The following is a 71,410-nucleotide window of genomic DNA, read 5'->3' as shown; positions in this document are numbered from 1 at the left end:
ACTTAGGAATAAGGAAGAGTTTTCAAATTCTTGTTAAAAAAGGTACCAAACACAATGGGCAATTTATTTTACATATTAACTTTCAATGCAAACACATTTTTATATAGCTGTAATCTTAACGATTTTGTATTCTGTTATTTCATTAACTATTACATAATGAACAGTTATCCTTTTTCAAGACTGAAGTCATGTCATTTTGTGGTCATAATAATTTCAAGTATGGTTTTTCTTCATGTATTTGAGACTTTTACGTGTTTAGAAGTAAGAGAAGGAGGAAGAAGGAAAGGCTATATTGACAAACCAGAGCAGCTAAGTGTTGCCACATGCACCACAGGAAGTGCAAGCAGGGACACGTGGGAGGGAATGTCAGGAAGTTGTCATGAAGTCAGGAAGCCTTGAGCTGAGTTTTGAAATACAAGTAGGTTTCCCCAGTCAGGTGGAGGAGATGTTGAGGGTTTGGGAGATAATAAATCACACCCTTTTCTCTACACCAGATCAGAAACAACTGAGAAATAGAGACAGATATTGGAGAATTAGGCAAAGAGCAAGATGTCAGCTTTATTCCTCATAAGACTTAGATAAGAGGACTTGCTTAGAAGTGAGGGCAAGTGGGAGTCTTAACGTTCTCCTTTATTTAACATACTTGCCTTCCTAGTCATAGTAAGCACAGGACAACCTTGATTTTCCACACAGGGAAGAGACTACTTTTCCAAATTTACTAATTAAGCATTTTAGAATTAAATTGAATTAAAAAAATAGCATTTAAATAGCATCAAAAACATAAAATGCTTAGGGATAAATTCAAAAAAGATGTGCAAGATCTGTATGTTGCAAACTAGAAAACATTGCTGATAGAAATTTTAAAAGATCTACAAAAATGGAGAGATGCACTATGATCATGAATCAGAAGACTCAATAGTGCTAAGGTGTTGTTTGTACCCAAATTGATCTATAGGTCTAACACAGTCCTAGCCAAAATCACAGCAGGGTTTGGGTAGAAATTTACAGTTGATTCTAAAATTTACATGGAAATGCAAAGGACCTAGGATAGCCAAAACAACTTTGGAAAGAAAAACATAGTCCATACTACCTGTGGAGGATGGATTCTAAGACGGCCCCATCATCCTCACCTCCTGGTGTTTAGGCCTTTGTCTGATCTCCCCTTGAGTGTGGATAGGACCTATGACTTGCTTCTAACCAATGAAATGTAGCAAAGGTGGTGAGATACAATTTTGCAATTACATTTAATTAGACAAGACTCTGTCTTGCTAGCAGACACTCTAAAATCCTTCTCTCTTCCTCTCTCCTTTCTCACCAAGTTGGGGATGCCCAGGTGGCAGGGAATTGTGAGGGGCCTCTAGGAGCTGAGGGTGGCCTCCAGCTGCCAGCTAACAAAAAAACAGAAGCTCTCAGTTATACAGCTGCAGTGAACTGAATGCTTCTGACAAGCACACGAGCTGAAAAGTGGATTTTTTTCCTAGTCAAGCCTCCAGATGAGAACCCAGCCCTGGTTTACACCTTGATTGCAGCCTGTGAGATGCTAAACAGAGGATCTAGCTAAGCCATATGGACCCTTGCCCCACAAAAGACTATGAGATAACAAATGTATGTTGTTTTAAGCCTCCAAATTTGTGGTAATTTGTTATGTAGCAATAGATAACTGATACACTACCTGATCTAAAGACTTGTTATAAAGCTACCATAATCAAGACAGTGTGATGCTGGCATAAAGATAGACAAATAGATATACGGAACATAGTAGAGAGTCCAGAAATAGACCCATACATATATGGCCAATTGATTTTCAACACAAGTGCCAGGGTACTTTAATGGGGGCAATCTTTTCAACAATTGAATAGCCTTGTGCAAAAAAAATGAACCTCACCGTATACAAAAAATAGCTCAAAATGGATCATAGACCTAAATGTAAAAGCTAAAACCATAACACTTCTAGAAGAAAACATGGAAAGAAATCTTTATGACCTTGATTTTGGCAAAGATTTTTAAAATGCAATACAAAAAGCACCAATTGCAAAATGAAAAATATCAATAAATTGGATTTCATGAAAATTAAAAATTTTGGTCTTTATGAGACACTGTTATGAAAATGAAGAGGCAAGTCACAACCTGAAAGAAAATATTTGCAAAAGATATATCTGATAAAGAACTTGTATCTAGAATATATGAAGAATCCTTACAACTTAATGAGATAATCCAACTTTAAAATGGTTAAAAGATTTGAACAGACATTTCACTTAAGAAAATATACAAATGGCACTGGAGTGACATCAGCATCATGGAAGAGTGACTTGTCCCCTTTGTGTCTCTCCTCTAAGCTACAACTAAATGGACATTCATTAACCAGCAGAAGATTCCCTGCACAGCACAACAGGACATCTGAGAGATCCATGCAGCCATGCATCTGAAGGTGGGTGGACTGGATCCCTGGTAAGCAGTGGAACTAGGTGAGTGCACCCCACCCCCTCCCCAGTGGCAATGATGTGGGTCACAGGTCCTCACATAGTGGCTGGCGAGACTATAAGAGGAGGCGGGGGCAGCTCACCCTGCAATAATGCTTTCAAAGTTGTAGCCTGCCCCATGGGAGCACCCACCATGATGCAGCAGCCCTGCCTGGGGAATGCTCCCCACCGAGTGGTGCGGCTTAGCCCGCATGAGAGATCCCCCACCAAGTGCAGCAGCTCAGCCAAGCTGCCTACAAGCACAGAGCTGTCCAGCATGTGAAAGAAAGTACTCCTCCCCTCAGGCTGGCACACCAGCTCAGCCAGTCCCCTGCCAAGCACAGTAGTCCTGAACCAGAGTGACCTGCTGGCTGAGCACAGAGGCCCAGCCTGAATGTGTGTGCATGACCTGCCAAGCAGCTGGGGCCAGTGCACAAAAGCAGCGAAGTCGTACAGGAACAACTTCCACTAGATGGGGCAGGATCAGAAAACATGGCTACTCCCCACCCCCAGTGGTGACAGGTGGAATCTGCGACCTGATACTACCGCTATGCACCAGCAAAGGATCACATCATCAAATACCATGAAGAACAACATTAACACTTCACAGCAGATGGAAATGACAAGTCTCCAGAAACCAGTCCTGAACTCACAGAAATTTACAATCTAAATGACAGAGAATTCAAAATAATTATCATAGAGAAACTCAATGAGTTACAAGAAAACTCAGAAAGACAGTTCAATGATCTCAAGAATAAAAATTAATGAGCAGAAGGAATACTTCACCAAAGAGATTGAAACTCTAAAAAAGAAAGGAAAAAGATCCCCCGAAATTCTGGATATGAAGAACACAATTAATGACATAAAAAGTAATCTAGAATCCATAAAAATAGAGCTGACGTTATGGAGGACAGAAGTAGTGATTTAGAGCATAAAAATATGGAACGACTTCAGGTGGAGGAGGAGAGAGAACTAAGATCTTTAAAAACTGAAGAAATTCATTGAGAAATATCCAACTCAGCTGGGAAAAGCAACATAAGGATTATCGGTATTCCAGAGTGAGGAGGGTTGGGGGAAAGGAGCAGGAGCTTGTTCAAAGAAATAATAGCTGAGAACTTCCCAAACCTGGGGAAGAAACTGGACTTACAAGTACATGAACTCAATAGAACTCCTAATTACATCAATGCAAAAAGACCTTCTCCAAGGCATATAATATTAAAACTGGCAGAAGTCAATGACAAAGAAAAAATATTAAGGGCAGCAAGGCAGAAGAAAATAACCTGCAAAGGAACTCCTATCAGCTTTTCAGTGGATTTTTCAGCAGAAACCTTACAGTCTAGGAGAGAATGGAATGAAATACTCAAAATAATGAAAGACAAAAACTTTCATCCAAGAATACTCTATCCAACAAAACTATCCTTCAGGTACAAAGGAGAAATAAAACCTTTCCCAGATAAACAAAAGCTGAGGGAGTTCATTGCCACTAGGCCTGCCTTATAAGAAATGTTGAAAGGAGTCCTCCCATCTAAACCTAAAGAGAAAAAGTTTACAAAACCTTGAGCAAGGAGATAAATAGACAGAGAAAATTGCAGCTCTATATCAGAATAGGTTAGTAAACACTTAATCATAACATAAAAGACAAAGGGAAGGAAAGCATCAAAAATAGCTATAAACGCTTCAATTTAGTCACACTCACCACACAGAAAAGAACAATTTGAGACAACAATAACTTAGAAAGAGAACAGGAAAGGGATGGAACATACTTAGGCTAATGGAGATAAAAGGCTACCAGAAAAATGGACTATCTGATCTATGAGATCTTTCATACAAACCTCATGGTAACCACTAAAAAAAAAAAAAAAAAAAAAAAATCAGAGCAGAGCCACAAATCATAAATAAAGCAAAAATTGAGAAAGCCATCACAGAAAACCACCAAACTGAAATGGCAGTCAGAAATACAAGGGAAAAGAAACAGTGGAAATGTAGAACAACCGGAAAACAAGATATAAAATGGCAGTATTAAGCTCTCATATATCAATAATCACTCTAAATGTAAATGGATTGAATTTTCCAATCAAAAGACATGGAGTGGATGGATGGATGAAAAAACAAGACCTAACAATATGCTGCTTCCAGGAAACACATCTCAGCTCTAAAGACAAACATAGGCTCAGAGAGAAGGGATGGAAGATGATACTCCAAGCAAACAGCAAGCAAAAGAAAGCAGGCATTGCCATACTTATATCAGACAAAGCAGACTTTCAGATAAAAAAGACAGTGAGAGACAAAGAGGGGCAGTATATAGTGACAAAATGGACATTCCACCAAGAGAACATACCACTTATGAATCTACATGCACCTAACACAGGAACACCAAAGTATATAAAGCAACTATTAACAGACCTAAAGGGAGAAATTGACAGCAACACAATAATAGTAGGGGACCTCAGCACCCCACCTACATCAATGGATAGATCATAAAGACAGAAAGTCAACAGTGGGCTTAAATAAAATGCTAGACCAGATGGACTTAATAGATATATATAGAACATTCCATCCAAAAACAGCTGAAAACACATTCTTCTCAAGTGCACATGGAACATTCTCAAAGCTAGACCATATATTGGGAAACAAGGAAAGCGTCAATAAATTTTAAGAGTATTGAAATCATATCAAGCATCTTTTCCAACCACAATGCTATGAAACTAGAAATCAACTACAAGAAAAAGGCTGGGAAAACCACAAATATGTGGAGACTAAACAACATGCTACTGAACAAGCATCAGATCAGTAAAGAAATCAAATAAGAAATAAAAAAATACCTGGAGACAAATGAAACTGAAAACACAAGATACAAACTCTTATGGGATGCAGCAAAAGTAGTGCTAAGAGGAAAATTTATAGCATTACAGGCCCACCTCAACAAAGAAGAAAAATCTCAAATAAGTAATCTTAAACGACACCTAACAGAACTAGGAAAAGAAGAACAGACAAAGCCCAAAGTCAGTAGAAGGAGAGAAATAATAAAAATTAGAGCAGAATAAATGAAATAGAGACTAAAAAAACAATAGAAAGGATCAATGAAACTAAGAGCTGTTTCTTTGAGAAGATAAACAAATTGACAAACTCTTAGCCAGACTCACTAAGAAAAAAAGAGAAAAGTTTCAAATAAAATTAAACATGAAAGAGGAGAAATTATAACAGATATCACAGAAATACAAAGGATTCTAAGAGAATACTATGGAAAACTATATGCCATCATATTGAACAACATAGAAGAAATGGATAAATTCTTAGACTCATACAACCTCCCAAAACTGAATCAAGAAGAAATAGAGAATCTGAATAGACCAATCATAAGTAAGGAGATTGAAACAGTAATCAAAAACCTCCCAAAAAACAGAAATCCAGGACCAGATGGCTTCTCTGGAGAATTCTACCAAACATTCCAAGAAGATTTAATACCTATCCTTCTCAAACTATTCCAAAAAATTGAAGAAGACAGAATGCTTCCTAACTCTTTCTATAAGGCCAACATTACCCTGATACCGAAAACAGACAAGGACAACACAAAAAAGAAAATTACAGGCCAATATCACGGATGAACATAGATGTGAAAATCCTAAACAAAACATCAGCAAATTGAATACAACAATACATTAAAAAGATCATACACCATGAACAAGTGGGATTTATACCAGGGGTGCAGGGATGGTTCAACATCTGCAAATAAATTAATATGATACACTACATTAGCAAAATGAGGAATAAAAATCACATGGTCATCAATAGATGTAGAGAAAGCATTTGATAAAATCCAACATCCATTTATGATAAAAACTCTCAGTAAAATGGGTATAGAAGGAAATTACCTCAACATAATAAAAACCGTATATGACAAACTCACAGCCAACATCATACTTAGTGGTGAAAAACTAAAAGCTATCCCTCTGAGAACAGGAACAAAACAAGGATACCCACTCTCGCCTCTCCTATTCAACACAGTACGGGAGGCTTTGGCCAGAGCAATTAGGCAAGAAAAAGAAATAAAAGATATCCAAACTGGAAAGGAAGAAGTAAAACTCTGACTGTTTGCAGACGACATGATTCTATATATAGAAAACCCTAAAGAATCCACCAGAATACTATTAGAAATAATCAACAACTGTAGCAAAGTTGCAGGGTACAAAATGAACTTACGAAAATCAGCTGCATTTCTATATGCTAATAATGAACTAGCAGATAGAGAAGTCAAGACTATAATCCCATTTACAATTGCAACAAAAAGAATAAAATATCTAGGAATAAATTTAACCAAGGAGGTGAAAGACCTATACACTGAAAACTATAAGACATTATTGAAAAAAAATGGAAGAAGACATAAAGATACAGAATTTATTCCATGTACATGGATTGGAAGAACAAACATAGTTAAAATGACCATATTACCAAAAGCAATCTACAGATTCAGTGTAATCCCAATCAGAATCCCAATGACATTCTTCATGGAAATAGAACAAAGAACCCCCAAAATTTATATGGAACAACAAAAGACCCTGAAAAGCCAAAGCAATCCTGAGAAGAAAGAACAAAGCTGGAGGTATCACAATCCCTGACTTCAAAATATACGTCAAAGCTATAGCAATCAAGGGGCCCACCTCGTGGTGCAACGGTTAAGTTTGTATGTTCCGCTTCTCAGCGGCCCAGGGTTCACCAGTTCGAATCCTGGGTGCGGACATGGCACTGCTTGGCAGAAGCCATGCTGTGGTAGGTGTCCCATGTATAAAGTAGAGGAGGATGGGCATGGATGTTAGCTCAGGGCCAGTCTTCCTCAGCAAAAAGAGGAGCGTTGGCAGTAGTTAGCTCAGGGCTAATCTTCCTCAAAAAAAAAAAAGCTATAGTAATCAAAATATCATGGTACTGGCACAAAAACAGACACACAGCTCAGTGGAACAGAATTGAAAGCCCAGAAATAAAACCACACATCTATGAACAGCTAATCTTTGACAAAGGAGCCAAGAGCGTACAATGGAGAAAGGAAAGTCACTTCAATAAATGGTGTTGGGAAAGCTGGACAGTCACATGCAAAATAATGAAAGTAGACCATTATTTTACACCATACACAAAAATTAACTCAAAATGGGTTAAAGACTTGAAGGTAAGATGTGAAACAATAAAACTCCTAGAAGAAAATATAGGCCCTGGACTTTTTGACATCAGTATGAGCAGCATTTTTTTGAGTATCGCGTGTACTCAGGCAAGGGAAACGAAAGAAAAACTAAACAAATGGGACTACATCAGACTAAAAACCTTCTGCACAGCAAAGGAAACCATGAACAAAATGAAAAGACAACACACTAGCTGGGAGAAAATATTTGCAAATCAAATATCTGACAAGGGGTTAACTTCAAAAATATTTAAAGAACTCATAAAACTCAATGACAAAAAGACAAACAATCCAATCAAAAAATGAGCAGAGGATATGAACAGATATTTTTCTAAAGAAGATATACAGATGGCCAACAGGCACATGAAAAGATGTTCAGAGCCAGCCGTGATTGCTTAGTGGTTAATGTTTGCCACACTCTGCTTCGTCAGCCTGGGTTTGGTCCAGGCATGGAACCACAGCACTTGTCTGTCAGTAGCCATGCTGCGGGAGCGACTCACAGAGAAGAACCAGAAGAACTTACAGCTAGAATATACAACTATGTACTGGGGCTTTCGGGAGGGGGATAAAAAAGAGAGGAAGATTGGCAACAGATGTTAGCTCAGGGCAAATATTTCCCTGCCGAAAAAAAAAATCAAGTTACAACTAAAAAAAATGTTCAATGTCACTGATTATTAGGGAAATGCAAACCAAAACTACAATGAGATATCATCTCACACCAGTCAGAATGGCTATAATTAGCAAGACGAGAAATAATAAGTGTTGGAGAGGATACGGAGAAAAGAGAACCCTCATACACTGCTAGTATGAATGCAAACTGGTGCAGCCACTATGGAAAACAGTATGAGATTTCTCATTAATTAAAAATAGAAATACCACACGATCCAGCTATCCCATCACTGGATATTTATCCAAAGAACAAGAAATCAACAATACAAAGAGATCTATGCACCCCTATGTTCATTGCAGCATTATTTACAATAGCCAAGACATGGATGCAACTCAAGTGCCCATCAACGGATGAATGGATAAAGAAGATGTGGTGTATATATACAATGCCATAAAAAAGGAGAAAATAATCCCATTTGCAACAACGTGGATGGACCTTGAGGGTATTATGCTAAGTGAAATAAGGCAGACGGAGAAAGATGAACACTGAATGATTTCACTCACATGCAGAAGACAAAAAAACACGTGGATAAAGAGAACAAATTATTGGTTATTAGAGGGGTTGTGGGATGGGCATAAGGAGTAAAGGGGCCCACATGTATGGTGATAGGTAAAAACCAGACTATTGGTGGTGAGCATGATGCAGTCTATACAGAAACTGATATATAATAATGCACACCAGAAATTATGCAATGTTATACACTAATATGACCTCAATAACAAAATTATAGCAAAACAATAATTTAAAAAGATAAAGGATGAGCTTCTGGTAACAACAACAAAAATAAAGTACCATTCTCCCTCTGAAAAAACAAAAAGAAGATATACAAATGGCAAATAAACACTTGAAAAGAGGCTCAGCGTAATTTGTCGTTAGAAAAGCGTAAATTGAAACCACAATGAGATACCATCATACTCCCCCCCACCCCGCGAAGGACTAAAATTAAAAAGACTGAGCATATCAAGTGTTCAGAAGGATGTGGAGCAACCAGAATTCTCATACACTCCTGGTGAGAATGTAAAATGATGCAATCACTTTGGAAAACAGTTTGCTTTTTTTTTTTAAGGTTTTATTTTTCCTTTTTCTCCCAAAGCCCCCCGGTACACAGTTGTGTATTTTCAGTTGTGGGTCCTTCTGCTTGTGGCATGTGGGACGAGGCCCCAGCATAGCTCAATGACCGGTGCCATGTCCGCGCCCAGGATCCAAACCGGCGAAACCCTGGGCTGCTGAAGAGGAGCGCGTGAACTTAACCCCGCCTCCCCCGCCCCGCCCCCCCCGCCCCGCCCCTTGATCGCTTTTTAAAAGAGTTCTTTGTTAAAAGTTATGCACCTACCGTAAGTCTCAGTCATTCCACTCCTAGGTGTTTACCCAAGCAAGTGCCCAAAATACTTATAGGCAAATGTTCACAGCAGTTTTATTTGTAATAGCCTCAAACTTAAAACAACCCAAATGCCCATCAACATGTGAGTAAACACATGGTCGTATATCCATATAATAGAATACTATTCAGCATTAAAAAGCAAAGAGCTATTGATACACACAACATGGGTGAATCTCAAAATAATTATGGTAAGTGAAAGAAGCCAAAAGGAGAACTTATTCCTGTTGTATAAAATACTAGAAAATGAAAAGTAATCTATGGTGACAGGAAGCAGATTAGTGGTTGCAAGGGAGAAGGTAAGGAGGGACAAGAGGCAGAATTACAAACTGGCAGGCGGAAACTTTTGAGAGTGATGGATATATTCATTATCTCGATTGTGGGAATGGGTTCACGTATGTATAGTTATATCAAAACTCATCAGATTGCACACTTTAAATATGTGCAGTTTACTGAATGTCAATTAAACCTCAATAGAACTGGAAGCACGTTCCGAGAATGTAAGCCGTCTGTAGACCTGAGGATCCGAAATTGGGAGGGAGGGAGGAGCTAGGCTGCGCATGCTCAGTCCTTCCTCCACGCTCACCAATCAGCTCCCTGTCTGGCGACGCCGTGTCTGCAGACCCGAGAGGACGCCATGGCGCGAGCGGTCCCCGTGAAGCTGGTGCCTCGGGGCTGCGTGAGGCCTTCCCAGAACACGGTGGCCTTTTATCCTGAGGGCCCAGGGGAGCCCCTGAAGGACTCTAATCAGGCAAGTGACTTAAGCCGATGTTCAGTTGGAAACAATATTTTGCAACTGCCTGGAAAATGGGCTCGAGAGGGTGGGGAACGGCCCGTAGGGAGGCTGTGGTAGTTTTTTTTCCCTGTTGGTCTCTCCGTTCAACCTTGAACTCTGGAGGAAAAGGACTGTTTCGTACTTAGCACCGAAGTGTCCCTTCCCTGCACGCACCCCTGCCCATGCCCATGGTCAGTCCATTTTTGTTGAAGGGGTTGAGTAATCTCAGGTCGCACCACTCGCAAGAGCCGGGATTCAAATCTCGCGCTTTTTCACTCCAAACCCCGAGGTCCTTCCTTCGAGGCATAAGGAAAATCTCCAAATATTTGGTATTCACTTTGGGATTCATCGGTCGAATCGATGCATTGACTTTGCCAGCCCATAAATGCCCGCTGGAAATATTGAGGGGTTGCCGAGGGATTTGCGTATTTTCAAAAATTACACAAGATCAATTGAACAGATACCACGTGCCGCCTCTTTTCCAGGCACTGCGTTTGACGCTGAATCTGTCAGTGAGGAGGGTGGACATTGTCCCTGTCCTCACATAGACAGACAAAATAATAAATAACAAACAAGTGCTAAGTGCTCTGATAGGAAGCTCTAAGATCCCTTTTTTTCCCCCTGGAATTTTGAAATCTTACCATGATCTGCTCTTCTGTGAGTTTTTTTCTCTTAGTTTGCTGAGTGCAGAGTGGTCCCTTTCTGGGAACACATGTCAGTTAGTTCTGAGAAAGTTTTTTGTGTTAGATCTTTGATAATTTCTTCTCCTCTCTCCTGAATTGGATCTTGTATTGTTCAGATCTGGGACCTAATGAATTACTCCTCTAGTTTTCTTTTCTTTTTTTTTTCTCTTCTATTTTCTGTCTTTGTTTTTTTGTTCTACTTCCTGGCATAATTTTCTCAATTTTATCTTTCATGTCTGAATTTTAAACTTTTACTATTTTCCTTTAAATTGTTCCTATTGTTATAGTCTCCTCTTGTTTAGTGATGGCAGGATCTTTTATTTTTCTGAGAATATAAAATGCAGTTTTAGGGATAAGTTTTCTTGTATTTGCTTTGGGTGGTCTCTTTTTCCTTTAAGTTGTGTTTACTGCTTGTTTTGTTGTCTGACTTTCATGTTGGGAAATTTCTTCAAATATTAGCTAACATTTATTGAGCGCTTACAGTGTTATGGGAAAAGTTCTAAGTTCTTACAAATATTAATTTATTTAATACTCATAACTCATAAGTTGGGTGCTACTACCTTCGGTTTATAAATGCTGAAATGAAGGAAATGAGAACTTGAATAGCTTAGCAAAGGTCAGAAAGCTTGAAAGTGGTGGAACCAAGATATTAACCAAAGCAGCCTAGGGCGTGTGTTCTTAACGACTATTCTGTGTTGCCTCATATTTAAGAGTGAGACCTGGCTTCTGGTTAAATATGGTGGATTACACACCCACATTTACCTGTTTCCTCCACTAACCCCACAAAAATAGTAATAAATGGATTTTATTTCTTTAAAAGAGTACAAACCTTGGGGCTGGCCCCGTGGCCGAGTGGTTAAGTTCGCGCGCTCTGCTGCAGGCGGCCCAGTGTTTCGTTGGTTCGAATCCTGGGCGCGGACATGGCACTGCTCGTCAGACCACGCTGAGGCAGCGTCCCACATGCCACAACTAGAGGAACCCACAACGAAGAATACACAACTATGTACCGGGGGGCTTTGGGGAGAAAAAGGAAAAAATAAAATCTTTAAAAAAAAAAAAAAAAAAAAAAGCACAAACCTTTAAAAACAGAACCAAGGAGAGGAGAGAACAGGAACACGTTTCCGGAAGTTAGAAGTCCTGTGGGCCAGCGGTAACTGATTTTGCGCATGCCAGAAAGCTAAATTCTAAAGTAATGTGAGGGAAAGCCAAAGGCCAACCAATTTTCCCTCCAGATCACCTTTTTTCTCTCTCCCAAGCTCTTTTTGCACACACAAACACAAACACACACGGGTTAGGAGCTGGGGGCACCAGAACCTCTCGCCATAGGCATGAAGGTGAGGCTGAAAACAAGAAGATAGGTTGAAAGAATGGTAAAAATCCGTTAAGACTTCCAGATTGTCTCCACCTTCACAACAGTCAGATGACTGCCCATCTCTGCCGTATCCAACCTGATAGAAGATGGAGGGTGTACTCTCTGGAGAGGTTAAAGCAGTTTTAGTCTGGGAGACATTAAGTACAATTACCGCACTGAAAACAGGCGGTAAGTGAATGTTTACACGCTAAGTTGAGGCACTGATCTAAGCACTTTGTATATATTAAACAATTTAATTTTCCCAACAGCTGGATAGAGATGGGTATTATTGTTTTTCCTGATTTACACATAAGAAAACTGAGGCACAGGAGACTAAATTAGTTGCTTAAGATCACACAAATAGTTAAAAAAGAGTTTTTATAACATACGTATAGTATGAAGGAGAATGCTATAGTTTACAGAGAAAAAGAGAATATTACTTTTACCTTTGGTTTTTGTTTTTTGTTTTACCTTTACCTTTTGAGATGTGTTCTTTCAAAATCTAGTCCTATTCTTTCCCCTCTCAGATGTAACTGCCGTCTTGAAATTTGGGTTTATCATTCCCTTGCTTTTCTATATTGTTTAATATATATGTTTGTATCCTTAAACCATATAGTTTACTTTCTCATATTTTCAAATTTTATATAACTAGAGTCATGCCGTATGCATTCTTTTGCAACTTCTTGTTTTGTCACTCAATATCATGTTTCTAGAATTTACATGTATCTCAGTTTATTTATCTGTTCTGTTTATGGATGGAGTTAGTGTTGTTTCAATATTTTGCCATTGTAAACAATGCTACTAAGAATATTCTTGTGCATATCTGTTGGCAAAAGCAGAAATTTCTCTGGACCAAAATTGCTGGGTGGTAGGGTATGCACATTTTCAACTTTACAAAGTAGTGTGTTGGTTGTATCAATTTACACTCTGACTAGCAGTATTTAAGCTCTCATTAGTCTACATCCTTAATTTTTACCCAATGTAGTGGGTGAAATTGGTATGTCATTGTGATCTTACTTTGCATTTTGCTAATATATAATGAGATTGAACTTTTTTTGTATGGTTTTGCATTTTTCATGTTTCCTCCTCTGTGAAATGGCTGTTCATGACTTGCTTTTGTAAAAATATAATTGGTTTTCTTACTGGTTTTTAGGAGTTCTTAATATATATTGGATACTTATAATTTGATGGTTATATGTATTGCAAATATTTGTTTTTGCCTTGTCTTCACTTTCTTTATGATGTCTTTCGATGAATTTAGGTTCTTAATTTTTTCTTTTTTTTTTTGAGGAAGATTAGCCCTGAGCTAACATCCACTGCCAATCCTCCTCTTTTTGCTGAGGAAGACCGGCCCTGAGCTAACATCCATGCCCATCTTCCTCTACTTTCTGTGTGGGACGCCTACCACAGCATGGCTTGATAAGTGGTGCCATGTCCGCTCCCAGGATCCGAACCGACAAAACCCATGCTGCCTAGGTGGAGCGTGTGAACTTAACTGCTACGTCACCAGGCTGGCCCCTTAAATTCTTAATTTTAATCTAGTTGAATTCATAGTCTTTTTTTTTTTTAATGGTTAGTGTGTTTTTGGTTAGTATTGTTATACTTAAGTTCTTTCCTATCTCAAGTTGTTTATATCTTTTTCTACACGTTTTTCTTTTTTTTAAAATTTTTAAAATTTTTCCTCTTTCTCCCCAAAGCCCCCTGGTACATAGTTCTGCATTTTTTTAGTTGTGGGTGCTTCTAGTTGTGGCATGTGGGATGCCACCTCAGCGTGGCTTGATGAGCGGTGCCATGTCTGCACCCAGGATCCAAACTGGTGAAACCCTGGGCCACCGAAGCAGAGCCCTCGAACTTAACCACTCGGCCACGGGGCCGGCTGCTACACATTTTTCAAGACTTGCCTTTCACAGGAGTTGATTTTTGTATACGGAGTCAAGTAGGTCTCCAATTTGTTTTTGCAACTAGATAGTCAGTTCCATTATTGATTAGTGTGTCTTTTGCCTAGTGGTCTGCAGTACCACCTCTGTCATACCAGTGTTGTTTCCATACATGCATGGGTCTATTTCCAGACTCCATAGTATTCTGTTATACAAGCCAATTTATCTAACCCTAAGCCACTACCTCACTGTCTTAATTACCATAGTTGTTTAATAAGATTTGATATCTGGTAGGACAAATTCTTCCACCTTAATATTTTTCTTTCTAAGTGGCTTTACTATTCTTTGGGCCTCTGTTCATCTGCATAAATTTTAAAATAAGCTTATTAAGTTATCTACACACAAACCTGATAGAACCTTTGTTGTGATTGAACTGAATCTGTAGATGAATTTGAGAGTACAGTAATGAGACTTCCTATCTAGGAGCAGAGTTTTTGTCTTCATTTATTTAGGTCTTTTTAAATGTTTTTCAATAAAATCTTTACAATTTTTTTAATACAGGTTTTACACAGCTTTTGTCAGATTTATTCCTTGGTGTCTTCTTATTTCTGTTGCTATTGTTAATTATTGTCTTTTTAATGATGGATTTTTTAGAATATTAATCTCATATTCATTAGTCTTGCTAAACTCTTATTTCATATATAATAATTTGTCTATAGATTGAGTTTTCTTTGTAGATAATCATGTCACCTGTGAATAATAACAGTTTTATTTCTTCCTTTCTAGTCTCCTGTTTTTTCTTTTCACCCCACGGTGCTGGCTGGACCTCCGGTATGATGCTGAAAGAGGTAAGGGCCTGTTTGTCTTGTTCCCAATTTTAAAGAGACTTCTTCTGATGTTTTACTATTAAGAGTAAAGTTTGGGAGCCGGCCCCATGGCTGAGTGGTTAAGTTCGCGCGCTCCACTTCGGCGGCCCAAGGTTTGGATCCTGGGTGCGGACATGGCACCGCTTGTTAGGCCATGTTGAAGCGGCGTCCCACATGCCACAACTAGAAGGACCCACAACTAAAATATACAACTATGTACTGGGGTGATTTGGGGAGGAAAAAAAAAGCAGGAGAAAAAAAAAGATTGGCAACAATTGTTAGCTCAGGTGCCAATCTTTAAAAAAGAAAAAAAGAATAAAGTTTGTATTTTGTAATTGTTATATCTGGATGAGATGATGAGTATATGGTAGTTCATTATGCCAATCACTCTAATTTTGTGTATGCTTGAACATTTTCACAATATAATATTAAACAGTGATTGCTACCGGGTTTTGATAAATACCTTTTAACAGTTTAAGAAACTCCTTTTTTGTTAGTTTGCTAAGAGGTTTTTTAAAAAAAACATCGTGAATAGGTGTTCAATTTTATTAAGTGATTTTTCTGCATCTATAGGCTGCATCTGTTTTCTCTTTTAACGTGACATTTGCAGATTTTGTAATGGTGAACCACCTTGCATTCTTGGGATAAGTACAATTTGGTCATTATACACACACATATATATATAATATATATTTTTTAATACATCACTAGATTTGGTTTCCTGTTATTTTGTTTAGGATTTTTATATCCTGTTCATGAGAGAGAGTAGCCTGTAATATTCCTTTCTTATACAGTCCTTGTTGGTTTTGGTATCAAGATTATACTGACTTGGGGAGTATTCTATTTTCTGTTCTCTGGAAAAGTTTGTATAAGATTGACATAATCTGTTATTCCTTGAATGTTTGGCAGAACTCTCCTGGAAAACCATTTGATGTATTTTTCTTTTGTGGGAAGATTTTTAACTACTGACTCAATTTCTTTAATCATTCTAGAGGTATTTAGCTAATGGTTTGGAAGTTGTATTTCTATTTTTTAAAACCTTTTTTTGAAGTTTTACCATGTGTGCTTAGCAAAGTCTAAAGTGAATCAACACCTTTATCCTTGTCCTAAACAGTGCAAGGACCTTTAGAACACTTTAACTCTGATCACCCAACCTCCCAACTTACATGCCAATGACCAGTATTTTAGTTCTCTCCTATTAAAGAAATACCTCCATCTTTCTTGACAACTGATATCAAATAGTCACCATCTCCAGTTATTCTCTTATTCTGTCTTACAGCCACCTATTCTTTTCTTTCAAAGCATTTATTTTGAAATATATATATATTTTTTACTTGTTTATTGTCCACGTCACTGTAATCTTCATGAGGGCAAGGAACATACGTAGCTGCCCTGTTCACTAACTGGTAGGCATTTAGTAAATATCTGTTGAATGAATGAATACACATTTGTATTTTGGATAGATTGCCCTGGATGCAATTAGAGAATGGATCTGAGGGTGCAAGACTGGATGTAGAGAATTAGGAGGCTGTTGTACTTATCCAGGCAAGAGTTAGTGGTGACCTGGACTTGGGTAGTAGCAGTAGGGCTATAGAAAATTAGAAGATTGAAAGATATTAGGAGGTAGAATCCACAGGATTTTATTACCACTTAGATAGGAGGGTATGAGTTAAGTAGTATTTTGTCTTTGCTCTATTCTGTCTTCAAGCAACACACCCTCTTTGAGAGTTCTCATTAATACCGATGGCTTCAGTTTCTGTCTGTATGATTGTAACTCTCAAATGTGGATCTTTAAGTGTAAGATGTTTTCTGGGCTCCACACTGTACATTCAACCATGTATGAGACATCTGGACTCGGATATCTTGCGGGCATCCCAAGCTCAATATGTCAGACCCACACTTGTTATCATTCTTACCGAACCTTCTCCTTCCCTAGTGCTTTCAATCTCAGAGTAAGGGACCACTGCTACTTGCTCAAGCCAGAAACCTATTAGGGGTTGGCTCTTGGAGCCCAACCTAGGAGGAGATAGGAATATAAGTATCTGCCCTTTAAAGGCTGTAACTAATTTTCTTTCCTCTTTATTTTCTATTTTTATTTACTATTTTTAAAAGATTAAAGGAAAGTAAAGCCATGAGAATGATCGAGATGATGTAGAAAGAAAAGAAAACAAGGACTTGTCCCAGGAGCAGAGCAGAGGGCCATGGGAATTATCGTGTATTCAGCACCTATAAGTGCTAAACTCTGTGCTTAGTCTTTGCCATTCATTCGTTAATTTAATCCTCCCACAACTCTGGGAGATTTCTATGAATGAGGAAATTACAGTTAATAGTGGGATTATGCTTGCTCAAGGTCACATGTCCACGTGTGGTAGAGCTGAGATTTGACCCACGTTTGTCTGATTCCAAGTGTTTTAATATGTAACTGGGTAGAATTATAAGTGAAAGAGCAGAGACATCATTCTGGCTGTTGATAAATGTCACCAAATTGCTTTCCAAAGGATCATACGTGTTGGTATAAAGTGCCAGTGTACCAGTTCCATCACAATATCTTGATCATTGAGTACATAATAAACATTTAAAAATTAATGGATATCTGGGCCAGCCCTGTGGCCAAGTGGTTAAGTTTGCGCGCTCTGCTTCAGTGGCCCGGAGTTTTGCCAGTTTGGATCCTGGGCGTGGACATGGCACTGCTCATCAGGCCATGCTGAGGTGGTGTCCCACATGCCACAACTAGAAGAACCTACAACTAAAATATACAACTATGTACTGGGGGGCTTTGGGGAGAAAAAGGAAAAATAAAATCTAAAAGGAAAAACTTTAAAATTTTAAATTAATGGATATAGAATTATTCTCTGTTGACTTTCTTATGAATGAATGGTAATTATATAGTCCTACTTGTTCAGACTGTTTTCTTGGCCCATTGTGTACTGAAGCCATATTTATTCTAAGCTTTTTCCCATTGAGCCTCCTTGTGGGTTAATGGAGGTGAAAGAAGATAATAGGAGTTAATTCTGCCCCTATCATTTCCACTGACAGCAGCTTGGTAACATCTACCCAGACAGATTCTGGGTTGAAAATTGAGTTGTTAGTTTACATTCTCCAAGGGATCAAGATGCAGCTTGACTATCATCTTTGGGGTTCACGTGATAAAGTAGATCTATGTCTAGCTTTTCTTTTTCTTTTCTTTTTTTTTTGGTGAGGAAGGTTGACCCAGAGCTAGCATTGGTGCCAATCTTCCTCTATTTTGTATGTGGGATGCTGACACAGCATGGCTTGATGACTGGTGTGTAGGTCCGCATCTGGGATCCGAAACTGAGAACCCTGGGCTACTGAAGCAGAGCGCACGAACTTAACCACTATGCCACCAGACCAGCCCTTCTGTGTCTACTTTTACTTCAGAGAGAATGCCTTTCCTGGCCATACCTGACCCTAAACTTTAATATCTTAGAGTTCTGTTCCTAGATTTGGATATTCCTAAGATTCTGCAACCCAGTCAGGGCTAGCCTGTCCGAAGGGCTCTTCTGTTCTGCCCCTGTTCTGGGGGCCCCTGTTGTGCTACAGAAGACCCAGGGAAATAGGCTTGAGCTAGATCAGTTCAGTTCCAGCCTGGGTGGAACTGAACTGTGAACCTGGGTGGAACTACGCTGTAAATCTGCATTGGATGTCAGAACCAGGGACAGCTCCCTCTGTCCCTCCCCCTGCTGCCCCTCCTCTGGCTTGGGTTGGGGAAAGAGTGGGCAGATTTGGGCATGGTGTACTTCTCTAGCCTCTTTTGTTTCTTGCTACCTTCTTTGTGCTGGAATATCACTACTGCTAGTTCCTGGCAAATGCGCTGTTTCTAATCTTCATGCTCTGCTAATACTGCTTAGTATGCCTTTCTCCCACCCTTCCTTTGCCTGGCTAATTCCTGCTCATCCTCCTAGGCCTGTTTAAGTGGGTGTCTCTTCTAGGAAACCTACCCTGATTACCCTAGACTGTGTTAGACATATCTCCTCTTAGTTCCCATGGCACCCATGCTTGCCTTTGTCAATATACTCAAAATTGCATTGAAATGATCATCTGTGCTGTCCAGAACAGTAGCCACTAGCCGCATGTGTTAAGCACTTGAAGTGTAGCTGGTCTGAATTGAGATGTGCTATGAGTGTAAAATACACAACAGATTTCAAAGATTTATGTAAAAAGGAATGTAAAATATTAATAACTTTTTATATTGATTAAATGTTGAAATAATATTTTGGGGTTAAATAAAATATGTTATTAAAATTAATTTCACCTTTTTTTTTTACCTTTTATAATGTGGCTACTAGAAAATCTAAAATTACATCTGTATCTCACATGATGTTTCTATTGGATAGCACTGATCTATATATTTTTTTTTTCTTAGGAGTAGGGACTGGCTTGAATCCATCCTTGCTTCTGTATTTCTGGAACACAATAATGGGGATGGGTGGGGATTCTTGACCCTAGTCCTCAGAACTTGAGGCTGAAATAGCAAGGGTCCAAAAGACATCATTACATTATTTGATTTTTCCATCCAGGAACTTGGCCTCTTTCTCTACTTAATTCAGACTGTTTTATATGTCTTCTTACTGATTCTTATAGATTTTTTCATAGATCACGAACATCTCTCATTAAGTTTATTTCTAAGTATTTTGAATTGATATTTTATCAGTATAGTTTCTAGTTAGTTATTACTTGTATCAGCAGTGAATGCTATAGATTTTTGCTTATTTTCTTGAATATTTCCACTTACTTAGTCTTATTAATTTTAAGACTATTTTCTTATTATCTAATTGCATCAACTACAATAAAGATATTTTCTTATATACTGAAATTTATTTCTCTTGCTCTCTTTTTTCCTGTCTCTGTCTCTCTCTTCTGGCTAGAATATCCAAACCAGTATGAAAATAGTATTAGTGGTGAAGAGTGACCTTGTTTATTCCTATTTTAAAGGGAAAGTATCTACTGCTTCTCCACTAGCTAGAAATAGATATTGTATTATCTTGTTAAGGATGAGTGATTTTAATTATTTTACTAAGAATGGGTTATTAAAATTTATAAAATATTTTTTATCTATTACAATAATGTTTATTTTTTAATTAACCTGTATGTATGGTATATTATGTTAAGATATTTCTTTATTTTTGAACCATCCCTGAATTATCATTTTGTTTGTGGTATGCTATTCTTTTAATAATAATGTCATAGAGTGTTGTGATTAAGAGTGTTGACTCTGGAACCATCCAGCCTGAGTTCAAGTTCTGCCTCTGCTAGTTGCAAGCTATGTAATCTTGGGCAAGTTACTTATCCTCTCTGTGTTTTCATTTTTAATAATAGTACCTGCCTGTGCTAGGTATTTACCTATTGCTTCTCAGCCCAAGCCCACCTATCTGTTCTATGATGCAGCAGGATTTTTGTGAGGATTATGTGAGTTAACCTATGTAAAGTACTGCAACAGTGCCTGGCACTTAATATTAAGTAGACACTTAATAATGTTAGCTAATAGTATTATCATAATTTTAATTACTGTCTTATAGAATTCTATATGATAGTATTTGACTTGTGCTTTTGTATCCATATTCCTGAGATCTCTTTTTGTAATATCATCATCTGATAAGAGATGAGGATCTTTATCTGCTATTGTGAGCGAATTAGGAAAATTCTCCTTTCTCCCATATTCTAGAACCATTCGTATAACATGGAACAGAATTATCTCTTTCAGGAATAGTTGAAAGTATTAAATAGTGCACCTTCGTGGCCAGGTGTTCTTTGATCATTTTTGATAACTTTCTCAGTGTCCTCCTTAATTGTTGCTCAGTTCTTGCTTTTGAGTCCTTGTTTTTCATTTTCTAAAGGAAAAATATATATGTAATTTAAGATTTTACTCAGGGTTTTAAAATTCATTAGTCTATAGTTATGTAAAAAATTCCCTTATATTTATTAAATCTCTGTGATGAGTTTTAAAATTTTGGAGTGATAGATATGTTCATTCTGTTGATTGTGGTGATGGTTTCACAGGTTGATGTATATGTTAGAATTGATTACATTGTGTACTTTATATATGTACAGTTTATTGGATGTCAATTATACCTCAGTTTTAAAAAAGTAATTAAAAAATTCTACTTTCATAAATCTTTTCATAGTACCAGCTGGCATTAATTCCATTGTGCATGATTTCTGATTTTTAAAATTATCCCCTGAAATATATAAGAAATACATTTTATTATAGATAAAAAGAGATGGTGCATGCAAGAGCTGTCAGTGATTCATTTTCTGGTAGTAGGGCATATGATTTGTTTTATGTCTATTATACTGCCTTGATTTCATTGTTCCCAGGCTGTTTTTTAAATATTAAAGGAAAATATAGATGAAGGTGCACAGTTTTTCTCAGGCCATTCTTGTTGTGTTGGGCCAAGAAACTCTGGGTATAGAGAAGGTGTACAAGTAGAAAGATCTGGGCTCTGGCCCACACAACAGAGGCCCTTGGGTGTGAGCTATGGACTGATATGTAAGGATTGAATTGGAAACAGAAGCCAACGGCTTTCTGGGAAGGTACATCAGGAGTCACCAGAAGTTTGCATAAAAAAGCAAAATGCTATCTGGATTTCTTGTATACTCTACCACTTTGCCTAGCCAAGAGTAAAATTGTTGATGATGGAGACACTCTGCAGAAAGACCCTGAGAGGCCAGGGCTTGACTCCACTAGTCACTTTGGAGAGGGTCGGAATAGTGACCAGTACCTTTCCCCAAAGTTAAGTGTGAGGCTTGGTATTTAGAAGAGGGGATTAAAACTCTTCTTCTAGAATGCTCAGCTTCCAGCTTAATTATACCAAGGCAGAGGTCCTGCTGTTTTTGAGGATGTTTTGATGCCATCTGTTTGATTCAGATCAATCCAGATTTACTGATCATTCTAGGCACAGCTTGTACCAGGCACTAAAGGGGGACACAAATGCATCTGATATGGTCCCTGTTCTTTGTTTTTTTATTGCGGTAACATTGGTTTATAACATTATATAAATTTCAGGTGTACATCATTATATTTCAATTTCTATGTAGATTACATCATGTTCACCACCCCAAAACTAATTACCATCCATCACCATACACATGTGCCTAATCACCCCTTTCACTCTCCTCCCTCTCCCCTTCCCCGTGGTAACCACCAATCCAATCTGTGTGTGTTTGTTTGTTGTTATAATTTTCTATTTATGAGTGAGATCTTAGAATATTTGACTTTCTCCCTCTGACTTACTTCGCTTAGCATAATACCCTCAAGGTCCATGCATGTTGTCACAAATGGCAAGATTTCATCCTTTTTATGGCTGAGTAGTATTCCATTGTGTATATATACCACATCATCTTTATCCATTTTCCCCTTGATAGGCACCTAGGTTGCTTCCAAGTCTTGGCTATTGTGAATAATCCTACAGTGAACATAGGGGTGCATATATCTTTACGAATTTGTGTTTTCATGTTCTTTGGATAAATACCCATCAGTGGAATAGCTACGTCATATGGTTGTTATATTCTTAGTTTTTTGAGGAATCTCCATTCTGTTTTCCGTAGTGGCTGCACCAGTTTGCATTCCCATCAGCAGTGTTTGAGGGTTCCCTTTTCTCCACACCCTCTCCAACACTTATTTCCTGTCTTGTTAATTATAGTCTTTCTGACAAGCGTGAGGTGATATCTCATTTAGTTTTGATTTGCATTTTCATGATAATTAGTGATGTTGAACATCTTTTCATGTGCCTGTTGGCAATCTGTGTATCTTCTTTGGAGGAATGTCTGTTCAGATCTTTTGACCATTTTTTAATTGGGTTATTAGTTTTTTTGTTGTTGAGATGAATGAGTTCTTTATATATTTTGGATATTAACCCCTTAACAGATAGATGGTTTGCAAATATCTTCTCCCAATTGTTAGGTTGTCTTTTTGTTTTGTTGATGGTTTCCTTTACTGTGCAGAAGGTTTTTAGTCTGATGTAGTCCCATTTACGTATTTTTTCTTTTGTTTTTCTTGCCTGATCAGACATGGTACTTGAAAATATGCTGCTAAGACCAATGTTGAAGAATGTACTGCTTATGTTTTCTTCTAGAAGTTTCATGTCTTACATTCAAGTCTTTAATCCATTTTGAGTTAATTTTTGTGTATGGTGTAAGATAATGATATATTTTCATTCTTTTGCATGTGGCTGTCCAGTTTTCCCAACACCATTTATTGAAAAGACTTTCCTTTCTCCATTGTATGTTCTTGGCTCCTTTGTCAAAAATTAGCTGTCCATAGTGTGTGGGTTTATTTCTAGACTCTCGGTTCTGTTCCATTGATCCGTGTGTCTGTTTTTGTGCCAGTACATGCTGTTTTGATTTCTGTAGCTTTGTATTATATTTTCAAATCAGGGAGTGTGATACCTCCAGCTTTGTTCTTTTCTTCTCAGGATTCCTTTGGCTATTTGGGCTCTTTTGTTGTTCCATACAAATTTTAGGATTCTTTGTCCTATTTCTGTGAAAAGTGTCATTGGAACTTTGAGAGGGATTGTGTTGAACCTGTAGATTGCTTTAGGGAGTATGGACATTTTAAATGTGTTAATTCTTCCAATCCAAGAGCACAGAGTATCTTTCCATTTCTTTCTGTCTTCAGTTTCTTTCAACAGTGTTTCATGGTTTTCAGTGTACAGGTCTTTCACCTCTTTGGTTAAGTTTGTTCCTAGGTATTTTACTCTTTTTGTTGCAGTTGTAAATAGAATTGTATTCTTAATTTCTTTTTCTGCTACTTCATCGTTAGTGTATAGAAATGCAGCTGATTTTTGTATGTTGATTTTGTATCCTGCAACTTTACCATATTCATTTATTATTTTTGAAAGCTTTTTGGTGGATTCTTTAGGGTTTTCCATATATAAAATCATGTCATCTGCAAATAGTGACAGTTTCACTTTTTCCTTTCCAATTTGGATCCCTTTTGCTTCTTTTTCTTGCATGATTGCTCTGGCTAGGACTTCCAATACTATGTTAAATAAGAGTGGTGAAAGTGGGCATCCTTGTCTGGCTCCTGTTCTTAGAGGGATAGCTTTCAGTTTTTCTCCATTGAGAATGATATTAGTTGTGGGTTTGTCATATATGGCCTTTATTGTGTTGACGTACTTTTCTTCTATACCCATTTTTTTCAGAGTTTTTTTACCATAAATTGATGCTGTGTCTTGTCAAATGCTTTCTCTGTATCTATTGAGATGATCATGTGATTTTTATTCTTCATTTTGTTAATGTGGTGTATCTCATTGATTGATTTGTGGATGTTGAACCATCCCTACATCCCTGGAATAAATCCTATTTGATCCTGGCATATGATCTTTTTAATGTACTCTTCTATTCGATTTGCTAGTATTTTGTTTAGGATTTTTGCATCAATGTTCAACAGTGATATTGTCCTGTAATTTTCTTTTGTTATGTTGTCCTTGTCTGGTTTTGGTATCTGGGTATTCTTGGCTTCATAGAATGAGTTAGGTAGCTTTCCCTCCTCTCTAGTTTTTTGGAAGAGTTTGAGAAGGATAGGTATTAAGTCTTCTTTGAATGTTTGATAGAATTCACCGAGAAAGCTGTCTGGCCCTAGACTTTTATTTTTTGGGAGGTTTTTGATTCTTGTTTTGATCTCCTTACTCATGATTGGTCTATTCAAATTCTCTGTTTCTTCTTTTTTTTTTTTAATTTTTTAAAAAGATTTTATTTTTCCTTTTTCTCCCCAAAGTCCCCAGGTACATAGTTGTGTATTTTTAGCTGTGGGTCCTTCTAGTTGTAGCATGTGGGATGTTGCCTCAGCATGGCTTGATGAGCGGTGCCATGTCCACGCCCAGGATTCGAACCGGCAAGACCCTGGGCTGCCAAAGCGGAGTGCGTGAACTTAACCACTTGGCCGCGGGGCCGGCCCCTCTCTGTTTCTTCTTGACTCAATTTTGGAAGGTTGTATGATTCTCAGAATTTATCCATTTCTTCTAGATTATCCAGTTTGTGGGCATATAGCTTTTCATAGTATTCTCTTATAATCTTTCGCATTTCTGAGGTGTCCATTCTAATTTCTCCTCTTCCTGATTTCATTTATTTAAGCCTTGTCTCTTTTTTTCTTGGTGAGTGTAGCTAAAGGTTTGTGAATTTTGTTTATCTTTTCAAAGAACCATCTCTCCGTTTTATTGATTTTTTTCTGTTGTTTTTTTTAGTCTCTATTTCATTTATTTCTGCTCTGATTTTTATTATTTCTTTCATTCTAATGATTTTGGGCTTTCTCTGTTCTTTTTTTCCCAGTTCCTTTAGGTCCACTGTTAGATTGTTTGGGATTCTTCTTGTTTGTTGAGGTAGACCTGTATTGCTATAAACTTCTCTCTCAGAACTGCTTTTGCTGTATCCCATAAATTTTGTCATGTCGTATTTTCATTTTCATTTGTCTCTAGGTATTTTTTGATTTCTCCTTTTATTTCTTCATTGACCCAGTCGTTGTTCAGTAGCATTTTATTTAGTCTCCACATATGTGTGGCTTTTCCAGTTTTCTTCCTGTAGTTGATTTCTAGTTTCATTCCATTGTGGTCAGAAAAGATGCTTGTATTATTTCAGTAGTATTTCAGTCTTCTTAAATTTATTGAGACTTATTTTGTGGCCCAATATGTGATCTATCCTGGAGAATGTTCCACGTGCATTTGAAAAGAATGTGTATTCTGCAGTTTTTGGGTGGAGTGTTCTGTATATATCTACTAAGTCCATCTGGTCTAATGTGTTATTTAAGGCCAATGTTTTATGGTCCCTGTTCTTAAAGAACTTAGAAGGCAGTGCAAAAGGCAGACAGTGATTATGATAACAGGTAATACATTGCCTTCATTCTTCTAGGTACTGTTCTAAGGTCTTTATGTATATTAACAATGGCTCAATGAGGTAGGTACTATTTTCACCCTCTAAAATTGGGGAGGAGGAAATTGAGACACAGAGAAGTTAAGGAATTTGCCCAGTGTTACACTGCTAGTAAATGGCAGTATCAGGATTGAAACCCAAAACAGTCTGGCTCCAGAGTCTTTGTTCTTAACTTTATACCATAGAGCAGTAGCTCTTAAAGTGTAGTCCCCAGATCAGCAGCATCAGCCTCATCTGGAAACTTAATAGAAATTCACATTCTTGGGTCCCACCAAAGACCTACTGAATCACATGCTCTGGAGGCAAGCCCTCCAGGTGATTCTGATGCCAGCTGTTTGAGAACCTTTGCTAGAGAGAAGCAAGGCATATACTGTGATGTGTCAGAAATTAATCTCTCCATGGGTAGGGACTGGATGGTCTCCCTCTTAACTTCCTAGCTCTCTGCACAGCATCTAGTGTAAAGTAGGCATCAAACAGTACATATGAGGGCTGCCCTGGTGGCATAATGGCTAAGTCCATGTGCTCCACTTTGGCGGCCCAGGGTTCACGGATTTGGATCCCAGGCACAGATGGACCTATACACCATTCATCAAGCCATGCTGTGGGGGCATCCTATGTATAAAATAGAGGAAGATCGGCACAGATGTTAGCTCAGGGACAGTCTTCCTTATCAAAAAAAGAACAGAAATCATATGGATGAATACATATGAATGAATATATGAGAAAGTGATGTTTGAGCTGTGTCTCTTACCACCTATCAGCTGCAGCAGACCCAAAGGGTCCCACAGATAGAGGTCTGTAGCCGCTCTTAAGTTGAGAAATGTTCCCAGAAGCTATGAGACTAGCAAGGAAGAGGTGATACTTTTGGCAAGTTATGATAAGGGTCTGCACCTGCACAAGGAGCCATCAGAATGGCAGGGGGATAATGTGAGAGCAGTTCAGGAGGAAGGTAAACATGTCAGGACTTGGAGAACAGCTGAATAAGGGGAAGAAGCAAGGGAGAGAGAGAAACTGCTAATTCTGGGATGAAGGTGCTATTGGCAGAGACAGAAGGCACAGGACAAGCATCTTTGTAGGGGAAAGATAAAAGTTTGGGACTCTTCAAGTTTGAAGTGCTGGTAGGAGATCCAGGTGGAGCTGTCCAGCAGACACTTGGAAATCTGAGTCTGAGACGTGGTTGAAAACAGAGATTTGTAAGGATAGTTGAGTCCTAAGAATGGATGAGACCTTCAAGGGGAAAGTGGAGAGTAGAATAAGAAAGCTGGGTTTGAAACGGCGAACATTGTTACTTAATGGGGCAAAAGCAAGAGAGGGCCCTTGAAGACAGAAAAAGACTTAGGCAATAGGCGACCTAAGAAAATGCTGAAGCCAAGTAGAAGGCTCAAAAAGGAAGGAGAGGCACTGTGTCAGATCATGCAGAGAAATAAGAATTGAAAATTATCCTTTGCATTTTGACATGCACAGTATTTTAAGTGACGTGGTGAGGCCAGAAGCAGATTGACTAAGTTCAGGCGTGAGCTGTAGATGAGAAAGTGGAGGCAGGTGCTTCCCAGGTCCCACAGATAGAGGTCTGTGGCCGCTCTTAAGTTGAGAATATGACATCTTTCAGGGTAGGCAGCGTCTCTTTCATATGTGTGGTCTCAGCGCCCAGCACTCGGCCTGGAAGAGAGGGTGGCGTCAGTGAGTTCAGTGACGGGGTACAGAGAAAGGCTTCGCGGAGGCAGTCGCTTTGCAGCCAAGGCTTGAAGGATGAGGGTGATTGGGAGGAGAGGTGGGAGGCAGGGGCCCTGGGTGTTGGGGTGCTCGGAGTGTGTGAGGGGGGCCTGGGAATGAGGTGGGGTTCCTGTAATGTGCGCGTGGCTCTGTGCGAAGGGTGGAGGAGGTGTGTAGTCTTGGAGGGACCTGTCTGGGGAAAAGACAGGGCCAGAGGCTGCTGCGGTGGTGTCCCCCCGCCCCGCCCCGCCCCGCCCCACCCCACTTACGCCGCTGCGCGGTTCCGCGGCGCCTCTACCGGAGCCCTCCCGCCGGGTTGCATGGCGACGGATGACCGCCAGGGGCCGCTGCCTCGGGTCCCCGGTGCCCCCGCCCCTCTCCATTGGCCTTTGTTGCCGTCGGAGCGCCCCGCTTGACTCGTTCCCGTCCGCCCCCTGGGCCTGGCGGTCGCGCCTGCGCACTGGCAGCTGGCCGGGCGCTCGCAGGGGGAGCTGCTGCAGGCTCCGCGGCGGCGGCGGCAACGGAGGCTGCGGGGGCGGCCGTGCGAGCGGCCGGGCTTGGGGGGGGGAGCCGAGCCCGGCCCGGGAGCCCGAGCAGCTAGAGTGCGGGGTATCTAGGCCCCTCACGCTGGACTCCACAGTCTCCGGGCCGCCTGACCTCCGCACGGGTATATGGGATGGAAGCGGGACCCTCGGGAGCAGGTAAGGGCCCCCGAGAGTGGGGTACGGTGCGTGCTCCAAGGACCAGGGGGGCTCCCGCGTGAAAAGCAGGATTTCCGAGTGAGGGGAGGTTTCCTAAGTAAGGAGAAGGGCGCTTATGGGATGGGGGGCCCAGTTTGAAGGGGGCTGTGTGCAGTTCCGGGGGAAACCTTGCGAAGGGAACCTTGAGACGGGGGCCGTTTATCAAAGGAGCCTATATGCACTCCTGGAGGTGGGAAGTAACCTGGGAGAAGGGCCTGAACGCACGTAAGGACTCCCAGAGATCCCAGGAGGCCTAGGGAGAGGCCCGGCAGGTGGCAGGGGGCGGGCTCCAGGTGTCCAAAAGAGGAGGGGGTCGACACAAATGGGCCCAGAGTTGCCGCATGCTGGGGGCGGGGGCTCAGCCGGGCTGGGCTGGGCTAGTGGCTCTTGCGTGAAGGCGCTAGAGCTGGGCTGTGAGCTCCGCCCCAGTTGGGCCTGACGCGGGGGCGAGGGTCAGGGGGCGGTGGGTGGGGATCCAGCCCCGGGATTCCCCCCTGTGAGTCTGGGGAGCTGGAATAGAGGCGCCCGAGCATGCGCAGAGGTGGCAGCTGGAAGGGGCTGCCCGATGTGTTGGGGGCGTGGCTGCCGGAATCCCCCCCACTCCCTACACCGCTGGATTTGGCTTCGAAAAAGGAGCGCGCTGATGGGGTGCATTCTCGCTAAGGTTATCCTGGCAAAGCGTAAATAGAAATGGTTCTCTTCCTCATCTTGGGGGCTCTTACACTTGGCCCTGAAAAACCTCAGTCACAATTTGCCAAGAATGGGTTGAGGGAAGCTGCCAAAGTGCCTTATTCTGCCACTGGGATGAGCAAAGACTGTAAGCGATGCGATGTTCTGGGAGTGGATCCTTCCTGAAGATAGACCTTAGAAAAGGTGTTGATTACTGAGGGACCAAGGCCAGGACCAGGTTTACCTGGAAGAGGTTGTCTGCCTGGTTTACACTATTCTGGTCAAATAGTACTGAGAGATGGAATCTTAACCCGAGGATAATGACCTTTCCATGGAAATGTCTCCTGAGGTGACAGCCTAATCTCTTTGTATACTTTAATATTTTTTTGGCTTCTGTTCCCTTCTTGGGTATCTTTTCTTTTTCCTCTCTCTATTCCCCAGAAACTGCCAGGGTCACGTCATTAGACCCAAGGTTGTTAAGCTAGCCTTTTGTCACAAAGTTGTTTGGGGGAGGGGGTAGTTTTTAGCTTTCAACCTGGTGAGTCCCAGGTGATAGCCTTAACAACTTATTCACAACAATCAGGAGAAAAAGAGATAATAACAGAGGAGAAACTGAGGCAGGGTTTCCCCAAGAAGACCAGAGTGCCCAGGATGGGCTGTGAGGTGGTGGCACCTGCTGTGTCCTAGTTCTGTTACCCTTTGATGGGAGGAGCAGTCTAGACCTGGGAATCCTTTAGGTCTTATCTCACCACCTCCTTCCATTTGATCTAGGGGTGGGAATAGAATTTCCATTTGGGACATGAATTTCGTTTCTGGTAGAAAGATCTTTGTCTTTTATACCAGATCTAATCCCCTCAAGGAAATAGCTCGTACCAACTCATTCAAGTCATCCATTCAGTGATCCATAAGTATTTAGTGACTGCTTTCCCCAAAACACAAACCGCCTTGTAAAGGCCAGGTAAATCTTAAGTTGGAGTGCAGGGAGCAACTGACTTCAGAAAACTACTTCCTCCTTGCCTAAGGCCCCTCTCTCCATTCCAGGAACTCTCCTGGATTTCCAGGCTGGAGAGGATGTGCAGCAACCTGTGGACTAGAGTAGGAGTAAGTCATAGCGGTCCAGATGGATTGCTGAGAGCTGGCACCCATTAATTCCTAATGGGCTCTGGAGTGATGGAAAAATTGACTTTTTTTTTTTGTTAGAAGAATTAAACTTCCAGAGAAGGGACTAGAGCCTGGTATCTGGAGTTGACTGTAACCTAGTGGGACAGGCTTTGCCTCGTCAAAGGGTGTAAATTGAAATTCATTCTGGAAGCTGTGTATAGAGGGACCCCAAAACTGCCTCTTTCCTAGGCCCAGCTTGTTCTCTTGGAAGTTGGAAGATACAATATACAAAACTAAGGTATTGTTGCTGACTTCGCTGGGCCAGGTGTTCCTCTCTGCTTAGACATGTTCCAAGCACATATACTGGACTGGGGCTCTCGGAAGATAGAGTAGTGTCTGATTTATCTATGGCAACAGCGAGTGTCTAGTCCCTGACACGAAGTACATGTTTATTAATTGAATTGAATGACATTCTAGTGTGAACATAAATGGTTAAGCACATATGTTGATATTGAATAATTTGTGTATACTCTTGTGTGGACATTCTTTTTGGAGAGATTGGCCTCTTAGTCTTTTCTTACTGGACAGCTAACCCAGCCTTAAGTTTGTCTTTTGAATAGGCGGTCTGGCTCCTTGGGAGGTATGTGGGCCTCAGAACTGCAGGGAAGGAATCCCTTCAGCTCTGTTACTTTTGCTTCTCAGGGCTAGTTGGGGATGGGGGAGGGGGAGTGTCCTTTTCATGGCTCCTCCCTCCTTGCTTTTGTCTGCAGGGAAGGGCCCCGCCCCTTTCCCCCAAGGCCCAAGCTTTGTCCTCGGTGCTGGGGCCCTCATCTGCATCACAAAGTGGCCGTCTGTCCCTGTCTGGGTCTGAAGGGAAGTGCCTCCCTTTCTCAGACTAAAAGCTGGGGGCAGGGTTGGGTTGGGGGGAACTTCGTACAGCTGTAAGGCTTGCAGGGGGATGGGGTGGGAGAGAGGTTCTCCCTTCCTCCTGCCTTCCTTAGTTTGGGGATGAAGGGGAGGGTAGGCATTCTCCTGTTTTCCTAAAGCCTCCTTGGAGTGGAGGGTGCCTAAGGCTAAGTCTGTTGTGTAGTCCTATTTCTGGGGAAGAGAAGGCTTTGAGGCTAGAGTGTCTGTCCCATCCCCCATCATTTTTACCCAGCCCCTAGCTCTAAGGGATGTCTTTCTCCCAAGGCTCCAAATGATTATTCAGCCTGGGAGACTAAGAAGGTGAATGGAATGTAAGAACTTGGGGAGGGGAAGGGTGTCTCTTACCAGCTACATCCACCAGGGTGCATGTTTGTAGGGTTTATAATTGTTCGTGAGCAGTTTGCAGGTCTTCGTGTGTTTGTGTGCTCTGTATGCTTGTGTGTTCTTTGTGGTGTGTCTGTGGATCTGTTTTGTTCACTCATTTAATATCTGTATATTGAACACCTCCTGTATACCAGGCACTGGAGATTAAGCACTGACCAAGGCAGATACAAGTGTCTGCCTTTGAAGAACTCGCAATCTAAGGTAGTGAGGGGTATGTGTATAAAGATACACTGTCTAGGTCTAAGTGTGTGTTTGGATGTGTATGACAGGAATGTGTTCCCACTATGTATGTGTCTGTCTATGGTTTGTGTGCAGTTTTTGTCTAGCTCATGCTGGGGTAGGCGGCGGCCAGGTGCTCATAGTTAGGCTTTTAGTTCCCGGTGTAGCTGAGTCCTGAAGGTTTTTCCCCCAGGCTGGGCTGGGCTTGACAGGTGGTTAGGAGACACAGCAGCTTAGCTCTGGGAAGCGTGCCCCTCCCATGAATGGTTCTGACCTCTTCCTGACCCCCCCAGCTGAGGATCTGCCCCATCCCCCCAGCCTGGCTGACCGTGAAAGCAGAGCTCTAGTGATGGGAGGTTCTGTGCTGGTTTATTCCTCTCCCCTCCCACCTGGGCTGGTCCTCCTCTGGCAAGGACAATGGTAGCTGTGGACAAAGGCTTCTCTTAGGCAGTTTCCCTTTTTCCTCCTTTCCCCTCAAGCTAGAAAATAAAAGTAGGGGCAGCAGTCAGGCTGGTGGCAAGAGAGGAGAAAGTAGTGGGATCTGGCTCTGCCCTAGCCTTTGCCAAGAGTCCCCTCTGTCTTGAAATTGATCCTTTCTGCTACTGTCTGGGCCCTCTGTGTGCAAGGAGCTGTGGGCCCTGGGGAGAATCTTGTGTTCTCCTTCCCAGAGCCAGCATCTCTTCCTTCTCCAGTGTGCTGATGGCTGCCTCTCCTTCACAAGTTCTCTGCTCTATCCCACTCCTGCCTCAGTCTCCTATATTCAGCCTGTCTTCATTCCCTAGCTTTTTCTTCTTTTGAATTTTTCTTTATTGTCTCCCCAATCGCAACTTTCTTTCTCAAGCTCCCAGTATTAACCTGTCTTGCCCCGGCTGCTAACTCCAGCCTCTCCTCTTTGCCAGTTCAAGCCTTTTCCTACTGTGGTCTCCAGTTCTGGGCTCTTCACCAGCTCTCTATTTCAGCCTCTCTCCTTTCCTTAGTCTCTAAACTCTCTTCTTTTTAGCCATTTTTCCTTTTCTGTCTTTCAAACTTCAGCCATTTAGTTCCCTTAATCCTTTATCAAACAATGTCCCCGTTATTTCTCCCAAATCTGGCTTCTTTTGGATCTTATTCATACCTACACTGCAGAGGAGCATTAAGATGATGCTATTTTGTGTTCAGGATGGTGATGATTCAAGTGAGCATCTGGCTGGCAGAGAATAGGGCATTCTTGGTCTGCTAGATACCTGGTAGAGGCAGGTGTGTTAATCTAGTAGAAGGAAGAAAGAGTTGTTACTGGGAGCCAGATTTAGCCCTCTACGTAACGTGTAATAGGAACTTATTACATATTCACTTGATGAACTTAAGATAGACAGCAAGGGGAATTTTCCTAACTGGAGAGAGATTTAAAAAAAAAAAGTGAGCCTGGGTTGTCTGAGCCATTGGAAACCCTCGATTGGGTTGGGTTGGCAGGAAAGAGGCTTCCCCTACACTCTCCTGCTCCTGTTCTGGAAGGCCTGTGCATTCTCTTATCGAAGTGGTAAGGAGATTGCTAGACTCTACCCTCACCAGCCTCTTTGTCTTTTAGCTGCGGGCGCCTACCTGCCCCCCCTGCAGCAGGTGTTCCAGGCACCTCGCCGACCTGGCATTGGCACTGTGGGGAAACCAATCAAGCTCCTGGCCAACTACTTTGAGGTGGACATCCCTAAGATTGACGTCTACCACTACGAGGTGGATATCAAGCCAGATAAGTGTCCTCGAAGAGTCAACCGGTAAGTGATACACATCTAAGCCACCAAGTCCAGGAGTCTTCACTTTCTTGGGTCTCAGAACCTTAAAAGAGGATCCAGAGAGGTAAAAGGAAAACTAGTAGAGGATGGTATCACCAAATTGAAGAAAGTTTTGGGGGAGGATATTCCAGTTAAGGTAAATGTTGAATAATATCATTGGATTTGGCTATTACGAGATAATTGATGCCTTTTGCCAGGGCAGTTTCAGTAGAGTAGTTGGACTAGTAATCTAACTACAGTGAGTTAAGGAATAAGTGGAAGGTAATGTGGTAGGGATAGTGAGAACAGATAGCTGAACAGTGAAGTGCAGGGAAAGAGGGAATATATTGGCTCGAGAGGACTATGGGGGTCAAGTACAGTGCCTGGTACATTTCAATATTTGTTGAAATGAGTGAATGAAAAGTTTTTAAGAATGAGACATGGATATATTTATAAACTGAGGAGAAGGAGCTAGTGGAGAAGGAGAGGTTAAAGGTATAGGACGGAGATGGGAGGAATGAGTGGGATGTCATTACTAAGGCTGGAGGACATTACAGGATACACACTTGGAGGGATTAGCCTTAGAAGAAGCAGTATTTCTTTTTACAATTAATTTATTTTATTATTATTTAACAACTATATATGTACGATGTAAAAAATTAAAATATTGCAAAAAGAGTAGCATGAAAAATGTCTTCTATTACCTTGGTCTACAGTCCCCTAGTCCCTTTTCCTGGAGGCATTCATTGGTCTTGAGTATGCTTCCAGATATTTTTCTGTGCATTTGTAAGCATATATTTATATAGAACATTTTTTGAAATGCACAGAATATAGAACACTGTATACCTTATTCTGCACCTTGCGTTTTTCCACTGGACAATATGTTTTGGAAAATAATACATATCAAGTACATACTTGCTTCATTCCTTTGCATAGTTCCGTAGGTGTTTTATCAAGTGGATGTATTATACCTTATTTAATAAGTCTATTGAGAAACATTTAGGTTGAGTCTAAACTTTTGCTACAAAAATGAAACTGTGTTGAATATTGTTAAATATAGATACATTTTTGCACTCAAATGTGAGTGCATCTGTAGAATAAATTCCTAGGAGTGGAATTGCTGGCACAATACATTTAAAAATTTTGAAATATTGCTTTTTTTTTTTTTACACTAAGTTGTACCAGTTTATACCCCATCAGCAAGGTAACAGAGTCTCTCTTCCCCATATCTGCACCAATCCAATATATTGGGTTTTTTGATCTTTGACATTCTGATAAGTAGTAAATTATATCTTGGTCTAATTTTAAATTGTTTCTCTAATGAGTGAAAGTGAACATATTTTCATATGTTTAAAAATTATATATGGAAGGGACATTTCAAGTGTGAGAGGAAAGAAAGAGGAGAAGAGGCGTGCGTATATAAATATGTTTATTTGGGCACTTGAGAATGGCTTTGCCTACTCTGCTTTACTCTTTTCAGAGTTACTTTTTAATAGGAAGTAGGAATAGGTTCTAGAATTAGAGGGTAGTTGAGAAGGTTTGACACAGTCTATGAGGGATGGAAGTGATCAGGGACATGAAAAAGATTGCTAGGCAGCATTGAAGCCTAACTGGGATTGAAACTATGTGTTTACAGTCTTTTTATCTAGTAGTATTCAAGAGCTTTGGTTTAAAAAAGTGAAGAAGTCAGATAGTTGGATGGGCTGGAATTTTGAAGGTTAAATGGACACTCTGAGATCTAAGTAAGTGGCAAGGGACAGGAAGTGAAATCAAGAAAGAGATGATAATGGAGACTAAATGGGGTGGTGGGGCTAAGGACCTCAGAGAGATGAAAGAGGTGAGGTTCTTCTTCCACAGTTTATTCTTATTCCAATTCAGATCTCCCCGTCTACTTTTTTTGCTTATCAGTTTGGGGATTGGAGTAGCCTTGATTCTGCTTCTGGATAGACCCTGGGATTAAGCCCTTCTTCCCTCAGCTTCCCCTTCTGATCAGAAGGCACTCTTACCCACTCTTTCAGGTTCTTTAGAGCCTTGGTGATCTGAGGACCAGAAGCATCACCTGCTGGCATGTTAGAAATGTAGAATTTCAGGCTTTGCTTTAGTCTGACTGAATCAGAATCTGCATTTTAATAAGATCTCCAGGTAATTCATATGAACGTTTAAGTTTGAGAAGCATTACCATAGAGCAGATGAGATTAGTGTAGATGCTAGGACAGAAAGTAGTAGATGGGACATTGCCTGGACTTCGAATTACTTCCAAAAGCTTGAAGTGGTAGTCTCTCAGCTTCCACAGGCCGCTCCTATCCCCCACAGGGAAGTGGTGGAATACATGGTCCAGCATTTCAAGCCTCAGATCTTTGGTGATCGCAAACCCGTGTATGATGGAAAGAAGAACATTTACACTGTCACGGCACTGCCCATTGGCAACGAACGGGTAAGGTTGGGAGTCAGGCTAGACCTGTGTCAGGGGTCTGGGTTGGGACAGATCTCCTGTAACCCTGTTTGGAGTTTGGCTGTGTAGAGATCCCTTTCATCTTTTGTGCAAAGAAAGTGTGTTTTAGGGTGAGGGGTGGGTAGATACTGATGTTTATTTAGTCTACTATATGTCTGTACCTGCCCCACGTTGACTGAGATTCGACTTAAAATAGACCTAAAGGACTTCCTGCTAGGTGTGGTTGAGAGAGACAGAGGCCCCGAGCCAAGGTGGCTGGAGACTAAGGGGCTGGATTTACTCTGAAGTCTTCATTATAATCTCCTATCAGCTTAAGGAGCAGATTCTTGGCCAGTCTATGGGTTGGGGGACAGTTGGGGCAGGGCAAAGAATGTTGGACTGTGGGAAAGTATTGGCAGTCCTTCACCTCTTTCTCTCTCCCAAAGGTTGACTTTGAGGTGACAATCCCTGGGGAAGGGAAGGATCGAATCTTCAAGGTCTCCATCAAGTGGCTAGCCATTGTGAGCTGGCGCATGCTGCATGAGGCCCTGGTCAGTGGCCAGATCCCTGTTCCCCTGGAGTCTGTACAAGCCCTGGATGTGGCCATGAGGCACCTGGCATCCATGAGGTACTGGGTGTAGTTAGTATCTGGGCTACTAGTGGTGGCAGAATGTTATGTGGGGAGGAGGGGAATGAGCACATATTAAGGTCTCACAGTGTGCTTTCCAAATAAAAAATTATTTGAAGCCCTACCATATCCAGGCAAGTGTGCATAAACATTTAGATGGTTTAAAGCCTTGGCCCTGTCCCTTTTAGATATCTTTGGACTTCACCCCATTTGTCCCTGCAGGGCAGAGAAAGAGTAGAGACTTGCACAAGGTCAGTCACACAACTAGTAAAGGATCAGAGCTGGAATTAAAGCCCTGGTGTCCTGCCTTCCAGGCCAGGGCTCCTCCGTGCCCAGGATGCCTCACAGGGTGGGGGCCTGTGCCCGAGGGACCAGTTCTCTGCCTGTCCCTGCCAGGTACACCCCCGTGGGCCGCTCCTTCTTCTCACCGCCTGAGGGCTACTACCACCCGCTGGGGGGTGGGCGCGAGGTCTGGTTCGGCTTTCACCAGTCTGTGCGCCCTGCCATGTGGAAGATGATGCTCAACATTGATGGTGAGTGGGGAGAGCTATGGAGCCAGGGGCACCCTGAGTCCAGTGACCACACTCCCAGCCTCATCCCTCCCAGCTCTGTAACCATACTCCTAGTCTAATCCCTATAGCCCTGGGACCCCTCCCCCATCCCAATACCCTATAAGGAAGAGGGTGTAAAGAGCAGTACCTCTGTTTATTCTGGAAGACAGAACCTGAGCTGAGCTGTACCTACCCTGTCCCCACAGTTTCAGCCACTGCCTTCTACAAGGCTCAGCCGGTGATTGAGTTCATGTGTGAGGTGCTGGACATCAGGAACATAGATGAGCAGCCCAAGCCCCTCACAGACTCTCAGCGTGTGCGCTTCACCAAGGAGATCAAGGGTGAGGACCCAACCAGGTTGGGAAGGGAAATGGTGCTACTGTCTCTTTAGTCCTAAAAGGAAATCCCCTTGGGATATATTCAGGGGAGAGGCCAAGCCTGGGCACATGAGCAACTTTTTTCAACCCTGACAAGCAGTGTGTGTATCCCAGGCCTGAAGGTGGAAGTGACCCACTGTGGACAGATGAAGAGGAAATACCGCGTGTGTAATGTTACCCGCCGCCCTGCCAGCCATCAGACGTAAGTTAACAGGGCTGCTAAGGCATACCATTGGTGAAAGGAGGCTGAGATTTCAACACGTTCCCTTCACTCCTCCCCCGACCCTGAACACTCACCCTGAGGATGAGCCCTGTTTTCAAAGATTAGCTGTGGGAATTTGGCATCCCTTCTGCAATCTTCCTAGATCCATAGATATTCTCCCTACCATTCTTGCCTTCTTGGTCTCCACCTTTCTTCCTTGGGCCTTTACTATAGAGCAGGCATCTTCCTTTGACTCCTGTCTTGGTTCTGTAGATGTTAGAATTGCTCTCAACTTATTCTTCCTCCTGAAAAAGAAAGCTGGGCTCCTGGGCTAGACCTTGGGGAAGCTGTCACTGATCCCATCCACCTTCTTGATCTCAGACTGTACTGGATTATGAGTGCCTACTTTATGCTCAACACTAGAAATGTAGATGGGTGAGATATGGTCGCGACCATTGTGGAACTTGCCTCTCAAATCTTTGGCTTCACTCTTGGAGCCCTGTATTGCCTGCTTTCCTGTGAGTGGCAGTGCTCAAAGAGGCTGGATAGGGGTGAAGCCAAGTCTTGGCTTCCCATGGTTGTGGGTCTGGAGAGATGGGATTTAATGCAGGGCTATGACCTCTTCTCTTTCCCCAAACAGATTTCCCTTGCAGCTGGAGAGTGGACAGACTGTGGAGTGCACAGTGGCACAGTATTTCAAGCAGAAATATAACCTTCAGCTCAAGTATCCCCACCTGCCCTGCCTGCAAGTTGGCCAGGAACAAAAGCATACCTACCTGCCCCTAGAGGTGAGGCTGCCTAGTAATAGCTGGGCTGGGGAACAAGCATTGTACCTCCATACTGATCCTCAGAGGTCTGTTCTTCCATTCATAGTCTCTCATCCTCATTTTGAAGTTTGGAAAATTGACATTCTGAGAGGTATGAGGTCATTCTGTGAGATGGAGGCCTCATTCTTACCTGCAAAGTTTTTTCCTTGTCCCCCATCCTGCTTTCATGTTCTTTCAGGACTGCCAGGGAGAGGTGAAACCTGTATTTACTGTTTAATAAATAATTAGTTTGTTCAGACAGAGACTTCAGATACCCACACTCATGTCCTCTTAATTTTTCTTTCCCTCTGGAGCTGGGGATCCTAAATGACCTAGAGATACAAGTGTACTTTATTTTACAGAAAATGGAGATGAATGTTACCTATAACAGGAATCCTATTTCCCCAGTGATCAATGTTTTCCTTTTGAAAAAGTTTTAGCCCCAAGATATGTCATATTCTTATGCTTCAGCAGACCTTTGAAATCCTGCAATTAAGGAAAAAATAGTAATGCTATTTAAGTCATAGAATACAAATGCAGAAACATTGGGCTGTATTTGGTTTGGTATACATTAGCCAAAATAGCTAATGAGAAACGGCTTCTAACTGTTTCATTGTCTAGTCCAGTGTTACTCAGAGTATGGTCAGTGGACCGACAGCATAGGCATTACCTGGGAACTTGTTTGAGATGCAGAGTCTCAGGTTCCACCTAGACCTACTGAATCAGAATCTGTCTTTTAACAGAATCCAAAGAGGATTCAACATTAAAGTTGGAGAAGCACTAGCCTAGACCGTCTTACTCTGTTTCAGCAGCAGGAGTCAGATAGTTGGGACCAAAGCTCAAGCCTTCTGTGAGCTTCCTGAATTTCAGAACTAACCAGAGGAAATTAGGCTGAAGGGAGAAGAGATCCCAAAACGCAAGAACTCTGACTGACTTAGTAGCTACTGATGCACAGAAAGTGGGATGAAGGCAATATATACTCTGAGGTGTAAACAGAAGTCTTTAGGGACAATCTCAGCTAAGTAGATAGGCTTTAGGTAATAGCTACTACAAGCTGAGATTTGTTAGTAAATTAACATTACTTCTGTTTAAACAATAATTTCCAAGGTGAATAATTTATATAATGAGTTATATTTGATTTTTACTGTTGTTTATTTAACAAATATTTAATGAGCTCCTAATAATGTGTCATATACTACTTTTTTTATGTGCTGGGAATGTAGAGATTAACAGGACAGACAAGGTCCCTGCTGTCATGGGCTTGCATTCTAGAAGGGGGAGATAGACAATAATTAATAAAGATAGTTTTCAGATGGTGCTGAGTGCTCTAAGAATAATAAAACAGGCTAAGGGGATAGAAGTAAGGTTGGAGGGAGTTGGAGAGCTACTTTAGTTATTGTGGTCAGGGAAGTTCTCTTAGGAGACATTTGAGCTGAGTCCCAAATTATGGGATAGAACCAACCTTGTAGCAACCTGAGAGAAGAGCCTTCCAGGCAGGAAGTAAATAGCAAGTACAAAGGCTCTCAAGCAGCAGGGGACGTGGATCTTTTTGATAGATAGACAGAGGCCATAGTGGCTGGCCTGTGGTGTATGGGGGAAAAAATAGGAGGTGATTTTGGAGAGAGGTGCAGGGTCAAATTATGTAGGCTGTTGTATTCAGGTGGGAGTTTTTGTTGTTAGAATAGCTTGATCAAGATGTAATTAACTTACCATAAAATTCACTCTGGTAAAATGTACAGTTCATTGGTGTTTAGTCTATTCACAGAGTTGTGCAACCATCACCACTACCTGATTCTAAAACATTTTCCTCATCCCCAGAAGAAAGCCCATATCCATTAGCAGTTACTTACTATTCCTTCTCCCCTGCAACTCCACTACCAGCCCCTAGTAACTACTAATCTACTTCTGTCTATGGATTTATCTGTTCTGGACATTTCATATAAATGGAGTTATATAATGTGACCTTTTTTGACTGGCCTATTTCACTTAGCATAATGTATTCAGGGTTCATCTATGTTATAGCATATGTTGGAATTTCCTTCCTTTTTAAGGCTGAGTAATATTCCGTTGTGTGTATACACTGCATTTTGTTTGTCCATTCCTTCATTTACGGACATTTGGGTTACTTCTACCTTTTAGCTGTTGTGAGTAATGCGGCTATGAATACAGGTGTACAAGTATTTGTTCTAGTCCCTGCTGTCACCTCTTTTTAGTACATACCCAGAAGTGAAATTACTGGATCATATGGTAATTCTGTGTTTAATTTTTTGAGGAATCACCATACTGTTTTCCACAGCAGCTGTACCATTTTACGTTCCCATCAGCAATGCACAAGGGTTCCAGTTTCTCCACATCCCTGCTTTAGTCTTTTTCCTAGTGTTGGTTCTGTAGCTGAAATCATCTGTAGAGAGTGCTACAACTTTAAGGTGCCTTCACGAGAGCAACCTCACAAATTTTAACAATTCTGGATTTTCATTAAGTGAATTGACTAATTTGTGTATTCTTTGGGAAATGGAGTTTAAGGGCAGGTGACCTTGTCCTGGTGTTCCCTACCATAATTCAGCATGAACTCTGGAAATTAGGAAGAGAACCAGTACTTCCAGAATGTTGGACCTTTGGGAGCAAGTTATATATTTCATTTTGTCTAAATCTTCACTACAACTTCATGAGACAGCTAGTATTTTTTCCTGTGACTGAAATTAGAGAAGCAGAGTCTCAGAGTGGTTAAGAGATCTGCCCAAGATAACATCACCTAGAAATGGCAAAGCTGGGCTTCAAACTCAAGTCTTCCAAATCTACTGGCTCTCTCTACTCTGTGAAAAGACTTCCTGTTCACGGCATCCAGAATATAGTATATTGGGGAATGGAAGTCTTGTATATCACCAGAAAGTCTTTTCTCATCTCCGTTGTGTTCTGTTGTGCCCAAAACAGAGGAACTGCATCCTCACATCAACAGAGGACACTGTCAGCCAACAGAGACACTGATTTCTCTAGGATCTCAATGATCACCTGTAGGCTAGGGCTCAAGAATTAAGAGCCATCTCTAATCTCCTGGTGGATTGTGAGATGAAGCATCTTACTGCCTGTCACCATTGGAGAGCTGCCTACTACCTCAGGAATCCAGTTTGTTTATATTGAGTTTTTTAGTAGTCAGAAGAGCTCTATACTGGGTCCTTTGGTAAATAAGAATTTATGCTACAATTTATTGAGTATTTACTGTGCTCTAGAACTGTACTGAGTCCTTTAAGTGCTTTATTTTGTTTATTCTCCAAGCAACTCTGTGAGATTGCTAATATTCTCCCTATTTAACATATGAGACCTGAGCCCATATCTGGCTCTGGATCCCAAGCTCTTAATCACAAAGTGGCTATATTGCCTTTTGTATTACACATGGATGTTTTCTAACTTGCTTGTCTATGCAAAAGGGATTTTGCAGTTCCCTTCACAGGGCTGACGGCCAAAGTCTCTTCCCTTACTGTGGGGCTTTAGGTACAAGGTGGACTGTACTCAAGCCAGAGCTACCTGTCCTTCTCGTTTCCTCAGGTCTGTAACATTGTGGCTGGGCAGCGCTGCATTAAGAAGCTGACCGACAACCAGACTTCGACCATGATAAAGGCTACAGCTAGGTCGGCCCCAGACAGACAGGAGGAGATCAGCCGCCTGGTCAGTGGGGCTGCAGAGAAATGTATGCTTGGTTGCTCAGTCATGGGGGCCCCTGGTAGCATAGATGCTTTTCTGCCTTGGCAGGACCCTCAGGAGAACACAAGCCTGGATTTGCTGCCTGGGACTCCTAGGACTGCTCTCGCTTCTTGATTCTGTAGTACTTTGCTTCCTATCTCTTTTTCCCTCCTGTATTACTTCCCTGTGTTATCTACGCCCACTTACCTCATCTTCCACTTTACCCCCTTTTTTAGGGCTATTCCTTGCCAGCCCCAGCTGCTCTTCAGGGCTTTCTCCTTGGGACCCAGAGGGTGAGCAGTATTGCCAAGCTGCTGCTCTGCTGAGCTCCCCTTCTTTTGTCTTGCAGATGAAGAATGCCAGCTACAACCTAGATCCCTACATTCAGGAATTTGGGATCAAAGTAAAGGATGACATGACGGAGGTGACGGGACGAGTGCTGCCGGCGCCCATCTTGCAGTACGGCGGCCGGGTGAGCAGGGTCAGGGCCAGACAACATCTCTTGGGCATATGGCGGGGAGGTTGGGTTGTATAGCCTGGGACTTTTGCTCCCCTACCCACCTGGCTCTATTGAGGCTCACCTGGGCACCCCCTCTGCCTATCCCCAGAACCGGGCCATTGCCACACCAAATCAGGGTGTCTGGGACATGCGAGGGAAACAGTTCTACAATGGGATTGAGATCAAAGTCTGGGCCATCGCCTGCTTCGCACCCCAAAAACAGTGTCGAGAAGAGGTGCTCAAGTAAGGAGGGTTGGGTGTGTGGGTGGAACGGTGGGAAGGACCCTAGAGCTGCCTACCTTCCCTTAACCTCAAGGGGCCAAAATTTAATTTGTAGTCTGCTCTTTCTGTGACTTTTGACTCTGCCTCCTTATACTGTCTGGCTCCAACTTCTGTCTGTTCCTTCTCTGTCTATCTGTGGTCAGGAGTCTTGATGAGGAGCCGTATCTGTGTCAGAGATGATGACTTCAGGGCATGAATCTCTGAAGGGAGGCCTGAATTATTTTATTGTTATAATTAACAACACTGATAGTAAATAGTAGTAGTGATGACTATTAACGTTTATGCCAACGTAGTACCTAATTTTATGTTCTTTCATTTCATCTTCACAGTAGGTGGTGGTATTTCCATTTTCAGGAGACTGAGGCTCAAAGAGGTTAAGTAATTTGTGCAAGGTTTTCATATCAAGAAAGTGTCAGAGTTTGAATTGAGTCAGATCTGATGCTTTGAAGCTTGTATTCCTAATTGGAAACAAAAGTTCAGCTGGTTCTCTGAGCTGTCCTCTCCTGTGCACGCAATTTGTTCAGTCAGGTTCAAGTGACCTGAATTAGGTGAACATGATTTGTAAAGGCCTCAGTCACCTGTGGCTGAGCCTCTGAGAGTAGATGACAGCACTGAAGGAAGTGATATAGCCAAATGATTTAGAGGAACAAGTTAGGGGAGGATTGGTCTTGAGTGAGTGAATGAATAGGTAAAGAAGTCACGGACCCTTCCCCTGTAATCGTTTTTTTTTTAACAGCTTTATTGAGATTTATTTGAAATACCATAGAATTCACCAATTTAAAGTGTACAGTTTGGTAGTTCCTACAGTATTTTGAAGTGGCGCCTTCTAATTTTCTCTGGATCTGGAATAGAGTCAGTGCACTCTGGGGCTGAGGAAGAGTGGGTGGAGCTGAGCACATTGGGCAGTGACGAGGATAATAGTGATGTGTGCCCTAGTCGGTTCAGTCGACCTTTGGATTTTCATAAGGATTAGTTACAGCAACCCCTGATGAATGTGGGGACTCGGGCTGCCCTGCCCCCCTTCTCTTCTCTCCCTTCACAGATATACAACTACCACCCTCACAATTATAGTTTCTCTTAAATGGGTTCCTCTTGTCTCTTTTCCTGGGTTCTTGGGATTTTAGCACCGCTCAGGCCAGGCTGCTCCTAGCCTTGGCTTAGCATTGCAGGGCTGGCCCTTAGCGGTATTGGAAAGGCTCCCGACTCTCTGCCTTTGTGTCACTTTGTTGGTAACTCTGTTCTCTGTGTGCTTCTCTCTTATTTCCATGTCCTTCTCCTGTCCAGTTCTTTTGAGACACAATCCGTTGTTTTGGATATTTGGGAGTACAGAAACTGATAAACCTAGAATCTCAGAATTGGAAGGAGTTAGTTCATCAGACATCCCCTTCTCCCAGTTATCCCTAGATGCAAGGGGTAAGAATGTGACTTGTACACCTGGGTCAGTGGTACCCAGTTGGATGTGTGGTTCTGGGCTAAAGGTTAAGATTTGGGAGTCTTCAGCTATGGCAGTGGATGAGATTGTCCAGGGAGAATGTGCATAGTGAACAAAGGCTGAAAATAGAACTCAGAGATCCTGGAAAGGAAATAGAGAAAAGTTCCTAAATGTGTATGAGGGGATGGGATCCAGAGCACAGGAAAAGGCATCCTTTCCACTGAGACAGGGGGAAGAGATGAAGGTGGCTGTGGAGGTGGCGAAATTGGTAATAGGGGCTGGATGAGGGAGTCCTAGGGTCAACCCTCAGAATTTTTCTTCTTCCTAAAGAGGCCCCGTTACCTTGGCTAGATCACTTTTAGGACAGAATTTCAAGACCTTCCTCATCCTCGACTTCTTTCAACATTTTGTGGCCCCCAGCACTGGACACAATATCCCAGGTGTGATCTGGTAGTAGAGAAAAAATTGGGAATACCACTTTCCTTGAACTAGAGACCCACTTATTAATGGAATCTAGTAACACATTGGCTTTTTTAGTAGCTACACTGCAGTTGTATACAAGGCAGAGAAGTGGAAGAAATACTGTTAGTTGTCCATCAGAGCCCTGGCTCTGATTTACATGAAATAATGGTTAGGTTGTATTTTTTTATTCTAACATTTATTTTGAAAAATTAAAAAATACAGAATAATATGGTAAACACCCATGTATCCATAATCCAGAGTTTTGTCATATTTGTTCTTTTTTAAAAAGTAAATAAAATATTACAGATAAACTTGACGTTCCTTTATATCCTCCATCCTAGTCCCATTCCTCCCTTCTGATGCAGCCACTGTCTTGAATTGTTATATCCAATTTACGTATTTTTATATACCTATATGTATATAAATGATTTAAAATTTTACATAACAGGAGCATACTGTATTTAGCTTTCTTGTGTTTTTTTTTTTTACTAAATATGTGAAAAAAATACTACATAGGCTTTTGAATCTATCTTATTGATATTTATATGCTATATAATGACGTCCCTAAACAATTGCTTTTGTTCTTTATTTGTACATTATTGCTTTTAATCTAAATGCAGGATTTTCACAAATTAAATTTCCTGCTGCTCATTTTAGTCTGTCATATTTATGTAGCTTGATTTTTAATCTATTCCCTGTGTGCCCTCTTCCAACTTTTTCTTCCTTTCCTAGGATAAAGCCCTAAAGCTAAAGGAAAAAAGCTTGTTTAATTGTTTGCTCTCAGGCTTCAAAGAACCACTAAGGGAGGAGGGAGCTCATTTTTACTGAGCATCTCCTGTGCTTCTATCACTGTTAGAACTTTATTTATTTTAATCTGAGCAAAGAGGCCTTCCTCTTGGGCATCTGCCTATTGCTGTGGACTTATAACAGAGCACAGGAATCAGCTGCTTGAGTGAGACAAGGTGGGGACTCTGAGAATTCCCCCAGGTCCCTTCTTTGGGCTCCCTCAGCTCTCTGCTTGTACCATTGAACACTTAGCAAGCCCTATCTTGTCCTATTCAACTATAAATGTATTTTTTACGCTAGCTGTTATTATATCTCATTCCTCTTAGAATCTCTCAGTGCCCGTCATAGTGTTAGGTACCTAAGATGGAGGCACTTGGTCAGAGGTATTAATGTGGGACTTACTGCCTCCTGTCATGACCATACTTGTGCTGCAGGAACTTCACAGACCAGCTGCGGAAGATTTCCAAGGATGCAGGGATGCCCATCCAGGGCCAGCCTTGCTTCTGCAAATATGCACAGGGGGCAGACAGCGTGGAGCCCATGTTCCGGCATCTCAAGAACACCTACTCAGGGCTGCAACTCATTATCGTCATCCTGCCAGGGAAGACGCCAGTGTATGGTACAGTTCTCTTGGGACAGTGATAATGGTGATAGGACTCTTCTCAGGCTAGCTCCCTGGAGGCTCCTAGGGAGGACTCAGGGTGGATTCTTGGTTCTAGCCAGAGCTGTTTCTTAATGTCAGTGCTCCTCTTACTGGAAAAATCTCAGCCTGTATGAGCCGTTGAGTCATCCCAGGTCCTGCTTAGCTGTTCACACTGCCTCTCAGTAACATTTATTGGAGTCCTCTGCGTGCTGGTCTTTATGCCAGGCTGAGCTGGTCCAGATACAGAAATGGGTCAGTCGAGATTCCTATCCTTAGGAGTGCGTTATCTATCAGGACATTGTGTAGCACACCCAAACAGAGTTTGTGGTAGTTCTGTTAGTGTTCCATTGCCTGGGAATGATTTGGACTTTGCGAGAAGTTTTCTCTCTCTCTCTCTTTTCAGAATAGAAATGACTGTATACATCTCTGGCTCAGTACTTTTCTTACTCTCTTTTCCCTCTCCATCTCTCCTGCTTTGAAGGAAGAGATGTCCCTCCTCTTACCTTGCTCAGCCTGTGTATGCTCTTGTTCCCCTCCCATCCTACTACCTTTGGATCTTCATACCCTTTAACCTCAAACATCTTCAGATTCCTCATCTTAGAGCACATTACCAACTTTAGCTTTTGTCTTATTTTCTTGGGTTTTTTTTTAAAGATTTTGTTTTTCCTTTTTCTCCCCAAAGCCCCCCGGTACATAATTGTATATTTTCAGTTGTGGGTCCTTCTAGTTGTGGCATGTGGGATGCCGCCTCAGCATGGCTTGATGAACAGTGCCATGTCCGCGCCCAGGATCCGAACCAGCAAAACCCTGGGCCTCTGAAGCAAGTGCGTGAACTTAACCACTTGACCATGGGGCTGGCCCCTCTTATTTTTCTTCCTCAGACTTTTTGAGTGAGTTCTCTGCATTTTCTACACCCACTTCCTCACCAGCCACTTACTCCTTCACCTCTTTCATCTATCTTACCTCTACCGTCCTAAACCTCCTCTGCAAAGGGTCACCAATGACCTTTCTCAGTTGTCCTTTTCTCTTGACTTTTTGATGTTTTCTCCTGTCTCCTTAGTTATTTGTGTCATTACCAGGAATGCCTGCTATTTTCCAGATTTTTATACTCTGCCCTTTTTTTCTCTTTACATTCTAGTGAAATTCTCATCCATTTCAGTTGCTTCAGTCATCACCTACTGTTATCATATAATGTATTATTAAAATCTTGATCCAACCCTTGACCTCTCTGCAGCTCCTATCTGTCCCTTTGACCTCTCTCTCTTACTTCTACAGGAATTTATTGATTACCTACTATGTGTGGAACACTGTGCCAGATCCTGAGTACATTGGCGAGTGAAACAGATGTAGCCTCTGCCCTTATAAAGTGTTTCGGTGGACCATCTCTTTAGTTGCTTGTCGTCTTCTCCTCTTTCTACCTTAAGCCCTTTTCTTTACTTCTTTCTTTCGTTCTTGGGCATCACAGTTGCTTCCGGGTACCTTCATCCAAACTTTAGAGGCAGTCTGTCTTCTCTTTGCTTTGCTTCCAGCGTTCTTTTTTTATGGTCTTAAGATATATTCCTTGCTCTCCACGCATACTTCTCAACTTAGTTCTAACATTTCTTCTCAAATCTTTCTTGAATAGGTTATTGAATGAGACCTTTTGTGACCATACTCCCCAAAAAACCTTCATTGGTCACCCTTCACAAAATAAAAGTTTTTAAGGGCCCTGATCTTAGTTTAACCTTTTCAGCTTTATCTTGTATTGTTCTCTTTGCCACACATACTGGAAAAATCACTTGTTCTGGAATTAGCTTGGACTGGATTCTAATCCTGGCTATGCCAGTTTACTGGATTAGGCAAATTACCTAACCTTTCTGAGCCTCATGAATTAATTATATAAAAAGCAGCATCTAACAGAGTACTTGGCACATAGTAGGTACTCTAACTGCTCATTCCTTGTCTGTGCTTTCCAGTCTCTAGTTTCGCTTACATCATTTGCCTTTGCCTCAAATATCTAAGTACTCTTCTTATCCCTCACCTTGCCTTCCTTCAAGTCCCAGTTTAAATATATTTATTCCTGAAAGCCTTCTCTTGTCACCCCATCTAGACGACAACTTGTCTCGTTCTGGATTCCTTTAGAAATTTTATCAGGCTGCTGATCAGTTACTACCTTACTTGATATTTTTGCAGCATAGAGTAGGTCTGAATCTGCTCTGAAACTTTCTTCCTTCTGTACAAATACACCTAAGGGAGAGCCATCCACTAATATGATACTCAATAATTACTTACAGAGGGATATTGGTTGACCTCCAATTCCTCTCTCTCTTGGGTCTTAAATTGATGGCCCCCAAGTAATCATGCTTTTTAGGAGAACTGCCTTGAGTAATTATCCACGTTTTTGGTTCCCTCCATTAAAGGGAGAATCTAATGTTTTGGCTTGCTTGGGGAGTATAGTGTAGCATGCTTGGGGAAGGCAGTGCTCGCTCAGAGGATTTTCCCTTCCCTGGGCTCAGTAATGTTACATCTCTCTCCAGTCTCATACCTTGATTAAGACCTTGGGTTTCTTTGACTTACATGCCATTCCTTGATTATACCACTTGGACAGTGGGGCCATCTGCCTAGGAATTAAGCCAGCAGATAAGAGGAGCAGTCATATTCTTCTAAAGATGCTTCACCCTCCCTCCTGGGAGGCCAGGTGATGATTAAAGCAAGATCCAGTTGCATTGTGGTTGCCCTGAGAGTGTAGAAGGACAGCGTCATATTTGCCCAGCTCTGATCTGGTACCATACCTCATCCTGTCTTTAGTATTTTTAATTCCTTCCTCTCCACTAAATTGATACTATCATCTTTTTTTTAATGTAAACTTTTTATTGAAGTATAGTGTACATGTAGAAATCCTATGTGTTCAGTTAAATGAATTTTCACGAAGTGTCTCAGCAGGGTAACCAATACCCAGTTCTGGTAGCAGAACATTACCACTACTCCAGGCTACCAGTCACTAAAACTCCCCATTAATGGTAATTACTATTATTCTGGCTTCTAACACCATAGATTAATTTTGCCTGTCTTTGAACTTTGTATAAATGGAATCATATATGTTCTTTTTTTTGGTTTCTGGCTTCTTTCACTCAACATTATCTTTGTGAGATTCATCCATGTTTGCGTAGTTGTAGTTACAGTTTTTCTGTTATATGAATATAACACAATTTATATGTATTTATCCATTCTACTGTTAATGCACATATTTGCGTTGTTTCCAGTTTTTACTATTGTAAATAATGCTTCAGTGACCATTCTTGTGCATATCCTTTGAACATATATTACTATTTTTATTGGGTGTATATCTCAGAGGGAATTTAAGTGAACACATTTATACTTCTGCCAGCAGTGTATGAGAATTCTAGATACTTTATATCCTAACCAAACTTGGTATTGTCTCTTTCATTTTAGCCATTCTTCTGGGCATTTAATGATACTGTGTTGTGTTTTTAATTTGATTTGTCTGATGATTGATAAAGTTGAGTATCTTTATATGTCTATTGGCTGTTTCACTAGCCTCTTTTGTAAAGTGCCTACTCAATCTTTTCCTTTTTTATTGAGTTAACTACTTTTTTCTTATTGATTTATAGGTGTTCTTTGTAATTCCTTCATTTAATATGGATGTGTATTACACATATCTTCTCTGCTTTGTGGCTTGCTGTTTTACTTGCTTAATGGGGTATTTTGTTGAACAGAAATTTAAAATTTTTAATGTAGTCCAGTTTATCAGTATTTTTCCTTTATGGTTAGTACTTTCTGTGTCCTGTTTAAGAAATCTCAAGGCAATGAACATACCAGGCTGTTTTCTTGTAAATGTTTTTTTTAACCTTTCATATTTAGAACTAGTCTGTCTCCACCAGAAACTCTATTGCTTTCTCTCCCCTGGCAGTGGTTCCTCTGCTGATGCAAAGCCTAGAATCTCAGCATCCTGCCCACACCTAGAATCATGAAATGTACCCAGGGTAAAAAGCAGCTGCGGAAGATAGCTCACCTCTGTGAGATTCTCTTGTCCCTGGAGTTTTAGCTCCTGCTCTTGTTGTCTCAGCACCTCTCTGCAGCCTTCAAAAAGATGATTTCTCTATTTTATCTGGCTTTTCTGAATGTTCTCTGCAGAAGTACTGGTTTGCCACTAACTGCTCCATCTCTCTTGAAAGTAGAAATGATCCCATTAGCTTTTTAGACATGCTCAAGCTTCTCCCATTGAAAACGTACCAAACCCATCATTGATCCTACATTTCCTCCTTGGTACTTTTTATCACCAAAATAGTTTTTGCCTCTATGCATTTATTTTTTGCCTTGATATCACTAAATGCAAAGAACATTTCTGATCCTGATTTTGCCTGATTTCTTAGCAGCATTTGACTCTGTTGAACACTTGTTTTTTTCTTGAAACACTGTCTCTCTTCTCTTGGCATTCATAATACAACGTCTTGATCTTCCTCCTAGTTTTCTGGGTTTTTCTTCTTTGCAGACTGATCTTCTTCCTGTTTAGGTCTAAGCTCTCTTCTTTTTTCACTCTGTTCTCTTCCTTGGTGGTTTCATCAAGATCATGCCTTCAGTTACTCCCTATACTTAAATATCTCACAAATTTGTATGTCCATTTCAGGCTACTCTTGAGCTTCCAGCTACTGTACCTAGTTGCTGGTTGATAGCTTCACTGGGATGACCAAAAAGCACTTCAAACTCAGAATCTCTCAAAAAAGAATTTATACTCTATTCTGTTACAAAAGCCAGAAACTTAGAAGTTATCCATAAAAATTATTTTCCTTTACTCACATATATATTCTCTGAGACCCTTAAATATCTTTTGAATCTGTTTCTCTCCATCTCAACAACTGCCTTCTTAATTATAAGCTACTCTGAATCAGTCTAACGACCACATTCTTTCTCACATCATGGTTCCTTTGATCTCGTTTTTAGTTACTTTGGCTCTTCGGTTTCTTAAATATATGCCGTTAACTCCTATCAAAGTGCATTTTTGCATGCTGTTCCCTCTGCCTGGAGTGCTCTCTCCCAAACTCCTTCTCTCTTGTAAGTCCTTTTCTGTCTTTAGATTTCAGTTCAATCATTACTTGACTCAGTCCTTTCCTGGCTAGGTTATTGCCCCCTATTATATGTTCTCATAGCTCCGTGAAGTTTTCTGTTGTAGCATTTATTATTGTTATGCTCTTCATGATTTTTAAAATTAGTGGTAGATAGTAAACACTGTGAGAATAGAGAGCCCATGTGTTTCTGGTCACCATTGTGTCTCATAGCTCCTCATATACTGCCTGACCTCTAGTATGAATTCAGTGAGTATTTCTTGAATGCACTAATCAGTTCTCTCCCTGCTCGTAGCTGAGGTGAAACGTGTTGGAGATACACTCTTGGGAATGGCTACACAGTGTGTGCAAGTGAAGAACGTGGTGAAGACCTCGCCTCAGACTCTGTCCAACCTCTGCCTGAAGATTAATGTTAAACTTGGTGGCATAAACAACATCCTAGTCCCACACCAGCGGTATGAACTCTGTTGCCCACTTGCCCGTGTCAAGCTAGGTACCCTCCTAGGGATCAATGAAAAGATAGGACGCTGACCAGGACTAAAGTGCTAGATGGTACCAGGAAGAGAATACCCAACTCCTCACTGTTTGTTTTCTCTTCCTTGTTCAGCTCTGCTGTCTTTCAACAGCCAGTGATCTTCCTGGGAGCAGATGTTACACACCCTCCAGCAGGGGATGGGAAAAAACCTTCTATCACAGCAGTGAGTGATACTCTCCAACTTCCTCATAAAGTTCTCTTAGCTCTGAGCCCCCAAGACTACACGTGATTTCCTTCCCTCAACCCTGGTGCCTGACAACTCATAAGATCTTTTCCTTTTAGCTGATCATCTCTATTAGCCACTCCCTTGGTATCTTCATAAAACTAACTCTGTATGGTGTCTTTTTTCCAGAGAGGGTAGTGAGAGTGTAGGCTTTGGCCAGAGACTTGGCCCAGTCTTTATCACTCTTGCTCTGTGTCTGAGTTTCTCTCTCTCTCTCCATGCTCACTTTTGGGATATGGGAGTGACTATATCACTTCTCTGAAGTCCCTTATAAGGGAGTTACTTAGTTGCTGGGACTGTCCTTTCCTCTTCCCCATCCCTACCCCTGATCCACCTAGTAGATTAGATGTCTCTCCAATCCCTCTCCTGACGTCTCTACTCCCTGTCCCACAGAGGTGTCTGAATTGCTAAGGGATCAGGCCTTCCTTCCCACTTCTCTTTCCTCAACCCTCACATTTCTCTAGGCAGACTGGGCTCATCTCGCTAAATGCAGGGAAACCCTATACTGTGTGTATCCCTGTTTTCCTTGTGGCCATCCATCCTAGGCTCTGGCCACTGTCCCCTTTGAAAATGTTACTTCTACCACCTGCAAGAGTACTCTTCACCACAGTTCTTGGGTAGGTTAATACTTGAATTGAAAAAAAGACAAACTTGTGGCTAGGTGAGGTCACTCTTTGAGCTAGTAGTGCCAAACCTTTACATGTCCCTCTGCAAGGAGTAGGGAAAGCAAAGTTATCAAGTACCTACTGTGCTTGGTGCTAGGCCCTCTGCAAGGTGCTTTATGTGTACCACAACAGGACTGCAAGCAGGTGGTATTATTTCCATTTGAGAGGAAGAAAAAGAAGGTCAGATGAATTAAGTAAATTTTGCATGAGTTGATAGAACAGAGATTGAAACGAGGCCTCATTGAATTTAAAACCCTACTCATTTGATTGCATAGTTTTCTTGCTAAGAAGCCTTTCCACAAACCCACAGCCTGACAGTGTTGAGGAGATGGAGGTTCTGGGGCTGATCCTGCCTCTTTGATTGTCAGGTGGTAGGCAGTATGGATGCCCACCCCAGCCGTTACTGTGCTACTGTGCGGGTTCAGCGACCACGGCAAGAGATCATTGAAGACTTATCCTACATGGTGCGTGAGCTGCTCATCCAGTTCTACAAGTCCACCCGCTTCAAACCTACCCGCATCATCTTCTACCGAGATGGGGTTCCTGAAGGCCAGCTTCCCCAGGTAGGGCCCACAGTAGGTGGAAAAAACCTTCACATTTGAGGTCAGAGGGCCTAATGGTAGCAGAGAGTACTTTTGCCTTTTCTAAGCTATGGGCACTGGGAGGTGCTCCTTCTTAGGGGACCTTTCCTAAATGGTTTGGGAGCAGAGATCACAACTGAGAAGTGAAGTGTGCAAGCATCTATAGATCTATCTTCTTGTAACAGACAACCCTCAGTGCCTGTTTACTAGTTGATTCATGTTGAAGACTGATTCTTTAGACCAGTGGTTCTCAAACTTGAGCATGCATCAAGATCTCCTGGAGGGCTTGTTAAAACAGTTTGCAGGGCTCTACCCTTAGAATTTCTGGGATTCATTGAGTCTAGGATGGGCCCCTAGAATTTGTAGTTCTGACAAGTTCCTGGGTGATGCTGTTGGTGTGGAGGCCACACTTTGAGAATCATTGCTGTTGACATTCCTTCATAATGTTCTTCTTACTCTTTCTCCCTGCCCCAAACTTTCATATTCTATTGTTTAGACTAGGATACTAAACTGGTCTCCTTGACTACTATTTAATAGTAATATAACTACCATTTATTTGTTACCTCTTATGTGCCATGAACTGTTCTTAGCACTTCATATGTGTTCTCTTTAATGCTTACAATAGCCCTATGAAATAATAATCATTATTTCATTTGACAGATGAGGAAGCAGAGGCTTGGAAATGTTAAATGATTTCTTCAGTGTCACCCGAAATAATAAGTGGTGAAACTGGGATTCAGACAAATTGGTCTGATTCCAACATCCATGCTCTTAACCATTATGCTCAGTTTCCTCCAAGTCATTCAGTGTTTACTAAAATATCAGATAAATTTATCCTATCACTTCTCTGTTCAGAAATGTCTGGTGGCATCACATAGCCTTGGGTTAAAATTCAAACTGCTTAGCAAAGCAATTGACAGTTATTAAGCCCCTACTAGGTTTTCTGTGCTTTTACTTAATTATCTGTTTTAGTCCTCACAACATCTTTGTGAGGCTGGTCTTTAGTAACTTTAGTAGTGGAGAAAATGAGACTTAGAGGGGTTAAGTGGCTTGCTAAAAGAAATACAACTGGACAAAGTTTGGGTTTAAACCTAGTTCTAATTGATTTCAAATTCTATCCACTTCTGTCATGCAGTTTTGACTCCCTGCATCTGACATCCAAGGCCACAAGGCAACTGTTGCCTATTGTTATTTACCAGTGGCTGCTTCTTTAGCTAGTCCATTTTTTTTGTAATCCTGCTTCTTTGTAGGACTGAACTCATATACTTTCTCTGCACCCATTTCTGAAGTGTATCTGCTCTTCTCTGGTGGTCCCACCCCTCTGTGCTCTTAGAGCTCACAGGGGAGCTTCCATTATCCTCCTGATCCTTTAATTGACCTTACTTTGGGCATTGTGATTTTAATGATTTCTCTGTGAACTTTAGTTGTGTGTCCTGATGTTAGGTCTCTTTACGCCTAGGAACCAGGTGAGTATATTCTCTGCTGATGCCAAGCCTCCCAGACAAGGTTTTATAGGAACATATCAGGTGAACTGAGTATAAGGGTAATTTTGGTGGAAAGGGCTTATCATCTCGAATGATTGGGTGTCAGCTTATAAAGGGAGGCTGAACAAAAGCCGTATAACAAGTGGCAACCCCTTAGTTCAGAGAGATGTGTGAACTCAAGAATAGCCGTATGTCTCTTTGTCTCCCTCCTCACCCTGTGCCTAGATCCTCCACTATGAGTTGCTGGCCATTCGTGATGCCTGCATCAAACTGGAAAAGGACTACCAGCCTGGGATCACTTATATTGTGGTGCAGAAACGCCATCACACCCGGCTTTTTTGTGCTGACAAGAATGAGCGAGTGAGTAAGGGACTGAGGAAGGCACCCATACCTCATCCTGTCTTCCTTCTCTTAATATGGAAGAAGACCGTTAGAAAATCTGGGGATTTAGTCCTTGGCCTATCCATCCTCCCTGGCCCCTTTCTCCACCCTAGTTCTTGTGGTCATTCCTCTACCACCTCCTTCCTTTTGTTCCCCCTTCTCCCCTCCTTCCCTTATACTTCCTCTCCCTCCTCCTAGCTCCCTGGCCTATAGACCCCATATATAGACCAGCTCCCAGAGAAGGGAAAGGGAACTGCCATTTATTGAACTTCTCCTATGTGCCAGACACTGTACAAGGCGTCTTCCTCACAGCAGCCCTGTGAGGTAGGTACTATTGTTATCTCCAGTTTAACCTCAAAAAGGTTAAATGATTTGCTGAGATCACATAGCTAAGAAATGGTGAAACCAGCACTTAAACACAGGTCCGTGTGACTTTAGGAGCCCATTATTTCAAGACCTGGTGTCCTCTGGGAACAGCAACTTCTGCTTTACTCTTGGGATTCTGGTGGAGCCAGAGTAGAGTTGAGTTGGGGCTCTTAGTTAGGGCCAGGCAGGTCTTGGGATCTTGGTTGTCTTTGTCTCTATACAGATTGGGAAGAGTGGTAACATCCCAGCTGGGACCACTGTGGACACCAACATCACCCACCCATTTGAGTTTGACTTCTATCTGTGCAGCCACGCAGGCATCCAGGTAGCTGGGCTATGTCCTGGGGTTTCCAATGGGTCACAAATTAGTTGATTATTCCCACTGCCTCTAGAATATATCACTGAGTGGCATTCAAATCAGTACTATTCTCTTAATAAGCCCTTAGTGCACTTGGACACAAGTGTACTTTGTCTTAGGCAGGTTACCCATAAGAAGGGTGCTTTATGACTTAGGTGGCTTTGTGTCTGCCTATTCATGGGTGGGTCTTCCAACCCAGCCATGCTCTTAATAGTAATCCCATTCCTTATCATCAGCCATCCCCTCTGCCCAACCTTGGGCCCCTCACCTTCCTATCTTCCCAGGGCACCAGCCGACCATCCCATTACTATGTCCTTTGGGATGACAACCGTTTCACAGCGGATGAGCTCCAGATCTTGACGTACCAGCTGTGCCACACTTACGTACGATGCACACGCTCCGTCTCTATCCCAGCACCTGCCTACTATGCCCGCTTGGTGGCTTTCCGGGCACGATACCACCTAGTGGACAAGGAGCATGACAGGTGAGGCCTGGGATCAGGCTGGCTTCGTTTTTGCTTCAGCCTCTGGTGCTAGACCCTCTCAACTTTCTTTAGGTAGAAGGAAATGGGTATTGTCCAATTTGGTGTCCTTGGGCTCACCTGCCCAAATCTGGGTTGGGGTTTTCTCTTAAGTTGGTATGGGAATTGGCACCCTAAGGATGGGGGAACGGATTAGCAGCAGCTGAGTTCACCAGGAAGGACTTCTTTCATTTTTCCTTTTCAGTGGCGAGGGGAGCCACATATCGGGGCAGAGCAATGGGCGGGACCCCCAGGCCCTGGCCAAAGCCGTGCAGGTTCACCAGGATACTCTGCGCACCATGTACTTCGCTTGAAGGCAGAACGCTGTTACCTCACTGGATAGAAGAAAGCTTTCCAAGCCCCAAGAGCTGTGCTGCCCAAATCCAGAAGAAGCAGGGAGGGAGGTGGGGTATGGAGAGTGCAGAAGGCCTTGTTTCCTTCTACAGAGGGGGCAAAAGGGTAGGGAACAGGGCCAGTAAGACAGACCACCAGCCAGAAGTCTCTGATATCCACCTCATACCCCCCTACTCCTCACCCCATCTTGTCACATCTGGCCCTGACCCCACTGGACCAAGAGGGGCAGCACCGGTGCCCACCATTATACACAGGTGTCTCATGTGACTCACAGTGCTAAAGACTCATGCCTGACAGCTTGGTAAGGTTGGCTCTGCAGCCCTACGGACAAAAGCTGGTAGGTTTGGGTTTGATACTTTAGATGGGAAAGTGAGGGGCTTGCGAAAGTGGGTGGGAGGAGGGAAGGATTTTTTTAGGAGCCTTAATCAGAAAAGGTCTAGATTTGTTTAAGGAGAAAAACGAAACCAGACCCAGATCACTATTTTAGGATACTAGATGTTTTAATGGGTTGAGAATCCAGTTTGTAGGAAGATTTTTAATGCTAATGGTTTTGGTTGCTCCTCCCCCAGCTGCCACTCCCCCCCCTTCCCTTATTCCACCTTTTCTACCCCACTTTACACCTGCTCCCTGATGGACATCCAGCCCTAGTAAGACTTAAGGCACTATGGCACTTAGCTCTGAAGTGACATGACCCTGTCTTCCTTCCGCCTGCTGGTGGGTAACCAGTGCCTTCCCTGTAACGGTAATGCTGCAGAACTGCAACCTTTTGTACCTTTCTTTGGGGGGATGGGGTGGGGGTGGGAGAGGAGGTAGGTGGGGAAGAAATATCCCTAACCCAACAAGCCTCCAGCCAGAGCGCCAGCCATTTTGCATTTGAAGGAATTGACTTCCATATTCATTGAGCTTTTAAAAAGATAACAACCTCAAGATGGTTAAAATCCATTGACCTTTGCACTTTCAGACGTGATGAGTCCTGGAGCTGCTGAGATGACTGGCCCCTGGCCTTTCAACTTATGCCTCCCTTTCTCCCTGTCCTCCCTACCTCCCCACCTGCCTGGGTCTGGAGTTATTTTCATAACATTTCTCACTCTTGGCTTCTTTTTTCCCCTGATGGTCAAGTCTCTTATGTTTCAATATTTCTTAACTGGGGTGTCTTATAACAAATGATCCTTAGGTCTAAAATAAGAAAAAAGAACAAAAGCTAATGTTATTTTTATACCATAACTTGAGTGTATTGCCAAAATCTGGAAATCCCTCCCATGCCCAATGAGTTTACATCCCAGAAACATTGAGCCATCAGAAGGAACTATGTATGTGACTTGTTCTTTGGCCTGGCTAGGTAGGAGGTGGTTATCTCCCCAAGGTGGGGCTCAGGCTCCATCCTTCCTCTGTGCAGATAATACCTTTTTCTTGCTACAAACTCCCTCACCTGCACTGCCCTGCACTCTTGCACTCTTCCTGCAAGTGCATCTTCCCTTCCTCTGGACTGTCCTCTGACACTTTGGCTCATCAGAGATTCCAGCATGTCCTTTGGACAGGCTGGGGGGATTTTGCTGCTCTCTGTTGCTTCTGTTTACACAAATGAATTTTTCCTGGTTTCCCACTAGGGCATGTGAGTGGGTAGCATGGGCGTTTTTTTTTTTTTTTTTTAAATCTCCCTGGATAGAGATGGGGTTTGGCTGTCTTGCAGAACTGGAAAAGTAGGGGGTTCTAGCTTGGTGCCTGCTGGCCTTGAGGCAAGGCCCCCTCTTTCCTTGACCGTTTATTTTTTCCTGTCCCACTGCTTGGGATGAGGAGTTGCAGCTTCAGTGCAGAAATTCCTCTTTTTGAGGAACCTGGGCTTGGGTTTGCCCCAGTCTGATGATGAAGCCATGACACTTTAGACCTAGCTCAGGCTTGGAGGCCAGCCGGAGGAAGGCCGGTCTGAATCTGGGCTTGTGCAGTTAGAGGTACCATTTCCCCTCCCCAGCAGCCCTTGTACAGACCCAAATTTGCTATGCAAAACAGTCTATCCCAGGTTCTGTTCTGATTGGCTACTTTGTTCAGCGACTTCACAAAACGTAGCACAAACATTGATTATAGAGAAGGCATCAGGACTGTTGAGTAACTCCTCCTTTACTTCTTTCCTACTGGCTACAGCGTGGGGTGCCCCATGGGCACAGCCCAGCTGCAGAGCAGAATGGAGGGCTCTGGGAGGAGGCAGCTCACTGGAGAGCCTACATTCCTTACACAAGTGCCTAAAGAGAGTGATGCCAACACTCCATCTGCCCTGTCCATCGCCTTCATATACTGTCTACTTCGTGTTCAGTCACCCTTTGGGGATGGGAGCTCTCTTGGAACAATGGGCTCTGCATGTTCTCTTCTTGGGTGCATTTTGGGGCTGGGATCAGGGCACTATTTCTGGAGGGTCCAGTCGTTCACCAGCATTTGCAAATGTCCATAGGGAGCTGGTGGTAGCCCCCTACTCTCAGCAACAAGTTTGTGTTCTCTCCTTTTTCTCTCTTTGCCTCACTCTCTCCAGTTGGGTTTTGAGCTGGGGCTTGAAATGCATTTTTTAGCCCTTTGGCATTGCACATGCCATTCAAGAAATAAAAGCAAGAGAAGCAGCTTGGGCAATGGCAAGAAAATGACTTCTTACTCTGCTTTTTCTTTTTAGTCATTGAGACTTGAAAAATACCCTTGACCTTGAGGATTGTCCTTGTTTGAAAGATGGTGCATGCAAATTGAGAAGTGGTGTTGGCAACAAGCTTTGGCTTTGTTTTAAGGGGTGCTTCTTACTTAAGCTCTAAGGAAATGCTTGGGAGACCTCAGCCTCATCCTCTTAGACAGGTCTCTTGTTCCCTTCATTCCACTCTTTTGCCTTCCTTTTCGTCTTCTCTCTTTCCCTGGCTTCCTTTTCCTTTTTTCTCTTCACTCAGCTTGCTTGCTGGCCTGCCTGCCTACCTATGTGATGATGAATTCTCTGCATGGCTACAATGATCCCACTGTTAGCTGGCAAGGTCAAGCTTAGCTCCTTGGCTGCAGAAGACCAAGAATCTGTCCCCAACTCCAGTGATGTCCTCTCTGGGATGGACTGCCCTCAAACTTACATGAGGGCAGAGCAGCAGGCCTGCCCAAATGGCATGAAATCAGGGGGCTTCTGGCAACTTCCACACCTGTCCATTCCTTGGAGTTGTTCCTCTCGTTGCTTTTTCTGGACCTGGTTCTATTTCTCCCTACCTGGGGCTTCTCTTTTCTGAGGATTTCCTAGGATTGAGCTACTTGTATCCAGGGTTGAAGGGTTAGGGAATGGACATGGGGGAAGAAGAGAGTGATGGGAAGAAAATGGAGAGAATTTGGATAAAAGGTGGGAAAGGAGAGCACTGCATATTGATCATTTTTCCAGTCCAGCCTGACCTGTTGGGGGTTGAGGTGCTATTGCTGGCCTCTGGGGATGAGCCTGGGGCTGTTGTTGTTGGGAACTTAGGTTTAAAATAATGCTGAAGAAGAAGGTACCTAAAAGTGTGAAACCTCCCTAAAAAGCTCTTGGTTCCCACCTAGATAGCTCCTCTGTGGCCTCCTCTTTGGCTAAGCAACAATGTTCTTGGGTAGTTTTCTTATCCAGAATTCTGTAAATGAGGCTAGCACTGAAGATGGGCAGCTGAGGGGACACTTTGACTTCTTAGCTGGCCCATAGGATATCTGCAAGGCTGGTGGGACAGTGTTTTAGACGTGGCATCATGTGTAACAAAGAAGGATGGAGGTTCCTTCCCCTTCAGGGTAGGAGGTCAACTCAAACTAGCCAAAATGCGGTTTTGGAAACTACATCGGGGGAAGTTATTTTTATTTATATTTACTGGGCCTAGGCCAATTCAGGATGGTAGCTGGGATGCCTTCCTTCTTAAAGTCTGATCATGGCAGGGATATGCAGGGCACTCTTTCCTATTTGGCCTTTTACGCAGATTGGGGAAAAGAGATTCTCTGGTTTTCTCTTTACCCCCATTTATTAGGACTTGCCTTCTCCCTGGGCAGGGAGGGAGGCTAGGTTGGTGCTCTCCCCTTACTCTACTCCTACTGACTTAGAACCTCTGGCTGCTGTTTGGGAGCCCAAGAAAGGGAGTGGAGGGAATGGGCTCAAAACAAAATGAAAAAACCAGAATAAAGTGGGGAAGGCAAATTTCCTTCTTTAAAAAGGAAAATAGGAAACCCTCCAAGGATTGTGCAAGTAAAGACAATGTGTCGAATGCACTGAGTTCCCTGGTGTAGTAGCAATAAGGAAAAATGAAATGACTTTCCTGTGCACACAGTCCAACCTGATTGCTGTGTGATGTTTGCACTTAGCAGCCGTCTGGTGGGCATGTGTGACTACTCTGGGTTTCACATTAGTTTCTAAACTTTTTATCCCTCTCAAGTCCAGCATGGATGGGGAAATGTTCCTGGAGCCCCACAGCTGTGTACTTGTTTGCATTTGTTTCCCTTTGAGACTTGTGTTTGTGTCCTGCTTTGAGCTGTACCTTGTCCAGTCCATTGTAAAGTTATCCCAGCAGCTGTAATGTACAGTTCCTTCTGAAGCAAGCAACAACAGCAGCACAATTCTGTGTTTTATAAAGACAACAGTGGCTTCTATTTCTAAAGTGCGGTCTCTCTCTCTCTTTTTTTTTCCTATCAGGAAAGCAAACTGTTGGGATTAATTATATCTCTTGTAGATTTTAGGTTAGAATAGTAGATTGTTAGAAGAGCAGAACCATCCCTTCTAAAGGAGGAAAGTGGATAAAACAAATTCCGGAGTGTTGAAACTGCGGATTGTATGTAATCATACATTACAGGGCCTCCATTTATTTATTCAACAAACACGCAAAGCACTGTGTCCAGCAGTATTGTGGAGGAGAAATCAGACACAATTCAAAAATAAGGAAAACAGTGTCTCTCTCCTTGAGGAGCTTACAGTTTGGTGGAGGATATGAGTAGCCAAATGGTCCCCTGGTACAGGAGAAAAATGATGAGGGACTGGAACAAGGCTATAGGGCTATAGCAGTGAAGATAGAGAGGAAAAGGCAGATTTGAGAGACACTCAGTAGATATAATTAATAGGACTCAATGGATAACGGAAGGAGAATAGAGGAGTAGAGCCTAATGCCCAGGTTTCTGCTTGAGGAAGTGAGTATATTGGGACATTCCTCTAATCAAGATTGAGGGAAAGCGGGGAAACTAGAAGGAAGGTGATGAATTTTGTGAAGAAAGACAATTAGCCTTGTATAGACTGAGTTTTGAGTTCCCATGTGACAATGAGGTTGTGGTTTCCAGTAAACACGTTTTGGTGCTGAAGGAAGACTACAAAACTACAGTTATAGATATGGGATTCATACTCATATAGATGGTAGTTACAGCCATAGGAATTCATGGGAATGAACAAGATGACTTAGAAGAAAGTAGAGCGAGAGAAACATAGTGTACAACTCTAGGAAACACAATTTAACAGTTGAGGAGAGGAAGCAGAGCCTAAGATGACTGTCAGTTCACTAGTAGAGACCTTGTATATTTTTGACTGATTTAATGAGGTGGGAGAAAAGAGAGTGGAATAGGATCCAAGAAGGGTGTAATTAACAACGTGAACTGCTGCAGTGAGAAGGAGGCAATTTTTCTACTTACTTTACCATCCTCCACCCCATCTTCTCTGGAATCTTATAACTATATGGTCATTCTCCAGTATTTCTTGAAAATGATCACTGGAAAAACCTAATTTAAATAAATCTAGGACTAGGACTTCCAAGTTGTTCACCACCACCACCTCCACCTCCAGCTTCCTCCTGTCCTCAGGAGATACTTGTAAAAGAATAAAATAAACAAACCTAATTTTGTTCCTAACCAGTGTCATAGATGGTGTTCCAGTGCACTTGATAGCACTTAGCAGCTTGCTCTATTTATTTTCATGACTTGTTTTCCCCAGAGCCTGTGAACTCCGAGGAGCGGAAACTACATTCTATTCATTTTTGTCATCTTAGGGCCATAGCCTATATCAAGAGGTCAATATTTGAATAGAATTGAAATGAGCTAGAAATCTGTGGTTCATGAATACAGAGTAGGGAGAATCAAGAAGTGATATCGAGTGCACAGGATGGACTCAGCATTCATGAGTTTTCAGGTAAGCAGAAATGTAACCAGATTACCATCATCTTTTCTCACTGTCACCCCAACTTGGAGGTTCTATGTTTTTGTCCCTTAAGCTGATGATACAGTTGTCAAGCATGTAAGTTCTGGCATTCCTCCGTGGTACTGCTAGAGCTTGGTATTTCTGTGTACTGGTGAGGAGATGGCTCAGACAAGGATTCTGGCACAGAGCCCAGTGAGAAATGTTCAGTGGCAGCTAGTGTGTACATAAGTGGGCCTAGCATTCCTCTGGAGGCCAAGTGTTGAGACTTTTCAAATTGCAGAACTAACCTGTGGCTACCCCCTGCCAGATTCCCTTGGGAGCAAGCCAGCCAGACCCATGCTCCTTTTCAGCAGCAAGAGTTAGTGAGGTTGGTTGAACTTGAAGAGTAAATTGGAACATAAAGATTTTTTCCCAGTTGAAATAAGACTTAAAGTAAATTTATAACCCTTAATAAAGCAGAAATAAGGTATTTAGCAGAGGAAGTTGGGGAATGGTCATTATGGCACATTTTTGCCATAAATTTCAGTTTTAGAAATTACTGATGTTAAAAAGGTTCCACGATTTGGCTTTTGGTTGCTGCTCAAGAGAAAAAGATGGTGGGAGCCCAAGGTCTGATTTGTCTGGTCCTGGAGCTCAAGGTTTTGAGTTAAGGCTTGTCCTAGCACCCGTGGACATCCCTTTTCAGTATTAGTTGAGCAGCCTTCCCTTTGCCTCGTTAGTTGGCGACATGTACTATAACACATTCTTGTCTAGCAAGTGCCTTGGTGTAGAGTGAGGCTGGGTATTTGTTGGGTTATCTCTTGGCTTAGCAGATCCCAGAGTCTCATGGCAGTTATGGTTTGGCAGCTAAAGGAAAGGGTTATAAGTACAAAGAGACTATTTTCAAGTTCTGAGCTTAGGCCATCCCAGGCTGCTATCTGTACTGCATGAATGGAAAGTAGCATTGAATTGGAAAATTAGCTCTTCCTTTGGTTTCCTGTTTTCAAGACATTTATTTGTCTGGCTGTAGGCTGAGGAAACCTGCCCAGCTTAAAGCATGACAGAAGCATAGATGCTGTAAGGCATCTATAACAAGAAGGAGGAGCTGGAAAAGTGGACTTGCTGCGGGTGAGGTACATTTAGAAGTTCTCCACTTAAGCACCACTGCTGCTTTCCCCGGGATACCGTATCAAGGTTTTTTAGGTGACTGTGGCTTACCCTGTGGGAACACACTGTCCTCTTGTTCTGGACTGCAGTAGCTTCACCACTGTCCTCTTGGCAGTGTTTTTTTGGGGACAAAGAAATCTTGAGGGACCTTTCTAGGGAGCCCTCCATGCCTCTCCCCCTCATTCTGAAGGCAAGGAACTTTCCTCTTAAACGAGGTCATAGGCTACCAGCCAAGTTTTTGGAAAAGGCTTATGGAAGTAAACTGGAAAAGGAGGAGAAAGTTGGGTACTTCGAAGTTCTTGACTAGTTGTTTTGTACAGTATCTGTTATTTAATTGCATCTTAACAGCATTCATGTGAAGTACTTTATCAGTTACCTTCAATTCCATATGACACAACTCCAATTAAATTGGCTTAAATAAGGAAACTCTCACATGACAAGAAGTCCTGATTTAATATGGCTCCAGGGTTGGTTAATTCAATGGCTCAGTGATAATAGCAACAAATCAGGTTGTTGTAGTCTTTTTGCCCTGCCATCCTCTGTGTTGGTTTATCTTCATGCTAGTTCACCTCAGGGTCCCAAGATGACTACCATAATTGCAGGAAGGGAATGCTGACAGAGCAGTGTCTAGCAGAAGAGGGCTAATTTTCCCAGTGTTTCATTTTAAAGTAAGGAAATCCCTGGAAGCACGAGCAGATCTGGCCTCATGTCTCATGTCTCATGTGCAAGAAATGGGTCATCTTCCCACTTCTATACTGTCTTTGGCAAAGCAAATGAAATCGTCCATCATGAGTGGCTTAGATTAATTAGGAGTTACTCGGTGAGTCATGTGGGTTAGAAAGACTAGTCATGTCTGCTAAGCAAGAAAGAAGGGGATAAGGGCTCTTAGGTAGGCATCCAGCAATGTCTACTCTGTGTGGGTACTCTGGTTTTTACAGATGAGGAATGTGAGACTCAAAGTGGCTTTCCTAGAACCACAGATGGTAGCAGAGAACCTTCAGTCTCCGCTCTGTCCCTAAAGCCAGTCTGTTTTATAAGGTGTCGTGCTGCAATGTGAAGTAACTCTCTGCTGTGTAAAAACTACTGGTCTAGAAGAGGTTTGAACTCAAGTGTCAAGTCTACTCATTTAGTCTATGTGAGAGGAGAGGATTCTGCATAGAAGCTCTCCTCATCCAGTGATGATGTTTGTCTAGCACAGGAAGCCTTAGAATCAGCTTTCAGAGGGCACTGATTTCCTTGTCCCTGAGATTTCTGTACTGTTGCTATAGTTCTCCCTTCTGACGGCAACCAGTGCCACAAGGGATGAGGGCAGAGTTTTAGCCTGCTCCCTGAGCCCCATTCTTGAAGCCCACTCATTTATTCATCCATCCGTCACATAAATATTTATTGAATGCTGCTATGTGCCAGGTACTGGCACTGTTCTAGGCACTGGGGCTATGACAGTTAACAAGATACAGAAAGACCCTGCTCTGTGCCCTTAAGAGCAGATTCATTTGGGAATGGGTTATCCAAAAATAGGGGTGTTTGTGTGGTCAGGGGAGAGCTTCATACAACTTTGCTTTTCGCAGAATTATTTAAAATTTTGTCTTCTCACTTTCTGATCATGAACCTTTCACATGGGCTCACTCTAAAGAGGGCGAGGTCCAGGATAGCAGAAGTAGATGGGAAGGCATTTATTAAATTGGTCTGAATTAGAGGCTGAATTTGAAGGTCCAAATCCTGCTTCATCAATGCCAACAAAGAAGACAGTGGCCCAGCTCCAGGGTGTATCACCATCACCATGTCTATCTGTGAGAAGCCAAAGAAGCCTGCAGTCATTTAGGGAACCAGTTCCAGATTCAGGGGAGTTGAGGGTGTGATAGACCCTTGCACAAGAGTTGGTATTTACCTTGTCTGATGCTGCTACCGACGTGGATTGTGTACAGTCAGGGATTGGAAATTTTAAGATACAGTGTTTCATCTGGTGACATTTAATTTGATATTTTAAAATTGGGGAGGGCAATTTCATTCAAAGGGGTAGAGGTGGGAAGGAAAAAGGTAGAATTGGAGTCGGACAGATGTGAGTTTGAATCCCATCCATTTATTAATCTTTTACCATATGGTAGGTGCATCTAACAAGTGCTTTCATGCAGTAACTATAGTAAATACCTTTTTTATTCACTAACATTTAGGGAGGGTTTTCTCTGTGCTATATGTATATTTCCTAATCTCACAACAATTGTATAAGGTACATGTTACACTCTCATTTTTCAGAGGAGGAAACCAAAGCCCAGAGGTCAAGTGACTGATCCAGAGTCCCACAGTGGTTGAGGGGAACTGAAGACAGGATATTTTTTTCTCCTCTTTATCCCAAGCTTTAAAAAAAAGAATGTATTTTGATTTTTTAGAAGTCTAAACAACATTACTGATGCTTAGGGACATAGGGGAAAATCATGAATCATTCTTCGGCCTGAATCAAGTAATAGCACCTTTCATTAAGGCAACAAATGTTAAGGAGTTAATATTTGCCAGTTAATATGCTGGCTCTGGTAACCTTGTAAAGCTTACATTCTAGTGGGGAAAGGGCACACAATAACAAATTACAGATTGGGAGAAGGGTTATTAAGGAAATACTGTAATACAGTAAGAGGTGTCCCACCCCATAGATTGGTGGTTGGGAAAAGGCCTCCCTGAGATAAGTCTTAAGTTGAGGTATAAAAAGAAGTGGTGGGTGAGGGTGGAGAGAGAGGGTTACCGGCCAAGGGAACCAAAAGCAGAGGCTCCAGGTCGGAGAGAAGTGCTTTGCCTGTTGGGGAAATTGAAAGCAGACCAGCATAGCTGTAGCACAGCGGTGAGGGAGAGCCTCTCTTGAGAAAGGCAGGGGCCCCGTAGGCCGCGTTTTGGCCCTGGGAAGGAGTTTAGGTCTTCTCATTGTGACGAGGCGCTATTCAAGAGTTTTAAGTATGGGAATTATTCGATCTGATATTTATGTAATGTTCCGTTTCTTAATCTTTTCCCAAACTATATTGCAAATTTTTCTCCCTAAAAGAGCGACCGTACGGACTTGGAGGGATCAAGAGTGGTGGTCAGTTGACCGCCAGCTGAGGAAGCGGCTCGTGGGACCGCCCAAAGTGGGCGTGGCGGGAGGGGCTCGGGGAGGAGGGTGGCCCTGCCCAAGACGCGCTCGGCCTGGGCCTTCAGCTGCAAGGCCGGGTCCTGCACCTCAGCAGTCACACTCCAGCGGGCTCCTCCCCAGGTAAGCTACGCTGCGCTCCCCGACGTCGCCTCAGGCAGGGACCGCCCCGCACTAGGGTGGCGCGAAGAGCCCAACCCCTCCGGGTTGTCTCCGGCCGGCACGACCCAGCGGAGGACCGCGGGAGGGCCGGCCACGCCCCGCCGCGCGTAGCCCAGGCTCCGCCCAGGCCCGGCGCCGGCTCCCCGACACCTCCCCTGCGTCTTCCGCGCCGGCCGTGCTCGCACCGACGTCGCGCCCGCACGGCTTGGGGCGGAGAGGAGAGGCTTAGACGTCTGGAGAGCCGGGGCAGCGGAACTGACGCCAGCGGACTTCCGGGGGCAGCCCCGGGGGAGGTCGGCGGCGGCGCCGCAGTCGTGGAGGGACGGTGGGAGCGTAAGCGGCCGCGGGCGACGCAAGTTCCGCAAGGAGCTCTCCTTGCTCGCCTCACGCTTCTCCTTCCTCTCGCCTAGTCGCGTGCTGCTTCCCGACCGCAGCTCTTCTTGTGAGAGCTTTCGGAGTGCGGTTGCTGAGGAGAAGCCGTCGCCACCCCGCCTCGGGGCCGACTGACGGTGCCTGTCGCGCCGCGTCGCCCCCTGCGCCGCCTCCTTGCCCCCAGCGGCGGGCGCCCTTCTCACTGGAAGCACTCCCCCCAGCTCCATGAATGGAAATCGGCTCCGCAGGTGAGTCCGAGCTGCCGGCCCGGTCGCTGGGGCTGTCCCCGGAGCCCCGTCGCTCCCTCCGCCCCGGCCCAGGTGCGCGAGGTGAGCGCCGTCCGGGCGGCTTTGCCTCTCCGCCCCCGCCCGGCCCCGCCGCCGCCCCGCGGCCCCGCTGCAGTTCCCTGGGGCCCTGAGTAGGCGAAGCTGCGGGAGCGCACACTGCTTACAGGATTGAAGTTTGGGGTTCTCTAGGCGCTGTTACTCTCTTTGTGAAGTCTAGAACGGTTTGCCATCGCTTTTGTTATTCCACTTGAAGGTGTAGCGGTGTGCGTGTCCTTTAGCCGGGTTGTGTGTCCCATAGAGGCACTGGGCGGCCAGCCCTCTCCCTTACTTACCCCTTAAGGTGGTTGTGGACATAGTTGAGATAACGGAGGAGAATTAAGTGTGGCATAGGTATTAGTGCAACGTCAAATGCAAGATGGCATTTCTCCCATCCCCGAGTTCTCTTCTGATGTTTGTGGCAGCGTGGTGTAGAGTTCCTGAGGATCTTGGAAATGTCATATCAGCCTGGATCACTGCTTATGTGAGGGGGTGGATCTTAAAATTGCTGACAATATTTTTTTTTCGTTCCCTATTCTGTAGAGAAGCAGTTGTTATATTCCTGGAAATTTGGCGATTAGGAAAACTGCTTTCTCTCTTTGGGAAAAACGACACTCTTGAGAAAAATAGCATCACGGGCAGTACTTATCTTAAAAAAAGAAAAAGCACAGTGTTATGGTTCTAAAGTAATTAATTGAAGGACATAAAGTAGGTGTTACATAACGGTTTGCTTTCCGAATGATCATGCTTGGTATGTTAAATTTGAAAGTATGCTCCATCTAGACCGTCACAAATATATAAACTAATTTTCAGAATATTGTGTGTGAGGGGGGTGTCTTGTTACTAATAGTATCACAAATCCGTGAATTTCATATCTCATTTTTCCAGTTTGGGAGGGACCTAAATATAAGATAAGAAAAACTTACATAAAAGAATCCAGTGACATAATGATGATAAAGGATTTGTTGATTAGGGATGGGGAGAGGGCTTTATTAACAAGTTTTGTTATATAGAATTTTCTTTAATCAGTTTCTACCATTTCTCTTTTGCATGCCCCATTTTTTGCCTTCATTTCTTTTTAGAAGGGAAAGCTTGTCTAGATTGTGAAGAGGTTTAGACTCTCAGTTTTTATCATTGGTTTGTGTATGTCTGAAACTGTGTCCTGCCTTAGGTTTTTAATTTTCTACTATACTAGTTAGAAAATGTGATAATTCAGGGCTTTAGGTGATTTTTACATAACTGTCCTATTGTCAAGCCTGGAAAACAAAATGTGAAAGTTAAACACTTTGCTAGTCATCTTAAAACTTTTAAAGATATTTCAAAAAATTTTTTTAGTTTTCTTCTTTTTTTCCTTTGGGTTTTTCATATGAAATTACGCCCACATATATGGACAACATCTTAAAAAATACTTCTGAAGTCAAACCACCTAACCAACTGATCCACCTAGCCAAATATGATTCAGTAAATGCTCCTTTGAATTCTTGAGCTACAGATAAGTTTTATCTCTTCTTTCTACATGTGCCATTCCCGAAATAGATACCCACTTAATTGTCTTCACATCTGGGGAGTTATAGTTAGATTTATCAACCATATGCTTGGTCATCTTGAAATGCAAAATTTAGTCTTCAGTGTAGTTTATACATGATTGACTGTAACCTAATAATAAAGATAAGTATAATTTGGCTCAAGATTGTCATCATCAAAAACAAAATTTTCAGGTCCACCATGTGACCGAGCAGTTAAGTTGACCTGCTATGCTTTGGCAGCCTGGGGTTCGCCAGTTTGGATCCTGGGCACAGACCTACACACTGCTCATCAAGCTATGCTGGGGCAGCATCCCACTTAGAAGAACTAGAATGACCTACAGCTGGGATGTACAACTATGTACTGGGGCTTTGGGGAGGGAAAAAAAAAAGAGGAAGATTGGCAACAGATGTTAGCTCTGGGCCAACCGTCCTCACCAAAAACAAACTAACTTTAAAAAAGAAACAAAAACAAAATTTTTATTCTTCCCGAGACTTGCATGTACTTGTTATGCTGCACGTGAAATTGAAGGCATAATTGGGAAAAATGTAAAACTGAGTTTTAAGTCAAGAATTTGACAGATACATACTTTGGTTTATAAATTTTAGATGTAAATGTTCTCTAATAGTCACTGTTGGACCTTGATTCTCCAATTCTGTCCTAGGTTTTTCTTTTGTGTGGAGATTCTCAAGAACCACCTTATGACAGGGTATTTTAAATTCTAGTTGTTAGGTGGATACATAGAAAAATTTGTTTACATTAGAGGACTTTGAATACAAATACTATTTAATTGTTTCTTCGTGAGTCATTCCTCACTAAAAGTTAATATTTGTCTATTCTTCCCTTTCACATGAAACATTTTAAGTGATTTTTAACGATGTCCTGTACAATCTACTGATTTAGTACTGTGTGAACTTTGATTTAACTGAAAAGGCCGGCACAGTTGATTTTTAAATAATAGTAATCAGTAGTTCAGCATCTGTGCCTGTAACTCAGTTAGGGGAACTTCTGATGAAACTCTGTTTTTTAGTTGGAGTAAGAGTATATGTTATGTTAGTTCCAAAGAAAGTGGGAATAGGGGAAGCAGAAATGTTCATTGAGATATCACTTCTCCTGATATTTCTATCAGGATCTAGAGATATCCTAAAAAGTAGGACCATACTATTCTAGTCTGTATTTTTTTTGAAGAAGAAGAAGATTAGCCCTCAGCTGACATCTGCCACCAATCCTCCTCTTTTTTTGCTGAGGAAGACTAGCCCTGAGCTAACATCCATGCCCATCTTCCTCTCCTTTATATATGGGATGGCTCCCACAGCATGGCTTCACAAGCAGTGCGTAGGTCTGCACCTGGGATTGAAACCAGCGAACCCTGGGCCACCAAAGCAGAACGTGTGAATCTAACCACGGTGCCACCAGGCCAGCCCCTCTAGTCTGTATTTTTAGATAAAGTCAGACTACTGTGTAGGGCAGAAGGAATTGTACTACCTCCCAATGGAAGAAAAACGTTTATTTTCACCTTAAATTAATAATATGCAAATTGATTTAACATGTTTGGTAGTTGTCCTATACAATCTTGCAAAAGTGAATAGACTGTTTCTTAGTTATACTCTTAATGTGTTTGAATATAGTTGCTTTAAGGCTCTACATTTCTTTAATAATAAAAATCAAGAAAAGTCATATGAGAACAAATTCCAAAGGAACAAAAATTACATGTATGAAATTAGAT

General features: G+C 42.4%; 2 protein-coding genes across 5 annotated transcripts in view; both read left to right on the top strand.

Annotated features, from left to right (window-relative positions):
• Window positions 1-28,293: 28,293 nt before the first annotated feature.
• On the top strand, window positions 28,294-62,759 carry LOC124239384 (protein argonaute-1). 4 transcript variants are annotated; one of them, XM_046661199.1, is made up of 19 exons: window positions 28,294-28,524; window positions 33,428-33,611; window positions 35,922-36,042; window positions 36,486-36,667; window positions 37,064-37,200; window positions 37,425-37,559; window positions 37,710-37,797; window positions 38,438-38,585; window positions 42,147-42,266; window positions 42,631-42,753; window positions 42,890-43,023; window positions 46,177-46,361; window positions 51,744-51,903; window positions 52,056-52,146; window positions 53,240-53,434; window positions 55,162-55,296; window positions 55,907-56,008; window positions 56,326-56,525; window positions 56,767-62,759. In XM_046661199.1, the coding sequence occupies exons 1-19, from the start codon at window positions 28,500-28,502 to the stop codon at window positions 56,873-56,875; spliced, it is 2,574 nt and encodes an 857-aa protein (XP_046517155.1). In that variant the 5' UTR covers window positions 28,294-28,499; the 3' UTR covers window positions 56,876-62,759. The 4 variants fall into 4 exon arrangements, with proteins under 4 accessions (XP_046517155.1, XP_046517153.1, XP_046517156.1 ...); XM_046661197.1 differs by having other exon boundaries at window positions 42,631-42,762; XM_046661200.1 differs by lacking the exon at window positions 28,294-28,524 and having other exon boundaries at window positions 33,535-33,611; window positions 35,893-36,042; window positions 42,631-42,762.
• Window positions 62,760-67,743: 4,984 nt separating this feature from the next.
• LOC124239335 (protein argonaute-3) overlaps window positions 67,744-71,410 on the top strand; it is a 105,233-nt gene continuing 101,566 nt past the window's right edge. The window contains exon 1 of the mRNA XM_046661057.1: window positions 67,744-68,085. Coding sequence (XP_046517013.1) covers window positions 68,067-68,085 — 19 coding nt within the window. The 5' untranslated portion in view covers window positions 67,744-68,066. The remainder of the gene's footprint in view (window positions 68,086-71,410) is intronic.

The sequence above is a fragment of the Equus quagga genome, chromosome 5 (genome assembly GCF_021613505.1).
Source record: "Equus quagga isolate Etosha38 chromosome 5, UCLA_HA_Equagga_1.0, whole genome shotgun sequence".
NCBI lineage: Eukaryota > Metazoa > Chordata > Mammalia > Perissodactyla > Equidae > Equus > Equus quagga.
Note: the sequence above shows the minus strand (reverse complement) of the source record. Positions and strands in the feature narration are given on the sequence as shown.

Coding starts and splice junctions, on each gene's coding strand:
- LOC124239384 (XM_046661197.1), top strand. CDS start 28,500: ATGGAAGCGGGACCCTCGGGAGCAG. Junction 37,798..38,437: donor CGCCCTGCCAGCCATCAGAC/GTAAGTTAACAG, acceptor TTCCCCAAACAG/ATTTCCCTTGCAGCTGGAGA. Junction 42,267..42,630: donor AGGAGGAGATCAGCCGCCTG/GTCAGTGGGGCT, acceptor TTTGTCTTGCAG/ATGAAGAATGCCAGCTACAA.